Source organism: Xenopus laevis, chromosome 9_10S, assembly GCF_017654675.1.
Source record: "Xenopus laevis strain J_2021 chromosome 9_10S, Xenopus_laevis_v10.1, whole genome shotgun sequence".
NCBI classification, from domain to species: Eukaryota; Metazoa; Chordata; class Amphibia; order Anura; family Pipidae; genus Xenopus; species Xenopus laevis.
The window spans coordinates 111105281-111177369 of NC_054388.1; the positions used below are offsets into that span (position 1 = coordinate 111105281).

The 72089-nt window shown below is 42.2% G+C and overlaps 2 protein-coding genes across 3 annotated transcripts; one reads left to right on the forward strand and one right to left on the reverse strand.

Annotated features, from left to right (window-relative positions):
• Nucleotides 1–16477: 16477 nt before the first annotated feature.
• On the forward strand, nucleotides 16478–22297 carry LOC108702347 (DELTA-thalatoxin-Avl1a). 2 transcript variants are annotated; one of them, XM_041578833.1, is made up of 3 exons: nucleotides 16478–17026; nucleotides 18378–18533; nucleotides 21624–22297. In XM_041578833.1, the coding sequence occupies exons 2-3, from the start codon at nucleotides 18424–18426 to the stop codon at nucleotides 22033–22035; spliced, it is 522 nt and encodes a 173-aa protein (XP_041434767.1). In that variant the 5' UTR covers nucleotides 16478–17026; nucleotides 18378–18423; the 3' UTR covers nucleotides 22036–22297. The 2 variants fall into 2 exon arrangements, with proteins under 2 accessions (XP_041434767.1, XP_018093308.1); XM_018237819.2 differs by lacking the exon at nucleotides 16478–17026 and having other exon boundaries at nucleotides 18200–18533.
• Nucleotides 22298–26352: 4055 nt separating this feature from the next.
• Nucleotides 26353–53718, reverse strand: gbp7.S (guanylate binding protein 7 S homeolog). Its single transcript, NM_001094224.1, is given in 11 exon segments — nucleotides 26353–26842; nucleotides 27295–27488; nucleotides 28542–28644; nucleotides 28756–28968; nucleotides 29076–29356; nucleotides 46475–46723; nucleotides 47484–47671; nucleotides 48385–48494; nucleotides 49925–50052; nucleotides 50952–51176; nucleotides 53703–53718. Coding segments are annotated over 10 exon segments (1899 nt in total). The 5' UTR covers nucleotides 51163–51176; nucleotides 53703–53718; the 3' UTR covers nucleotides 26353–26620.
• Nucleotides 53719–72089: the final 18371 nt, after the last annotated feature.

The window sequence follows — 72089 nt, forward strand, 5'->3', positions numbered from 1 at the left end:
TATAACATAACGGATGACATAACCAAGCACCATTTATAAGATTATAATCTACAGGATATTCATGGCTCCTGTGTATTATACTGAGAAATAACAATGGAAAATGAAAATATTTTTTTCAAACACACTATGAACCGTAAAATTATTATTTAAATTCCCCTCCACTCCATGTGTAGTTCATCTAGAAAGGTCTAGTGTTATATTAATACAGGAACACTTAAACATTAAGCATAAGGTACATGGGAAGAATTTAATGGACTTGCTAACAATTTGTTCTATAGGTATTTTTATCTATTGTCTAGGGAAAATGGCCTTACAATCATTTTTTTGTATTTTCTTTGAAGAAAACAAAATACTTATAATAGAAGAAAATATATATGACAACACACAATGTTTTACATTTATTGAAAAGTTTATTTCAAGTTTTTACAGTATTGCCAAATCCATGCCTTCATGGATGGGATCAATGGGAACATTTGATGCAGGCCTGTGGGTGTTTTGTACCATCTGTATAAGATTTTCTTTTGGTTTTCCATGTGGTTGGTGCACTTGGAGTATTTGAGGGGAGATTTGCCGCTTGTATCCATTGGAGGAGTGGTAATGATGTGGTAATTTGTAGGTCTTGTTCCACTTGGTGATATACTGTATCTTCTCAGTTGATGGGTGACTGATAATTATACTATACATTCTAGATCAGTGGTCCCCAACCAGTGGCTCGTGAGCAAAATGTTGCTCTCCAACCCCTTGGATGTTGCTCCCAGTGGCCTCAAAGCAGGAGCTTATTTTTGAATTCCAGGCTTGGAAGGAAGTTTTAGTTGCATAAAAACCAGGTGTACTGCCAAACAGCTCCTCCTTTAGTCTGCCAGTCCCCTTAGGGGCTACCATCAGTCAATTACAGCCCATATTTGGCACCCCAGCATGCTTATATTGCTCTCCAACTTGTTTTTACATTTGAATGTGGCTCACAGGTTAAAAAGGTTGGGGATCCCCACAAATCCACACATTATATAATTTAAATATCTCCCCCTTGATGACCAAACTGACCAGAGAACTTAATGCATGGTCCAAAGTACCAGTGAATTAAATGTCAATTAATTAAGATGATATGGTTCCCTCGTTTGTTGTATTTTTTGCAAATGCTCCCACTATTTCTTACCCGTAAAGATCTGACTAGGATGAACACAGCACTTAGTCAATTTATCGAGGGAGGTAAACATTCTCGGATCAGCAGCTAAAATCCCAAGGTGGGATAAATCTCCCACATTTTCAGACATATAACTTGGCTTGTAATTTAAATGATGCAGCAGACTGGCTCAACAATAGAGAGTTTTGTGCATTGTCTTCTCTAGAACATGCTTTCATACCAAATACCTCCCTGGCCTCTCTTTTGCATTTAAAGGAGGGACAAATACCACAGACAATTAAGGAAAATCCACTGCTAAATCCCACAATTATAGCCTGGCGAGCAGCACACAATAGACTGTCTATTTCACCCTCATTGTCCCCTTTCCTATCTTTTCTAGGCAATCCTAGATAGTTGTCCAATTGTTTCTAGTCCATTTAGGTTCCAGTTCTTTGTTGTCTGCAATTCCAGATCATAGTAACATAGTAAGTAAGGTTGAATCTGCTAGTTGATCAAGAGGAAGGCAAAAAAAACCCATCTGAAGCCTCTCCAATTTGCCTCAGTGGGGGAAAAATTCCTTCCTGACTCCAAAATGGCAATCGGACTAGTCCCTGGATCAACTTGTTCTATGAGCTATTTCCCATAACCCTGTATTCCCTCACTTGCTAAAAAGCTATCCAACCCCTTCTTAAAGCTATCTAATGTATCAGCCTGTACAACTGATTCAGGGAGACAATTCCACATCTTCACAGCTCTCACTGTAACAAACCCCTTCCCAATATTTAGCCGGAACCTCTTTTCTTCTAATCGGAATGGGTGACCTCGTGTCAGCTGGAAAGACCTACTGGTAAATAAAGCATTAGAGAGATTATTATATGATCCCCTTGGGGCGGAGCCAAGGCACGTATGTGAGCAGTCGCACCTCACGAGAGCTCTCCGTTTAAGGGCCCTAAAAGGTGTAATTTAAGCATTTTCCCGACCCTGGCTGGCGGTGAGTTGTCCACCACTTATAGCTGGACTGCAGCGAATCGATATGGGACCCAAAAATCCATTAAAGAAAGACTCGAAGAAGGTGTCGGAGTTCTTTCTGGAACAGCACAGTAAGCAAACGGGCGCCATCTTGGACCGCAGCGACGATGCGGCGGGGGCGGAGGCCGCTCCTCTACCTGTAACAGCGGCAGAGCTCAAATCTATGCTTACAGACCTCCGCTCTTCCCTACAATTTGATTTTCACCGCCTCTCGGAGGATATTAAGAAGGAGGTGAGGGAACTCGGCGAGCACACTGACCGCATTGAGCGCAAGATGGGTGAATTTTCTGCTGCGCATAATGCAGTGGCGGATTCCCAGCAGGCTATGGAGAAGGAATTGTCCCGGCTGACTGACAAGGTGGCTGACCTTGAGGATCGCTCCAGGCGATGCAATATCCGAATCCGGGGTATCCCGGAGGATGTGAAGACAGAGGACCTGGAGGCCTACTTTGGGGAACTGCTCTCAGGCATTCTCCCGGACACTCCGCCTATTGAGCTGACTTTGGACCGTATTCACAGGGTACCGAAGCCGCGCTCTGCACCTGAAAAGGCTCCCCGGGATGTCCTCACCAAAATTCATTTCTATAAAACGAAGGAAAGCATACTGGCTCTCGCCAGGAAGAAAGAAGGGTGGCCCAGTAAGTTTGCCGCTCTTGAACTTTATACTGACCTCTCCATGGCTACCCTGGCCAGAAGAAGGGCTTTTCAGGAGACGACTAAAGCTCTCCGGGATCACAAGATTCCATATCGTTGGGCCTATCCTACTAAATTGCTGGTATCCAGGAATGGTCTTTACCTTTGCTTCTCCAGAAGACGCCCGGACCGTTACGGCTAAGTGGCTTAACAACGGGGCGAACCCTGCAGCTCCAGGGACATCGCCTATAATCGACCGAGCCTCCCCTCCGCAGACCAGATTGGAGGCTGACTGGAGCACGGCGTGATGGTACACTCTTGCTATTTTCCCTTCGTGGGAGCACGGTCCCTATATTTTTTCGGGGAAGATCTGTCATTGAGATCGGGCCTACGGAGACTTCACCATCCTCTCCCCCCACTTTACCGGTTTTGTGAACTGGCCCCTTGGCGGTTTTTAGCCTGCTGGCAGCCGCAATTGCACCGTTGCCACAAACTCTCCCTTTGACCTACTGGTCTAGTTCAGGTTTGTTTTTTTTCTATATATATAACTGTGTTCTTGTTCTGTTTTTATGCTCTCACTACTGCACCCTCCCCTCTCCTCTCCTCTACAGAAGCTTGGCCGATATTTTTCTCACCTGGGGGTGCCGCATTTCTTTTATCTCCCTGCACTCTTTCCCAAGTCTGAGGGTTTACGTAAGCATGTATTGATTTCTGACCATGGTTAGATTTGTCTCACATAATGTACGGGGCTTAAATACACCACAGAAACGCAATCTAGCGTTGCGGGAGGCGAGCAGACTACGGGCAGATGTACTACTGGTTCAGGAAACCCACTTTATGTCCCGTAATCCTCCTAAATTTTTCAACCGAAATTTCCCTCATAGTTTCCATTCTTATGCGCTAACCAAAACGAAGGGTGTGTCTATTTTGATTTCGAAACATGTCTCGTTTGATTTGCACAAGGTTATTACTGATTCAGGTGGTAGGTATCTGGTGGTGGTCTGCTCGCTAAATGGTGTTCTATATACAATCGCTAATGTCTATGTACCTAATGTCAATCAGGATGTATTTGTTAGTAATATTCTCAACAAATTGCATGATCTCAAGAGGGGGCGCCTGGTGGTGGCGGGAGACTTTAACATAGCTCTGGATCAGGTTGCAGACACTCTCAGACCGCTGGGGAAGAGGCCACACCCAAATTTAGTCCGCATGGCTCAGAAAATTATTACTTGTATGCACACAAATGCTCTTATTGATCTCTGGAGAGCTCATAACCACAATTCCCGAGACTTTACTTATTATTCCCCGAGGCATGACTCCTTTTCGAGGATTGACCTTATTTTGGCGGACCCCCAGACTGCGGGTCTGCTACAAACTGCCTCCATTGGAACCCGGTCTTGGTCTGACCATGCCCCGGTTGCAGTGGACTTTAGTGACCCCCAAGACCTGCAGGGCCCAATGATCTGGAGACTAAACGACTCAATTTTGACCCGAACGGAACATAAACAACAAATAGAGCAGGGTCTTCGCGAGTACTTTCACCTCAATATGAGTCCAGAGATGTCCCCACAGACGCTGTGGTTAGCCCATAAGGCGGTGACTAGGGGGGCCCTGATTAATCTTAGCAAGCAGGTCAAACGCGCTAGGGAAGCCCAACAAAGTTCTTTGGAGTCCCAACTGAAACAGTTTGAAGCTTCTCTTCAGAATCCTCTGAGCCCTTCCGAACAGGCTGCGATTCGGAAACAAATTGCAGCATGTAAGGAGCAGCTCAACAGATTATTACTTGCCAAAACTGAATTCAGACTCAAGCTGCTGAAATTGAAATATTATACTAAAAGCAACAAGGCTGGCAGATTGCTAGCTAACAAACTTAAGGAGGTCCAGGCGCAGTCTAGAATTAAGTACCTTACGCATCATGGTAACCATTTTACCAATCCCAGGGACATTGCTGCTGCCTTTTCGGATTACTATAGGGGACTCTACAATCTCTCTGATCAGGCTCACGAACATAACCCCACATTGGCAGAAATTCGTACGTTTCTTGCCACTATCACACTCCCTTCTCTTTCCCCTCAACAATTGGAAACTTTAAATGACCCGATAACAGAATCTGAGATCTTAGATACGATTAAGAATCTTAAAGTGGGCAAGTCACCGGGTCCGGATGGGTTCTCTAATACCTACTATAAATTGTTTTCATCTATTCTAGCTCCCCGACTCGCAAAATTGTATAATCATTGGGTCTCTGACAATTTGATCGACTCTGAATTCCTAACCACCCATATAGTTACCATTCCAAAACAAGGCAAAGCTCCTGACCATTGTGCCAACTATAGGCCTATAGCGCTTCTGAATACAGATGTCAAAATTTACGCCAAGATTCTAGCTAACAGACTGTCCCCATTTCTTCCGGGACTAGTCAGGAATGACCAGGTCGGGTTCGTTACAGGGAGACAGGCCCCTGATAATACTCGGAAATTGTTAAACCTTATCCATGTTGCGGAAAGGGATAGGCTCCCCCTGCTGGTGCTTTCGTTGGATGCGGAAAAGGCGTTCGATAGGGTTAATTGGGTGTACATGAGGGAAGTACTGGAGAAGGTGGGTCTCCGGGGGAATATTCTAAACGCTATCATGCTCCTTTATACTGCTCCTTCGGCGAAGGTCCGAGTCCCCGGGGCCCTGTCGAGCGCCTTTGACATAGCCAATGGGACCAGACAGGGGTGCCCGCTGTCACCCCTTATCTTTGCTCTTATGGTTGAACCCCTAGCAGAGAGGATCCGCTCTCACAAAGATATATGGGGCATTGAGGTAGCGAATGAACAGCATAAGATCGGTTTGTTCGCGGATGATATAGTCCTTACCCTAACGAGCCCGACCTCGTCTTTATGTAGTGTGGTTGCGGAACTGCGGGATTTCCAAAATGTTTCCCATTATAAAATCAATTGTAGTAAGACTCAAGCCCTCCCCATTGGCATTCCCCATGACTTGGTCGCGATTTTAAAGCAGGAATACCAATTTGAATGGAGGGACGTCTATATATCTTATTTGGGGGTTAAGATTCCCAAGACTCTCCACAACGCTTACCAGTTAAATTTTCCTTCACTTCTGTCCTCTATTAAGTCTGACTGCACCAAATGGCAAAAGTTTGAGCTTTCCTGGTTGGGCCGTATAGCTACAATTAAAATGACCATTCTCCCCCGTATCCTTTATCTCTTTCGCACCTTACAGGTCCACCTACCGCCCAAATATATTAAAGATCTTCAAACTTTCGTATGGAAGGGTAAGAAACCCAGATTGGCTTTGCATACATTACATTAACCTACACACTCAGGGGGTTTAGGGTTTCCCAATGTCTCCCTATACCACAGGGCGGCCCTTCTTGAAAATGTGGTTAGAATGCATAGCGATCCTGGCTGTAAATCTTGGGTGGATTTGGAATCCCATTTTCTTGCTGGCCATTCCCTAGCGGATTTGATCTGGCTTCCTCGGGCTTCTAGGCCGGCTACGCCTGCAGCCTTACCGACGACTAAACTACTACTTCATACCTGGGACGCTCATTGCAAGAAATTTCAGTTTGGAACTTTCCCCTCTCAACTCACCCCTATCACGGCACTTAAATGTTTGGTTCCGCTCATTCATTTAGGGGAATGGCAAGCTAAGGGTATTAGGAATTTGGGTGACCTCTACTTCGCCAACACTTGGAGATCCTTTGAGGACTTACAAAAGAAATATGGCTTGCAAGAGCAGGCTAGATACCCTTGGCTGCAAATCTGTCACCTGATGCAGACACAGTCACCGACCTACCGGTTCATCAGGCCTCTTACCTTAATGGAACACTTATGCAGATCGAGCAGGTATGGCAAAGGAGTGCTATCGGACTGTTACAAAATGCTTATACAGAAGGCCCCAGATCAGAAACTATTGTTTCAGCTGCGATGGGAACAGGATCTCAATATTAGTCTTGCACCAAAAGAGTGGGACTTGATTTTTTCGGCCTCTAAGGGCGCGACTCGGTGCACCAACCATATTGAACTCAGTAAGAAAATTCTCCTCAGATGGCACCTGACACCGGCTAAGATTGGTCGTATCAACCCCACCTATAACCCACAATGCTGGAGGGGCTGTGCTGACACAGGTACTCTGGTACATATGTGGTGGGAGTGCCCGAAAGTTCGTAGGTTTTGGACTTTGATTTTTGATTGGATCAAGACCCATTTAGGTTGGATAATACCCATCAAACCGGAGATAGCACTCCTTCATGCAGCCCCACCGGATTCTACTCCCATCATGAGAAAATTGCTGTTCCACATTTTTACAGCAGCTGCTACGATCATTGCTAGGAAATGGAAACTTGATTCTGATTATGATCTTGCGGACTTTCTCACCCTGCTATCTTCCAGTGAGCGTATGGAAGAGATGGCTGCTACTCTGGAAGATAAAAGAGATCTGCATACTAAAATTTGGCTGCCGTGGCAGCACTATAGGACTAACTCTATCCAAGTAGATCCGCCTTAGGCCCTCTCTGCTTTTGCGACCCTTCTTTCTTTTTTTTTTTTTTTTTATCTCTTTTCCTTCTCTTTTCCTTCTCTAACCCCCCCTTTTTTCTGTTTTGTTCTTCCTTTTATGTGGCTACCCAGTCAAATCTAAACACCCTGTAGAGCTGCTGTTCGAATGAGGAGACACAGTTATGAGAGATTTACAGTTTTCTGTTTAATGTTCACAATGCGTAGCAATATTTCAATGCTGGTCATTGTATGTGCCATTCCACGTTTCCTTTCAATATGCGATGTGTACTGATTTTGTGGATGTGATAATAAAGCATTTGTGTTAAAAAATTATATGATCCCCTTATATATTTATACATAGTTATCATATCACCCCTTAAGCGCCTCTTCTACAGCGTGAACATCCCCAATTTTGGCCAGTCTTTCCTCATAGCTAAGATTTTCAATACCTTTTACCAGCTTAGTTTCCCTTCTCTGTACCCTCTCTAATACAATAATGTCCTGTTTGAGTGATGGAGACCAAAACTGTACGGCATATTCTAGATGGGGCCTTACCAGTGCTCTATACAGTGGGACCCCCTCCTCCCGTGACTCTCTGCCCCATTTAATACAACTCAAGACCTTATTTGCCCTTGATGCTGCTGACTGGCATTGCTTGCTACAGCCAAGTTTATCATCTACAAGGACTCCAAGGTCCTTTTCCATAATGGATTTGCCTAGTGCAGTCCCATTAAGGGTATAAGTGGATATTGTTACATCCCAGGTGCATGACCTTACATTTATCAACATTGAATCTCATTTGCCACTTAGCTGCCCAGATTGCCAGTTTGTCAAGATCCTGTTGCAAGTGCCACATCCTGGATGGAATTAATTGGGCTGGATAATTTTGTGTCATCTGCAAACATTGAAACATTACTTGTGGTCAGACTGGTGGGAAACTGACCAGCAGGTGGCGCTGTTGGAACAAAATTCATTCATATTAACAGTACATGTATCCCTTAATATCTTGGAATAAAAAATAAATAAATAATGAATGTAAATTAGAAATGTGCTTAGATTAGCCTCCTCATCAATTTTACATTCACTAATTTTAAAGGTTTTGGAGAAACTGTTTCTTCAGGTGTTGTTACCTCACATGGCTGATATTCAAGGTTCACTATAGGATTTAAATGAAAACCTTTATTTTTGTTTCTGTGTCCGTCAAGCTAATCAGGAATTATTAATACCTAGCCGTACTTTTCCTGATGTGTTTTCTTGTCCCTGCTGTGTTTGCAACATCTTCAATTGCACTTTCTATCCTGATGTTTTTTTGGTACAAATGCACATTGTATTTGTATTGCAATGCTCTTGCCTAGGCATCAGGACTGTGCAACTAGCATGTAATACAGTGTATGGACACAGTATCAGTGAATTTTCTGCTTAGAGCAATTTTTTGGAAGTGGCTCCCAGTTTAGGGCTATTTCACTTCATGGTTGATGTGACCTGCCAGGAGAATATTACATCTTTATCAGCTTTACAGTCTCACTCTCTCTCTCTCTTAGGAGAAGGTCTCTTGACTTCACTTGTTTAAAGAATCAAATGAAATCATTTCATGCGCATTAAAAGAGATAATAAGATCCAACTAACATCCCAAAATGGACAGTTTTTAATGTGTTAGTTTCAATGTACTTGTACCAGTCGTAAACCAATGGCAATGCTGAGGTTTTGTTTCATTCTCAAGAAATTTCTGAAATAAGCTCAATATACAGTAATAAATTCAGAATCTACATTAAGGGGGTTATTTATTATGCTCCGAATATCCAAAATTCTAATAATTCATAGTTTTTGGACTAAAAAAAAAAACAACAACTCTGAAACCCCGGCATCTAAAAGCTCTCGAGGTTCTGTATAAGTCAATGGGGAACTTCCCAGTGTCTACACTGTGTCCGTACCGATATATGATGAGTTTGTGTTTTCTTTGCAAAAAATTTTGAAAACTAAGATTTTTTCTTAGTTTTCTGAGTTTTTGGCGCAGAAACCACAAACAATTCTGAGTTTTCAGGGAAAGCTCTGAAGTTTGCCAGACCCTATTTTTTCGGGCTTATTTCTTCATAAATAAGGTCCATTCAGGCAATCGGAGTTGCTAGGATTTCCAACTTAGAAATACTCAGATAAATTCGGACCTTGATAAATAACCCCCTTAGTCTGGGGTCTGTAGGGAAATATGGCAGCGCATCTTTATGTTGCTTAGTGTCATGTAGCCAAGATTTGAGCCCAGCTACACAATAGTGTGACTCATATGGTGATGGACCTGCTGCTGTGTGAGCTGGAAGCCTATGTATGTTGTTGATTGTGAAGCAGCAGCTACCAGAAGGTACTGGGGAGTTTAGGGGTGGGAGAAAGGTAAATCTGCCCCGTTTATAATGCAAAGCATCTAGGAGCACTTTAGGCATCAGTATTTGTTCCAGTTATGATGTTACAGTCAGTGGAAGATTTGTTACATTTGAACCCTATTCATTTTGTTTCAGGTCAACAGAGTCCGACTGGGCCAGCGGGACACCGTGAAAAATCCCAGAGGGCCCTGGCCCTCATGGACCCCCACAGGCCCAGACCTGCACCCTCAGCTGCCCAGCAGGAAGGGGCCCCCTGGGACTGCCAGGAGGGCCCTTTGTTTTGTATTCCCAGTGGGCTCCCAAGGCTCCAGTCCAACCCTGAAGTCTCAGGGAACCTTTTTTCTTTACGATGAACAGGCTTATTCTCAGAAGTGAACTTTAATGTTGTTCCCCATGATTCTCCAGTGCCCTAATACAGCAACCATAGCCTTCCTGCCAGGCATTTGTACCTAATGAAGTCTTCAAATTCTGCAACTGGAGAACATTGCAATATGATATAATACAAGGGTTGGCTCATGAGATCTAAAGCAGGCCATACATGGGGAAATATAAACTGCCAGTGCAGCACCTTCAGACCAAAAATCAGCCAGATATCGATCGGGCAAGTTTTAAAATGGTGTTGGATGAAGAATGCATTGATGTGGTCCTCGTCTGACTGGTCTCTGTCCTACTGTATGATCTGAGCCTGATTTGGCCCACAAGTCAAACAACGTTGCCAGAGCTGAACTGGATGTGCAATACCAGTAGAGAGAAATATACTGGAGACAGTCGAGCAATAAGATAGGAACATGAAGAGTACAGGGCTGCAGCATAGAGATAGACAGGAGGCCATTCTTGCCCCAACAAATGCTCCCCCCTATGTAAATACACAGGGAGACACTGGTGCACTCACACTCATGTACAACCCCCCTCTATGGCTGCTGATCTACAAAGTCTTTCTGTATCTCAGGTAAGACAATTTCCTTAATGTTCCCTTCATTCCTGGCTGCCCAAGAACATTCTTTCATATTAGAAGCCTGGTGATTATAGGCCAGTAAGTTTGACATCAGTGGTGGGCAAATTATTTGAAGGCTTGTTTGACATTCAAAATGTTGTCCAAGTGAATGGCATTATGAGCAACAATCAGCATGGCTTTATGAAGGATAGTTCATGTCAGACAAATGTAATTGCTTTTTATGATGTGGTAAGTAAGATTCTGGACAGTGGGGGGCAGTAGATGTGATCTATTTGGATTTTGCCAAAGCGTTTGATACTGTGCCCCACAAACGACTGCTTTCTAAACTAAGGTCTGTTGGGCTTAATGAAGTCGTTTGCACATGGATAGGAAACTGGCTACAGGATCGGGTACAGAGGGTGGTTGTTAATGGGACATTCTCTACTTGGAGTAAGGTTCTTAGTGGGGTCCTCAGAGCTCAGTATTGGGTCCACTTTTATTTAACTTGTTCATTAAAGGATAAGTAACCCTTTAAAATAAGAGAATGTTAAGTTGATGAGGGGGCTATTCTAAGAAGTTTTGTACTTTACATTCATTATTTATTTATTATTTATTCCAAGATATTAAGGGATACATGTAATGTTAATATAAATGAATTTTGTTACAACTGCGCCACCTGCTGGTCAGTTTCCCACCAGTCTGACCAAGTAGTCAAGGAAGTTGTCAGGAGAAAGAAAGAGGCTGATGTTCTTCTGCTTAGGAAAGATTTGAGAAAGGTTTCTATGTTTTTCCTGGTTAAATCAGAAAAATTTGAATTTTGATACATAACCCCCTTAAAGAGCACTAGATTTCGAGTTTAAAAGTAAAACAAAAGCTTAACAAATAATAGGGTACAAATCTTGCCCTTTGTGTTTTGTGCTTCTGTACCAGCCCAAGGCAACCACAACCTTTAGCAGTAAAGATCTGTGTCTCCAAAGATGCCCCAGTAGCTCCCCATCTTCTTTTCTGCTGATTCACTGCACATGCTCTGTGCTGCTGTCACTTACTGAGCTTAGGGAGCCACTCACAATATACAGTACACATAGAATAGAAATGTCACAATATAAAGCTGATTAGTAATTTATACAGATAATTACTACATGGCAGCACAGAAACCAGTGCAATTAGCATCAGAATTGAATAATCAGCAAACCTGTAGCATCAGCTTATATTACAGCCAGGGAAGCTCATTTTCTGCTGGATAATTAGTGACGAGCCCTAAGCTTAGCTTCTCAACAGCCAATCAGAGCCCACTGAGCATGTGAGTGTCACAGACACTTTCCAAGATGGTGACCCCCTGTGACAAGTTTGAAGTCCTGGATCATTGCTGCTATTGACAAGCTGAAACTTTAGCCTCGTGCAATAAGTTCTCTATATAAAATAGGGCATTTTTAGCCACATTCATTTTTAGAGTTCAGTTCTCCTTTAAATAATAAGATGGAATGAGGTATGAAAAGATATATTTTTATAATGCACTGAAAGCATTGTGTATTTTAGCTAAAGCTGTTACATAACTGTAGATGAAACTATACCTTTCAGTCTTCATAATGTAGACAATTGTTTCAATCCACTCTAATGTATAAGGTGTGGGTTTAGTCTGAATTCATATGTTGCTGAGAATTTCATGTAAAACTAGTTTGAGAGCACAATATGTCTGCAGTGAGTGTTCCCAATAGGTCACAGGAGTTTATTACATGTACAATTAGAGCTGTACAATGCAGCCCATAGCAGAAAATCCACGGAATCTATTTCAGTTTACTAATAATTAGAATAATCTAGTAGCATTCACTTTCACTAGTGATGGGCGAATTTGCACAGTTTTGCTTCGCCGAAAATTTAGCGAATTGGTTTATGTGGCCTCTGGCTTTCATTATGGCCCTTGGCTTGGGTTAGAGTCCTTGTTTTGGTCCATGGCTTTTTACCATGGTCCTCGGCTCCTGGGTCTGCTGGCCTTTTACAAGGGCCCTTGTTCTGCTGGCCTGTTGCATGAGCCTTTGGCTCATGTGGTCTTTTACCCTTGGCACATTTGTTTGGTTGTCCTTTTACCTGGGTTATTATGGCTGCGGGCCTGTTTTCATGGCCCTTAACTTAGGTGCTTGCTTGCCTTTTACCAGGGTTCTTGGGCTGTTGGCCTTCTCTGTGGCCCCTGGCTAAGGTGGCCGCTAGTTTTTATTATAGTCCTTGTGGGCTTGTGGCTGCCAGTCTTGGCTGTGACCTATGGTGCATAGGTCGCCAGGCTGTGGCTGCTGAGGTGAGGCATGGTTACTATTCTTGCTGTGGCCCTTGGTGGGCATGTCTGTTTGCCTTGCGGCAATCCTTGGCAGGACAACAGCCATTGGTTTTGTCTTGTCTGCAATCCTTGCAGGTATGGTTCTGGTTACACCAGCAGGAGGCATGATTGACTATTTGGTTGGATCTAGCATGGGTTGTACCATCAGCTGGTGTTTGCTCTGAGTTTCACAGCCCATAGCTAATTTTGTTGCTGATTGGTATTCAGCAGCTGTGGTTGGTCATATGTTGACTTACAGCTAACCTTTTCTTCTGCCTTTCATGCATTGTTTTTGGTCTTGTATGCCACTGCTTATTATCAATAAGGCTGGCTTGTGGACCAGGGTTTTGCAAGTTCAACAACTGACGTGCTCCATTGTTGCATGTATGGAAATTGACTTTTGTGTCAGGTGCTAGTGCAGTTGGTTACCTTGTCCCTAAGGGTGGCATTCACAATAGCTGGCTTATTTACTATTGCTTGTGTATTCGAATTCCACTCTGGTTTTTTGCAAACACTTCAGCTGACTGGCATCTTGGCCTGCTAGTGTGACAATGGCCTTGCACATCTATGTGGGAATACATAATAGCTGGCTGGTCCACCACTGGTTGCATGTATGGTGGCTGGCTCTCTGCCAGTGGATTGTGCATCATTGCTGGTTGGTACCAGTTTTTGTAGGCTATAAGCTTCTGGCATGCCTGATTTTGGATTGTGATCCCAGCTGTTGGCTGGTTCACTAGCTTCTATGTATGGTCACAGGTTTGGTTCAGTTTTTGCATAAACTGTATCATTGTGCAGCTTGAGCTGTAGTGGCCTCGGCTTTTGTGGGTGTTTTCTAGAACTGTAATTGGCTTGGGTCCCATTGCTTGCTTATGTAGCAGTTGGCTGGGGCAACAGCATAGCTTACTGGTAGATGGCTTAAGTCACATTGGTTGGTTCAGCAGCTTATCCTTGTGCTGTTGTATACCCAGTTTAGATTTGGTGGTTGGTGGAGCTACTGGGCTGTACCAGCTTGGCTCTACAATGGTTACAATGATATGCTGATTTATGATAAACCAGAGTTGGTGTTCATTTAGTTAAGTCTTCATTAGGTATTATTAGCATGGAGTTAGTGGATCTTGGACTGATCTCTGGTGTAGAGGTGACTCCGGTCAGCACTGGTTTGAGCTGCTTCCATTAAGATGCAGGACCAGGCTAATGTGGGCCAAGTCTTTTTAGGGCCACTTGCTATTGCTGAGGATCGTGTATTTCTCCAGCACTGGTGATAGATGCATTCAAGTTGTGTTTAGTTTCTGATCTGATTGATTTCCTGGTGGTTTCTAGGGTGTTTTAGTTCTGAGATGGCTATTGCCATCATTCTGGTTTTGTCCTAGGGCACCTTTTTTGTTTTAACAGTTGCAGGATTTTTGTTCTTCCCCAGGTGGGGTTTTGTCAGATAACCATATTGCAGGTATCCCTCTAGTCACTGAGGGAACCTTTTTAAACAGAATATGTTTATTCTTAATCTGCAATGCTTGATCCTCAAGTACCGGTCTCTGTAATTTTGTGGTTAATTGTGTAGCTCTTGTTAATCGTTTACCATGTCCTAGGACATGTTGTTCTTGTGCCTTTTATCTACCCTTTTCAGGAGATATACATTTTTTCAGCTCCCCTGTTGGATGGATGTGATGCTGGCCTTTTCTCAGGGCCTCCTTAGCATCAGTTTGGTTTTTGCATTATGTTGCTTATTCCCACCCCTTGTTTTCGGTGCATGGCTTGGTAGATCCCATGTGTACTGACATGGAGGGACGTAGAAGAAATAGAGAATTTTACTTACCTACTTGACGTAAATTCCTTTTCTTCTAGTCCCGACATGTCAGTACAGGGTTTCCCATCCCAATTAATTATTTTGGTTACTGTACTGCTATGGCAAAAGTATAACAGTGGTGAGGAGGAAGTCATGTGGTCTTATAGGTCATGATTCATTTTGATTGGCTATGTTATAGGTCCTACCTCCAGGTCTGGGAGGGGCAATGCCCCATGTGTACTGACATGTCGGGACTAGAAGAAAAGGAATTTACGTCAAGTAGGTAAGTAAAATTCTCTATTTTTATCAGCTGATACAAGATAGTTGGGTGTCTTATATATTTGTAATGTGGGTATGGTGGGTACGTGCTGTACTGTTGTACTGTATGGCAAGGCTGGCAAAATTAGCTCTTTGCAATTGGTCAGTGTTTTAGAGAGAGGGCGGGCAAAGTTGTGTTTGGGCATATTTATCAAGGGTCGAATTTCTAATTGAAAAAACGTCGAAATTCGAATTTAAAAAGACCAACCGAAATTAAGTCAAAGTTTTTATTTTTGGTCGAATAGGTCTGTTTTCGATCGAATAGGTCTGTATTCGGCCGAATTCGAATCACATTAGATCGAATTCGATTCAAAGTTTTCCCCCAAAAAACTTAAGATTTCTCAAGGTCCACCAGATAACATACATAGTAAGTTAGCTTGAAAAAAGACACACGTCCATCAAGTTCAACTTTTTGACTTTTTTTTAACCTGCCTAACTGCCAGTTGACTCCAAGTAGGTTCTAGGAGGTCCCCCATAGGCTAAAACAGCAATTCAGCAGGTTTAAGATGGCGAATGGTCGAAGTTGAATTTTTAAAGAGTATGGGGCATATTTATCAAGGGTCGATTTCGGATTGAAAAAACATTGAAATACGAATTCAAAAAGACCAACCGAAATTAAGTCAAAGTTATTTTTGGTCGAATAGGTCCGTATTTGATCGTTTTCGAATCGTACGAATCGAAGGAAAAGCGCATTCGATCGAATTATATTCAAAGTTTTTCCCCCAAAAAACTTTGATTTTTCAAAGTTCACCAATTGACTCCAAATAGGTTCTAGGAGGTCCACCATAGGCTAAAACAGTAAGTCGGCAGATTGTATATGGCGAATGCTCGAATTAGAATTTTTAAAGAGACAGGGCATGATAAATTTCAATATTCTAATTTTATGCAAATTCAAATCAAATTTGGACTATTCCCTAGTCGAGGTACACAAAAAAAAACTTGTAATTAGAATGATAAATTTCGATATTTGAATTGTCAAATTTTTTTCAAATTCAAATCGAATTTGGACTATTCCCTAGTCAAAGTACACAAAAAATAGCTCGAAATTCAATTTATTTTTTCATTCGAAAATTCACCTCGACCTTTGATAAAAATCTGCCCCTTAATGTATGACAGTGATTCTGTTTGTAATAGAGAAAGCACACACACACGTAAAGAAGATCGTCTATGCATGCGCCTATTGAGAATCCTTTGCCTTTCACAACTATGTGGTCTTGGTCATGAGGAGGGTGCATTGCATTTTTGTTTTCTACAATTAGCCCTTTTGTGGAAACTTAAGATTTGGAACTAGTTAAGGGCTTACAAGTTAAATGTAATTGGAGCAGTGTAGCAGAGTAAAACTATGCCTTTCCATAGACCCATTATTTCCTTTAGACATTTCTTGTGCTTTAACTAGTTTAGTTTTACTTAGTCTCTGCACTCTCTCCAGCTCATTTATATCTCTTTTAAGGACTGGAGTCCAAAACTGCCCCCATACTCCAGATGAGGCCTCACCAGGGACCTATAAAGAGGCATAATTATGTTTTCATCCCTTGAGTTAATGCCCTTTTTTATAGAAGAAAGAACTTTATTAGCTGAGTGACACTGTCTAAACATACACAGTATGTTATCCACAAAAATCCCCAGATCTCCCCAACACACTGCCATTTAGAGTATAAAATTTATATTATTCCTGCCAACTGCCAGTTTAGTCAAATCCCTATGCAAAGTGGTAGCATCCTGCGAGGAAGTTCTGCACAGCAAATATGAAAATATTTCTTCCAATGCCCACCCCAGGATCTTTTAAGCTCAGTAGAGTGTTCTGTGAGTCTATAGTTACATAGTGACTGAACTGTATTTAGGACACAGCTGGTGTTGTTTAATTCTTTATGTTTTAGCAAATACCTTCAAAGGAGGAGCCCTAGTGTTAATCCGATAACTTGTTTGCTAAAATAACACAGAGAATGAACAAGTATAAATACTTCTGTTTCACTTTGTGATCTCCACACGCACAGAAATCAATTGTCTGTGTAGAACAAGGCAAGGTAAGAGTCGCATTCCCCCATTCAAGCAAATTACCTTTTTCACTAAATGTTCCATCTAGATATTTCCATAAGTATAGATAGATGCTTGACTTTTTCCAACTTTAGCTTTTTTCAGTTTCTGTTTTTTCTGTAGATTTCTGATGCTTGGGGCTTCTAAAGCTACACCTACCTGTACTTACCAAGGGGGTAATTGATTACAACTAATTTTTAGTGAAATTGTATAAGGGAAAAAACCCTCACATTTTTAGATTTATTATGTCCCGATTTGGATATGTTTCCAAATCCAAAACTACTCCATCTAAAACCTGTTGAATTGATGTAAAAGTCAATGGAAGCTGTTCCTTTAACCATTTGAAGATGTTTTTAACCTTTAACCTTCACAAATTTTGGGGTGTTTGATGCTGGTTTTCACTCGGATAATTTGATTTGTTTGCGACAATTTGAAAAAGTCGATCGATTCTGATTTACTCTTCCTTTTGTTTCGTTTTTTTCTTGGATGGTTGGGTTTGTTTTTTAAAAAAAGTGAGAAAGTTGAGTTTCTGTAAATATCCATCTAATGACTAAGACTACTCTATCCTGTCCATGCAAATTAAAGGGATCCTGTCATCGGAAAACATGTTTTTTTCAAAACACATCAGTTAATAGTGCTGCTCCAGCAGACTTCTGCACTGAAATCCATTTCTCAAAAGAGCAAACAGATTTTTTTATATTCAATTTTGAAATCTGACATGGGGCTAGACATTTTGTCAGTTTCCCAGCTGCCCCCAGTCATGTGACTTGTGCCTGCACTTTAGGAGAGAAATGCTTTCTGGCCGGCTGCTGTTTTGTCTTCTTAATGTAACTGAATGTGTCTCAGTGGGACATGGGTTTTTACTATTGAGTGTTGTTCTTAGATCTACCAGGCAGCTGTTATCTTGTGTTAGGGAGCTGTTATCTGGTTACCTTCCCATTGTTCTGTTGTTTGGCTGCTGGGGGGGGGAAGGGAGGGGGTTGATATCACTCCAACTTGCAGTACAGCAGTAAATAGTGATTGAAGTTTATCAGAGCACAAGTCACATGACTTGGGCAGCTGGGAAATTGACAATATGTCTAGCCCCATGTCAGATTTCAAAATTGAATATAAAAAAATCTGTTTGCTCTTTTGAGAAATGGATTTCAGCAGATCAGCAGTATTAATTGATTCATTTTGAAAAAAAAAAAAATTCCCATGACAGTATCCCTTTAATGTGTGAGCTCTCACTGTCCAAGTTATGATGAGCTTTTTATGGGGTTGGATTTGGTTTAAATAAATAATAGATGAGAGGCAGTAGGTTGGTTCTAACTGTCACCTACATTTGTATTTGTTGTGCAGAGATCACTAGCCAAGAAAATACAACTCCAGCAGGAGGAGGCCAAAGATGACCATGCAGATGCCAATGGTTGAATTACTTTCCAAAGTGGATTCAGGAAGATGTGTGGGTATTGAAATAGCCAACAAGACCAGATCTATCACCTTATCTTCTCCAAGGTAAATTATGGTGCAAACATCGACATGGCTCACATTGCATGAATACAGTATGGTAATGATCTATTCAGACACCGTGGAAACATGATGAGCTATGTAAGTCATTATTGCTAGACAAAATGTGCTCCATCTCTACTAGATTATGTAACATAGAATGCAGCCTTATAGAGGTATGGAATCCATTATCCGGAAACCTGTTATCCAGAAAGCTCCGAATTACAGAAAGGCTGTCTCCCATAGACTCCATTATTAAATAATTCCCAATTTTTTCTGTGTAATAATAAAACAGTACTTTGCACTTGATCCCAACTAAGATATAATTAATCCTTATTGGAAGCAAAACCAGCCTATTGGGTTTATTTCATGATTACATGATTTTCTAGTAGACTTAAAGGGGACCTGTCACCCCAATAAATACTTCCCAAATCCTATTTTATGATGTTAGTCAAGCGAAATAAAGTTCACTTACACTATACAAATGATTTAAATCTTCTTTAGTTTAGTCTTGAACTTCACAATCAAATCAAACAGACAGGAGCCATTTTGTGGATACTGTTATTAAGCCAAGCTCTGTGTCATGCTGAAATCTTGTTAATGCAGAACAGAATGGGGCACCCAAAGCCCCTGCCCAATCACTGGCTACACAATTAGATAGTGGGGAGGAATGTTAGAAATGCACTGGCATGCAGAATGGAATGTGAAAGATTGCCTGCCCCGCCTCTATGCCTAAGACATAGAGGCAGGGCAGGCAATATATAATTGACAGCTGAGATTTTAAAATACATTTATAACTGATATGGATACTAGTAAATAAATTATTTGGGTTTCATGTGTAATTTGAAAATTACTTTGCTTATACAGCTTTTTATGTCTGGGTGTCTGATATGACGATCCCCTTTAATTTATAAAAACTGTCAAAATAAAAAGCAATTGTAAAAATGTCTGAAATGTGAAAATAATTAAAACTGAAAAAAAGTGTGGAATTTGTGCTATCCCAGTGCTCAATATTAAAGGATAAGTAAACCTTTAAAATAAGTGAATGTAAAATTGATGAGGGGGCTATTCTAAGCACTTTTGTCATTTACATTCATTGTTTATTTATTTTTTATTCCAATATATCAAAGGATACATGTACTGTTAATATTAATTAATGTTAATTAATTTTCCTCTAACAGCGCCACCTGCTGTAACCCCCCCCCCCATTTAAAAGCTGGAAAGAGTCAGATGAAGAAGTCAAATAATTCAAAAACTATTTAAAAAAAAGCCAAAATAAATTGAAAAGTTGTTAAGAATTAGGCATTCTCCAACATACTAACTTAATTTAAAGGTGAACCACCCCTTTAACAGTAGTATACTATTTATTATTATTACAACCTAATGGTGCAATAGTATTTTATTACAGTGTGCCTAAATTCACTATTTGTTGAAATGTGATGTAAAACATTGGGAATATTGTACTTTATTTGCATAAATATTCAATTTAATCTTTTAAAGAGCCAGCTTTTTTATTTCTAGCAATATCACATTTAAGTTTTTGTGGTGAGTGGGTAGCAGTTTGCATGGTATCTGGGAACATTCCTAGAAGCAGATTAGCTCCAGGCTCCCCATGTTCATCAGATGCACAGCGATTGAGATCAAGGCCGCTGTGGTGGCAACATACCACAGGTATGGGATCCGTTATCCGGAAACCAATTATCCAGAAAGCTCCAAATTACGGAATGGCTGTCTCCCATGGGCTCCATTATAATGAAATAATCCAATTTTTAAAAAGGATTTCCTTTTTCTGTGTAATGTTCTATGTAACAGTAGATTGTAGATCACAACTAAGTGCAACAGTTGGCACCCTGAATCTAGAACCAATGCCAATCACCCTGGTCTCGGCTCGTGCTTTCGCCTGTAGCAGACGCCTTTGGCCTCGGGAGGAACCCTCAGCTACTCAGATACCTCCAGGTCTTAAAACGAGAGGTGCAAAGTGAAAGGTTCTAAACAAGTGAAGGGGCACAACTGTGAGCAAAGTCTTTGGGCAGAAGGTCGTGGTACAAGGCGTAAGGCAAAATAGTAGTCAGATCAGGCTGGGTTGAGGCAGGCAGAGAATAAGAGTAGTCAGGCAGGCAAGGGTCAAACCAGGAGATCAATCAGAAAGGATGTAGTCAGTAATCAGGCAAGGGTCAGGATCCGGTGGTCAGAATAGTCAAAAAGCCAGGCAGGGGTCACAACAGGAATCAAAACAGGTTCAGACAGATCAGCTTAAAGCTCAGAAGCACCAGGAACAAAACCCTAATAAGCTATTTATACTTTTACATTTTTGCGCCATTGCGAGCTGCCAGCGCGCCTGCGCCTTTAATTCATGCGGAGAAGCGCGCCGAGCGTGCCCTACGGAACCAGCGCCTGAGGAGAAACAGGAGGACAGCTTGGTGGGTGTCCCCACCGCACGGGAGGGTGAGTTGTCACACTAAGATATAATTAATCCTTATTAGAAGCATAACCAGCCTATTGGGGTTTTTTAATGTTTACATTATTTTCTAGTAGCCTTAAGGTATGAAGATCCAAACTATGGAAAGATCAGTTGTACGGAAAACACCAGGTCCTGAGCATTCTGGATAACAGGTCCCATACCTGTACTGTGGGCTGATTTTTATTAACATGGACTGGCCATCTGGTTACAATTTATTATTAATGGATAGCGATGCAACAAGAAATTATTGTAAGAGGCTTTAATTAGAAGCCTGCTAGTCTCTCTATTTTTGGAAAGGGAGGGTGGGTTCCAGGGGTCAGTGACCCTGACAACCAGATCATTTTTCATTTGCAGGCCAGGAATAAGGTAGATTAAAAAGTTGTTTGAAAAGATGAAATATTATGGACTTAAAGGAATAAATCTTGTTAAGCGGTGCGTTAAATAATAAAAGGTGCAAAGTGCGCTGTTTGTCATGGACAGCAAAATGAAACAATCCTAACATTAAACCTTGTATCGGTTGCTATGAGTAACTGCAATTGAGCAAAACTAGTGATTTTAATTTTTTATAGTGTATGAGCACTTTTATTGGCATTTTAAGAAATACTGTAAAAGTGACAGCATTCTCATTGTTATTGCAGCACTTACTGTGAAAGTGGCTACTCGCATTCTCCACCACCTCCCAGCATCTCTCCTGGCACCGTGGATCGCTGTATATTTGTGAAAACACCATCAACGACCTGTGGCAGCGTGGGAGTTGTGACTTATTGTCTCTCTAACTCACAAACCGTTGCCATTCTCTTCTCAAACCCCTACGACTATACTTTATACAGCATATACTTTGGGGTATTGATCACTGATCACAGCCCTAAGGCTGACTATGAGCTTTACAATGAGATGTACTGCAATAAAGTACAAAGCTCGCAATTTAAACGTGCTCGGGTGAGTAAAAACTCAAGGGACTTGGAGGTTTCTCATGGGCAGGTGAAAGTTTTAGCCACAATGTCAAATGACACCAAGTCTATATTGAGAGTGGAGATTGTAGATGCCTAAATAGGCCACAAAACTATTCATCAGTGATCTGACTTATTAACTGAACTGCTAAACTGCTCAATACAGTTACCCACAGGCACCAATCAGAGCTTTTTATTTCTACTTTGCAGTTCATGAACAAAAATGATTGTGAATGCTAACGTCAGTTCAGTAATTCAATAATTCAGTAATTCAGTAATTAGCCCACAAAGCTTAAAGGAAAACTATACCCACAAACAATGTATGTTTCTATAAAAAGATATTGCATAAAACAGCTCATGTGTAAAACCCTGCTTCATGTAAATAAACCATTTTCATAATATAATACTTTTTTAGTAGTGTGTGCCATTGGGTAATCATAAATAGAAAATTGCGATTTTAAGAAATAAGGGATCCTATGATTCATGGTGCACAGAAAGCAACCATTCATGTTAGGTCACATGAGCCAATAAACAGACAGGGTTCTGTCTTTTACTTCCACATTTCTTCCTGTTACAGTTAGAGCTGCAGTATTTCTGGTCAGGTGATCTCTTCCTGTTACAGTTAGAGCTGCAGTATTTCTGGTCAGGTGATCTCTTCCTGTTACAGTTAGAGCTGCAGTATTTCTGGTCAGGTGATCTCTTCCTGTTACAGTTAGAGCTGCAGTATTTCTGGTCAGGTGATCTCTTCCTGTAACAGTTAGAGCTGCAGTATTTCTGGTCAGGTGATCTCTTCCTGTTACAGTTAGAGCTGTAGTATTTCTGGTCAGGTGATCTCTTCCTGTTACAGTTAGAGTTGTAGTATTTCTGGTCAGGTGATATCTTCCTGTTACAGTTAGAGCTGTAATATTTCTGGTCATCTGATCTCTTCCTGTTACAGTTAGAGCTGCAGTGTTTCTGGTCAGGTGATCTCTTTCTGTTACAGTTAGAGCTGCAGTGTTTCTGGTCAGGTGATCTCTTCCTGTTACAGTTTACAGTTAGAGCTGTAGTATTTCTGGGCAGGTGATCTCTTCCTGTTACAATTTACAGTTAGAGCTGCAGTATTTCTGGTCAGGTGATCTCTTCCCGTTACAGCTAGAGCTGCAGTATTTCTGGTCAGGTGATCTCTTACTGTTACAGTTAGAGCTGCAGTATTTCTGGTCAGGTGATCTCTTACTGTTACAGTTAGAGCTGCAGTATTTCTGGGCAGGTGATCTCTTCCTGATACAATTTACAGTTAGAGCTGCAGTATTTCTGGTCAGGTGATCTCTTCCCGTTACAGCTAGAGCTGCAGTATTTCTGGTCAGGTGATCTCTTACTGTTACAGTTAGAGCTGCAGTATTTCTGGTCAGGTGATCTCTTCCAGTTACAGTTAGAGCTGCAGTATTTCTGGTCAGGTGATCTCTTCCTGTTACAGTTAGAGCTCCAGTATTTCTGGTCAGGTGATCTCTTCCTGTTACAGTTAGAGCTCCAGTATTTCTGGTCAGGTGATCTCTTCCTGTTACAGTTAGAGCTGCAGTATTTCTGGGCAGGTGATCTCTTCCTGTTACAGTTAGAGCTGCAGTATTTCTGGTCAGGTGATCTCTTCCTGTTACAGTTAGAGCTGCAGTATTTCTGGTCAGGTGATCTCTTCCCATTACAGTTAGAGCTGCAGTATTTCTGGTCAGGTGATCTCTTCCTGTTACAGTTAGAGCTGCAGTATTTCTGGGCAGGTGATCTCTTCCTGTTACAGTTAGAGCTGCATTATTTCTGGTCAGGTGATCTCTGAGTCAGCACACAGACCATCGCAAATTGGGGGCTCAAGGGAAAATAAGTAAATGGGCAATACTTACTTAAATAAATATATCAGTTTGGTAAGATACTTTAATATGCTACTTAATATTATATAAAATCTGTTGAAGGAAAAAGAAGTAAATGGGCAATACTTACTTAAATAAATATATCAGTTTGGTAAGATACTTTAATATGCTACTTAATATTATATAAAATCTGTTGCTGAGGTATTCATTTTGGGGGTATTCATTTAATGGCCAAGGCTTATGTCAACTATTAAGATACTTATAGCTAGCAATTGTTTTATAGGACATGGGCAGTGCCAGTATAGGGGCCACTCAAGTAATGAGAAAGTCTCTTGTTCCTTGCAGTTTATCTACTAATCACCATACTATAACAAAATTAGGGATGCACCGAATCCACTTTTTTGGATTCGGCCGAACCCCCGAATCCTTTGTGAAAGATTGGGCCGAATACTGAACCGAATCCAAACCCTAATTTGCATATGCAAATTAGGGGTGAGAATGGGAAAACATTTTTTGCTTCCTTGTTTTCTGACAAAAAGTCATGCAATTTCCCTCCCCACCCCTAATTTGCATATGCAAATTAGTATTCGGTTCGGCCGGGCTGAAGGATTTGGCCTAATCCTGCTGAAAAAGGCCGAATCCTGACCAAATCCCGAACCGAATCCTGGATTTGGTGCATCCCTAAACAAAATATATAATACTCATGTAATAGGTGATATTTTCATAGAAAACTTTAAACAGATACAAACCTAAGTACACACATAGAACCTGTTATCCAGAATGCTCGAGACCTGGGATAATCCAGATTTGGGATATTTCTGTAATTTGTAACTCCGTTCTTGTTAACTAAAAAATTATTTAAATATTAAATAAATCCAGTACGATTGTTTTGCTTCCAATAAGGATTAATTATATCTTAGTTGGGATCAAGTACAAAATACTGTTTTATTATTACACAGAAAAAGGAAATCATTTTTAAAAATTTGGATTATTTGAATAAAATGGAGGCTATGGGTGATGGCCCTCTCATAATTCAGAGCTTTTTTGATAATGGATCCCATACCTGTGTTAGCTTTAGGATTCAGGATGCATCCATAGATAGTCCTTAAAGATACACTGGCCAATTAAAGTAGCGTTAGACATCAAAACAAGGCCACAATCGTGCAAAATCCACAGGCCACTACACTATATATTGAAGCGCAGAGACACTTGACACTTGGACGGCACTTGAATTGACCGCAGCCTCCATTAGGCCACATTTGACTGAAAAGTCGTCCTCTTCTCCTGTCCCTACCTTGTGTGTCATTTTGAGGCGGGATGTGCAGCCTGAATTGGGGTTTTGTCCTTACCGTTTTTATCTGGCACCCAATGGGTTATTTTTTAAAGTCTGAATGCCAAAAACTTGAAAAATTCGAGTTTTTCTTACTATAAAATCAGAATTTTTAGTGAACTAGCTTATCAACGCTCATGGCAAGTTCAGTTCTACTGGAAATTCTACTTGTACAGGAGAACTAATACCTTTAGATGATCATGTCTCTGTATTTTATATACTGTACCAGCCAGATGTTCAGCAGCCCTAGAACAGTAATGATCCAGGCTTTCAAAATTCACAGTAGCTCGGGATCATGTGACATTGTTAGGCCATATTTTGAGTGTCACGGACACTGCACATGCTCTGTGTTTTCCGGATAAATTTTAAAGGATAAGAAAACCTTTAAAATAAGTGAATGTAAAATTGATGAGAGTGCTATTTATTCTAAGGACTTTTGTCATTTACATTCATTATTTATTTATTTTTTATTCCAAGATAAGGGATACATGTTAGTGATATGCGGGTCGTGTTTTTTTCTTGTCCCTAACCCGCCCTCCCTCAGTCCATGCTCGCACGCATCCGACTTCCCGATTCCCTTTATAGACCCGCGCCACCTAGCACCGCTGATGATGTCACAAAAGGGGCGGAGCGAGCAGGCACACAGCTATAAAGCTGGAAGATGGCATTTGAAGGTGGCGGGCGGGGAGAGCAGGAGAAGAGCTCAACACGCGAAGAGGGGTGTGAGGTCGGCCCGAACCCACCTGACCCATGGGTATCGGCCTGGCCCGCACATCGCTAATACATGTATTGTTATTATTGATGAATTTTGTTCCAAAAGCACCACCTACTGGTCAGTTTCCCACCAGTCTGACCACCAAGTAGTCAAGGAAGTTGTCAAGAAAGAGGCTGCTCTGATGTTCTTCTGCTTAGGAAAGATTAGAGAGAGGTTTCTATGTTTTTCCTAATCAGAAAAACATAAGAGCAGCCTCTTTCTTTCTCCTGACAACTTCCTTGACTACTTGCTGGTCAGACTGGTGGGAAACTGACCAGCAGGTGGCGCTGTTGTAACAAAATTCATTCATATTACCAGCACATGTATCCCTTAATATCTTGGAATAAATAAATTATGAATGCAAATGACAAAAGTGCTTAGAATAGCCCCCTCATCAATTTTACATTCACTTATTATAAAGGTTTACTTATCCTTTGAAGGGCTTTTTTTTTTATTATTACAGACAGGAACATAAGCGGTGTTATACTGTATTTTCACTTTTTTTTCAATTAACTGTTTCAGATATATTTGGATGGTAATATTTTTCAAACATGATAAAGAGACAAATAAAACCAAAGTAAAAGTGTGGCAAAAAAACCACATAAGATGGCTACAATTGGCCACTATTGGCTGCTTATAAACCTTCAATACATGATTGGGGAATAATGAGTGGTGCAACCTTCTACAGTCAACTTCACTTGGGGGTATTATTTGATTTGGGGAGTTTTTTCTCTTTAGGCGTATTGCCTGGTTTGGAGACATTTTCCTATTTATTTTGGTATTTAGCAATGGCCTTTTTCACCATGTCTGCACCGAAGTTGAAAAGGCGAGGTGCAAGGTCTACTGTTACACTTTTTAAGTTCTCCCATATGGGCTTATACCACGTAGTCTCATTCACTTGCTCTTTCTCCTTCTCAAGATCCTGGATCTGTGCCGCGTACAGTTTGGCTTGCTGGGCAGATCCCTGACGGATCAGGAGTTCTTCTTCCTGTGTATACAAGAGATTCATTCATCATTCATTCTCAGGCTTGCCAATATCTTCCTTATCTCATATAACTTTTTATTGTGTTATAGCAAGAAGCTAAAAAAAATGGTTAGGCAAAGGGAATAAGCTATAGAAATGTCAATGTTGATGAAACTTTGCTTTTGAGAGGTTCCGAACGACAGGCTTAGGCAAGTGACAGACAGGGAGATGTGTCACCCATATTTAACTCTTTGCTACCACAGGCCACAAGCCTCCCAAAATCAATTTCTGAAAGCAATGAAGCAAAACTCGATGGGAATACATACACAGTAATTATTTTTCCAAAGTAGGTGTCTTTTGTAATTACTGTGGTAGAGGTGTAGACCCCTTCCAAACTGATCACAAGTCTAAATTAATTTGAGAGACCAGGGAAACAATACAACTCTTGGTCCGACACAACTGGTAATGGTACTTACCCTCCTCTTCTCAGACACAAGCCGTTCAATTTGGTCCCTCATCATCCTTTTCTCATCTTCTAGTTTCTCCACCAGTCGCTGGATGTTTATCTGAAAGGAATTCATTTGACCGTCATCCTTCTGCTCATCCTGAGATGCTTTCACGTTGGATACTTTTCGTTCCATCATTAAACTTTCAGCTTTAGCCTTTTCCGCTGTTGTTTGGGGAAACAAAAGAATTTGATGTCAAAAAGGGGTTCAGAGCAACTGAGCCATTTTTCACCCTTTCATCTTTAATATTGTCGGGCAAGGCAAACAATTGCCTGGCCTTGTTCTTCTGTAGGTATGATTCTAGATACAGTGTATGCCTCCCTAAAATCAAACCAATTTAGGCTATGCCTCTCAACCATGCCACTTCATCCTAATTACATTCACTCCTTTTAGGCAAGCTCTTCCACTGAAACAGTCCTGAAACCAACTGTCCTGTGTGAATGATTGAAGATGTATTCAAAAATGTTATTTAACAATGAAAAAGGTGCGATAATCATCTCTTTAGATGGAGTCACAGGGTAGGACATGGTAAACCCTCTTAGCCAAATGTCTAGACACAATTTACTGCAGCTAATGAAAGCTTAGCTGAAGTTAATTCAATAGAAGCAATGAACGTGTTTACTATATAAATACAGGTATGGGATCTGTTATCTGGGAACACATTATACAGAAAACTCTGCATTAAAGGAAGGTCATCTCCCATAGGCTCCTTTCTACCAAAATAATTAAAAAATGTTAACAGTATTTTCTTTTTCTGTGTAATAATAAAACAGTAGATTGTACTTGATCCCAACTAAGATCTAATTAATCCTTATTGGAAGCAAAACTAGCCTGTTGGGTTTAATGTTTACATGATTTTCTACTTGACTTAAGGTGTGAAGATTCTTTATCTGGAAAACCCCAGGTCCCAAGCATTTTGGATAATAGGTCCCATGAAATCTAAAGCTTGAATGTGGACATAAAACACTTACAGCATAAGTTAATTCTAGTTGCAAGACAATGCACTGATAGGAATGCTGATTCCCAGCACTATGTCAGCCATATTGTTGTTATCGTACATATAGAGATAATTATGTAATTTTTATTTCTTCATTATATGACACTGGAATCAGACATGGGGATAAAGGACAGACTTGTTCAGTGGTGGGAAACTGGGCTTAATGCCAAATCCAATTGAATAGAATTAGTGCTGTACACTGGCACTGAGAGACAGATACCTTCTTTCAGTTTCTCCTTTTCATCAAGGGCCTTGTCACTTATCAAAATGGTGTTTCCAGTCCCCTCCTTACTCTTGAGGAACCTCTGAAGAACCTCATCACCCTGTAAGAACGGCAAAATTCAAAAAGCAATGTATGTCAGCATTAGCAAAAAGATTTGGGCTCTCTTGAGATTGACATTGTACTATAAATCCACCTCTTCCAAAAAAGTTACCTTAATGCCTTTTGTTGCATCCTCGTTGTATTGTCCAACAATCTTATCCATCTCCTCCTTAAATTTTTGATAACCACCAGGAACAATGTAGGACCCATCAGTTATAGCTTTGTCTAGGTCATTTGTCAATTTTGAAAGCAGATCATCACAATAAGCAACAGAAGCCTCCTCATTTTTCTTCAGAAGTTCATTTTTCTTCTTCTGTATGCTTCCCTAAAGGAAAAAAAAGTATCTTTATCAACCAGTCTCATTTTTCACAGCCCCCCTTTTTCAAACCATTGGCAGTCATTGAATATTATGGGCTGGTACGTCTGGCTCACCATAAGCTCTTTCTGAAAGCGATGGTCTTTATCTCTGAAGGATCTTGTCATGAAGATATCAACAGCTTGTTGCTCACATTCTTTGCTTAGATCCATGAACTGGTTCATAGTCTCTGTAGGAAACACCACTTTCTTGACCATCTCGGTTTCATAGTGCTCCAAAGCCTTTTCAACCGCAGCGTTGTTTTCATTCTCAGAAAGGGAGAGGACTGCATTCTCCATACAAGGTGCATGGCCATTGCTAATAGCTTCAGTATATTTCTGCGCCAGGTCTCCAAGCACTGCAAATGAACACAGATTAGCTAACAACCCACAAAACATATATTAAAAAAAATAGAAAACATTTAGGAACACAACTGATGCCATCGCCAGCATATTATTCTATTGTCAGTGCTACAATATGTTTTCTAGGCAAAAGTCACTAGGAAGTAAATTTCTCTATGGGAGCCTGTTGCGACCTGATTTCCAAAAGTGTACATTAGGAATTTTGCACTGGGACCAGTAAAAAAAATTCAGATGATTTTAGACTTTTAAACTCATAATTATGACTTTTAAAAGTCAAAATCATTACTTTTAACCTCATAATTGTGATTTTTAATCTCATAGTTGTAATTTTAGAAATTATGACTTTTAATCTCATAATTGTGACTTTAAAAAGTCAAAACTATGAATTATGAATTATGAAACTTCTGGAATGGGGTCCAATGCTTACCGTATCTTCTGATGGGAAAAGCAAAGGGAAAGGGACATCCCAAATTCACCCAGTCTCTAATATACACAACAGTTCCTCCATTGAAAAACAAGGAAAGGAGAGGAACTTTACAACAGAAAAGCAAAATATTAGGGACATGGAGAGTGAGGATGTACCAAACCCTGCTAATCAGGGTTCAGCCAAATTTCATTCTCCAGATTTGGCCAAATACCGAGCTTATCAAATATTTCACATTATTTAGGTTTTGGATTTGGTTTGGCCAGGCTCTTGGATTTAGATGAATCCAAATCCTGCCGAAAAAGGCTCAAATTCAGCCAAATCCAGAATGAATCCTGGATTTGGTGCATCTCTAATAGAGAAAGAGACAATCAAGGTTGGTGAGTGAAAGGAAGTAGAAGGTACAATAAGATGAACAGAAAGCAGGGAAAGAGAAGGATAAAAAATTGAGCTTAAAGGGGACCTGTCACCCTAATCATTCCAAATCCTAGTTTATGATGTTAGTCAAGCAAAATAAACTTCACATACACCATAGAAATAATTTCACTCTTTTTTGTTTTAGTCTTGGAATTCACAATTACATCAAGCAGGGAGGAGCCATTTTGTGGGCACTGTTATTAAGGCTAGCTTTGCATCATGCCAAAAATCTTGGTTATGCTCCAGAGTGGGGCACCTGATGCCCATGCCCATGCTGTAATGTTCGGTATCCCACAACCCAGAGTAAACCCCAATGTCCCGGGCTCGGCTCACGCTTCGGCCTATAACCGCCGCCTTTCACGTCGGGTGGAGCCCTCCGCTACTCGGATGCCGCCAGGACTTAATAGTGAGGAGACTGAGGGAAGAACTCTGGGCGAGCACGGGAACTAAACGTAAAGTTTAACAAAGTCCAGGAACGGGCCGAGTCAAAACCAATCGGAAATGCGGTACAAAATCGGTAAACAGCAGAGTGGTCGAGGTCACAGGCCAGGTCAGCAACTAACAGGGTCGAAGTACAAAAACGGAATCCAAAGAGTAGTCAGGAACAAGCCAAAGGATCAGGGCAGGCGGAAGTCAAACAGTAGTTAGAAATAGCCAAAGGTCACAACAAGAATCACAGAATAATCACACCCAGGAACAATAAACAGAACCTACGTTGGGCAAGGCACAAAAGGACTGCTGGCCATTTAAAGATTTGAATTTGGCGCCATTGGACGCTGGCGAATCAGCGCCAGCGCCTGTTCAATCGCGTCAGCGTGACTGTCCCTTTAATTGCTGCCCTAGGAGCCGGCGCCTGAGGCCTAGCCGCAGCGGCGGCGGAAGAGAGAGACGGGCGTCCCCGTCGAGGGGGCGACAGGCGTCCCTGTCGTCCCCTCGGTAAGTACCTAACATTACCCCCCCCTCCAGAGGGGGCCACTGGACCCTTAGATTTGTTGGGAAATTTAGAATGAAACTGTCTCACCAACCTATCCGCCTTAAGATCAGAAGCAAAAAACCAGGATCTCTCCTCAGGACCATAACCCTTCCAATGAACCAGATATTGGAGTTTACCCCTAGAGATACAAGAGTCAATCAACCTGTGAACCAAAAATTCAGATTGGCCCTCAACAGAAATAGGGGGAGGAGGAGAATTCTGATGTACCACTCTAGCAGGTCTCAACAGAGATACATGGAAGGAATTAAAAATCTTGAGTTCGGGGGGAAGATTTAACCTGACAGTACATGGGTTGATAACATCAGATATAGAGAACAGACCAATAAATTTGGGACCCAGTTTGGCTGAAGGGACCTTGTCACCAACCTGATACACAGGAGAATCCTTCCGATGTTTGTCTGAAGCCCTCTTCTGAGCAGCTACTGCAGAAGATAAGGACTTCTGAACCTCCTGCCAAGTCTTAGAAAAATCTTCCACAAAGGAAAGGAAGCACAGAGCTGCCTTGTGCAGCGTCAATGCGCATGATAGGAGCAGGGCAACGCAGGCTGTAGCTTTAAGGGGATGTATCAGTGACTGGTGATGTAAGCAGTGGGGGCGGAGCCAACTGATGAGTTTGGGACCGTTGGTAACAGGCTTGTTAGCCATTTGTGTACAGTTACCGGAGTGACAGGTTGTGTCAGCATGGCGTCAGTAGCAGAGCTGTTGCAGCAGATAGCAAGCCAGGCTGGTGAGAAGGACGCATGGGTCCAGGAGCAATTGGCTGCTCTTCCCTTTGCGTCGAAGGCAGTGCCATTGCGGATGCGGAGAGCGCGACCTCCAGAGCGTGTGCACATTTCTGAAGATGGCGGTCTGTGTATTAGGAGGCGCAAGAGGAGTCCATCAGCACAGCAGCCAGCGGTGAGGGAGATACCAGAAGCGATTGGTGTGCAGCAGGTGAGAGGAAAAGGCAAACAGCGCGCAGAGAGGAGCAGTCAGACAGGCAGACGTGAGGCAGGACCCAGACTGAGGCCAGTTGTACAAGATGGCGCAGGTTTGACTGAGTTTGGATGTGGAGAGGCAGAACAGGCACCAAGGTCAGGAGAGAGGTTCGAGGGGCCTGGTGGAGACGGCCCTGGGGGAAGTGGGACTGTTTTTATGCAAGAGGAGAGCAACAGGAGCACTTATGAAGTGGGGGCCAGAGAGGAAGGTGTTGCGGCCAGTGGGTCTGTTGACTGTTGTGACACTGGGGAACTGAACTTAACGGCACCTATGCTCAGTGGGGGGGTGGGCAAGGGGAGTGTCTTCTGTTATTCTCCCCTCACAGATGACTTTGGACGGCAGCAGGCTGAGGGGGCAAAGCAGCGATGACAGTCAAGGGACTGGCCTGGTTCACGGCCGCGGTGGCAACGCCACTACTATTCAGGCAGCAGCAACTACAGAACAAAGCAGCTATGGCGGGACAGCAACACCTGGAACGTCAGGGGAGTTGGTCCCAAGCCATGTGGCGGGTGAGTGTGTTATTAATGCGGGTGGTGTTGTTGGGGGTGGTGGGGGAAATTTTGCAGGTTTTATAGCAGGCTTGAAGGACTTGATGTGCAAATGGGAAGGGCACACGGGTCAGAGTTCAAATCCAGTGGCAGTGTGGGTTCCCGGATCGCAAGGGGAGTCATCAGCAAGGGTGCAGAGTGTTGGCGCGCGGGCTGAAGCGGTAGCGGTTACGGGTGTGCAAGTGGGTGCCACGTTAAGTGCGGTGGATCAGGGCTCCGGTGCTGACGGAGTCGTGACAGCAGGTGGGGAGGCTGTTAATAAAAATGAGGAGAAGAAAAAAGAGGGAGTTCCAAAAGCATTGCCAGTTTCGGATGCGGCAAAAGGGCATACTTATATTTGCTTTGAGGGTCCTCTTGGTGGGCATTTGAAATCCGAGGTGAGAGAAAAGATTTGGTAGAGGGAGAATATTGATATATTCACATTGTTTTAATATTGAGAAGTGGGAAAAGGCAAAGGAACATAGAAAAGAAGAGGATGAGGATAAGAGACGTTATAGGCTAATTCCACGTACATTTGGGAATTGGCTGCAGGCGTTTTCAATCATGGCGAGTGTCATAGGTGAAAAACACCCTGAGCACTGTTCGGTTCTTTTTTGTTATTTGGATTCCATTTGGGAGGCTTATAGGGTTTATGGTGGTACGGCCTGGCTGAAGTATGATGAACAATTTCAGCAGCGGATGTCAGTCAGGCCAAGTTTACAATGGGATCATAAGGATATTGGTGTGTGGTTAAGGGTTATGGCAGCACAGAAGGCGCAACCCGGGTCTAATACAGGGAGTGTGGGTCATCAGCCTTTTCTTACAGGCGTCGGCGGTCAGGGCGCCGCCAACACGACAGCCCCCCTTAAAAAAGGTGTGTGTTGGCAGTTTAATGAAGGCCAGTAGGGATGTAGCGAACGTCGGAAAAAAAGTTCGCGAACATATTCGCGAACTTGCGCAAAAATGCGAGCGGTTCGCGAACGGTTCGCGAACCCCATAGACTTCAATGGGAAGGCGAACTTTAACATCTAGAAAAGACATTTCTGGCCAGAAAAATGATTTTAAAGTTGTTTAAAGGGTGCAACGACCTGGACAGTGGCATGCCAGAGGGGGATCAAGGGCAAAAATGTATCTGAAAAATCTGCCTGTGTGTGCTTGGAAGAGATAGTGTAGGGGGAGAGCTGTTAGTGATTTCAGGGACAGATGATAGTAAGCTTGCTGGCTAGTAATCTGCTTGATACTGCTCTGTATTGGAGGGACAGAAGTCTGCAGGGATTTGAGGGACATTTTAGCTTAGGTAGCTTTGCTGGCTAGTAATCTACTGTTCTCTTTAAACAACTGCCATACGTTGACCTTGTAGGCATTGTTTGCCCAGTTTTTTTGGACGCAGCCACTGAAGCACAGTTGCCAGAAAAAATATGCCATATAAATGCTGAAAATAGTAATTTTTCGCCATACGTTGACCTTGTAGACATTGTTTGCCCAGTTTTTTTGGTTGCAGCCACTGAAGCACAGTTGCCAGAAAAAATATGCCATATAAATGCTGAAAATAGTCATTTTTTGCCATACGTTGACCTTGTAGGCATTGTTTGCCCAGCTTTTTTGGTCGCAGCCACTGAAGCACAGTTGCCAGAAAAAATATGCCATATAAATGCTGAAAATAGTAATTTTTTGCCATATACGTTGAGTCAACGTATGGCAAAAAATGAGTATTTTCAGCATTTATATGGCATATTTTTTCTGGCCTCTGTGCTTCAGTGGCTGCGGCCAAAAAAACTGGGCAAACAATGCCTACAAGGTCAACGTATACACTACTACAGCGGTGGATACGGATTACGTAAAATATATGAATGCTGCTTGAAAAAAAGTAACTCAAGTGGTTTTTCTAGAGACGATAATATTATCAATATTTAGACAAAATGTGAACAAGCTCACACAGCTCGATGGCGGGTTGAAGAAAACACTGTGCAAATAATGCCTACAAGGTCAACGTATACACTACTACAGCGGTGGATACGGATTACGTAAAATATATGAATGCTGCTTGAAAAAAAGTAACTCAAGTGGTTTTTCTAGAGACGATAATATTATCAATATTTAGACAAAATGTGAACAAGCTCACACAGCTCGATGGCGGGTTGAAGAAAACAGTGTGCAAATAATGCCTACAAGGTCAACGTATACACTACTACAGCGGTGGATACGGATTACGTAAAATATATGAATGCTGCTTGAAAAAAAGTAACTCAAGTGGTTTTTCTAGAGACGATAATATTATCAATATTTAGACAAAATGTGAACAAGCTCACACAGCTCGATGGCGGGTTGAAGAAAACACTGTGCAAATAATGCCTACAAGGCCAACGTATACACTACTACAGCGGTGGATACGGATTACGTAAAATATATGAATGCTGCTTGAAAAAAGTGACTCCGGTGTTTTTTCTGGAGACGGTAATATTATGGATATTTAGACAGAATGGGAACAAGGTCACACAGCTCGATGGCGGGTTGAAGAAAACAGTGTGCAAATAATGCCTACAAGGTCAACGTATACACTACTACAGCGGTGGATACGGATTACGTAAAATATATGAATGCTGCTTGAAAAAAAGTAACTCAAGTGGTTTTTCTAGAGACGATAATATTATCAATATTTAGACAAAATGTGAACAAGCTCACACAGCTCGATGGCGGGTTGAAGAAAACACTGTGCAAATAATGCCTACAAGGCCAACGTATACACTACTACAGCGGTGGATACGGATTACGTAAAATATATGAATGCTGCTTGAAAAAAGTGACTCCGGTGTTTTTTCTGGAGACGGTAATATTATGGATATTTAGACAGAATGGGAACAAGGTCACACAGCTCGATGGCGGGTTGAAGAAAACAGTGTGCAAATAATGCCTACAAGGCCAACGTATACACTACTACAGCGGTGGATACGGATTACGTAAAATATATGAATGCTGCTTGAAAAAAGTGACTCCGGTGTTTTTTCTGGAGACGGTAATATTATGGATATTTAGACAGAATGGGAACAAGGTCACACAGCTCGATGGCGGGTTGAAGAAAACAGTGTGCAAATAATGCCTACAAGGCCAACGTATACACTACTACAGCGGTGGATACGGATTACGTAAATATATGAATGCTGCTTGAAAAAAGTGACTCCGGTGTTTTTTCTGGAGACGGTAATATTATGGATATTTAGACAGAATGGGAACAAGGTCACACAGCTCGATGGCGGGTTGAAGAAAACAGTGTGCAAATAATGCCTACAAGGCCAACGTATACACTACTACAGCGGTGGATACGGATTACGTAAAATATATTATGGCTGCTTGAAAAAAGTGACTCCGGTGTTTTTTCTGGAGACGGTAATATTATGGATATTTAGACAGAATGTGAACAAGGTCACACAGCTCGATGGCGGGTTGAAGAAAACAGTGTGCAAATAATGCCTACAGGGCAAATAATGCCTAAAAGGTCAACTTATACACTACTACAGCGGTAGTAAAATAAAAAAAAGTAAAATAAAAAAAAAATGAATATTAAAAAAAAAAATTAAAGTTGGTGCTGCTGAACTACTAGGAGCAGCAGATTAGCACACCAGTCCCACTCCCCAACACTGCTAGACTAATAGCACTGGGCTCTTATAGTAGTAGTAGTAGTAGTAGTAGTAAAACAACAAAAAAATAAATAAAAGCAGTCCTTACAAGGACTACTGTTATTGCAGCAGTCAGCAGATGAGATCAGAAGCAGGACAGCTGCCCCACTGCAGCTACATACAGAGCACTGCAGTAGAAGGTAGATTACTAGCCAGCAAAGCTACCTAAGCTTAAATGTCCCTCAAACCCCTGCAGACTTCTGTCCCTCCAATAACAGAGCAGTATCAAAACGATTACTAGCCAGCAAACTTTCAACTGTCCCTGAAATCACTAACAGGCAGCAGCTCTCTCCCTACACTATCTCTTCAGCACACACAGGCAGAGTGAAAAAACGCTGCAGGGCTTCGGTTTTTATAGGGAAGGGGAGTGGTCCAGGGGAGAGCTTCCTGATTGGCTGCCATGTACCTGCTGGTCTGGGGTGAGAGGGCAAAAAAAAGCGCCAACAATGGCGAACCCAAAATGGCGAACGTCGCGCGACGTTCGCGAACTTCCGGCGAGCGCGAACACCCGATGTTCGCGCGAACAAGTTCGCCGGCGAACAGTTCGCGACATCTCTAAAGGCCAGTGCAAATGGGGAACTGGGTGTAAATTTCGGCATGAATGTTCAGTTTGCGGGGGCTCCAACCATCCAGCGGCCAGGTGTTTTAAGAGACAGCGTCAAGGTGGGTTCAAACAAGGGGATAGTGGTGGAAAAAGTGATGAGTCCAATCAGAGTAAGTGAGCTGGGTCCATGGTTGGCGAGATATCCCAGCAGGGATAAGGCATTGTTTATTGAGGAGGGTTTTTTGTTTGGTTTCAGGATACCTTTTAAAGTTGGTGAATTGGGGGGGGGGGTTGTAAAAACCTTAAGTCGGCATCGCAATATCCAGAGGTGGTGAGGGAGAAATTGGTTAAGGAGGTTCAGTTGGGTAGGATGGCGGGCCCGTTTTTAGTTTCACCCTTAACTAATTTAAGGTTCTCACCGTTGGGGGTTGTTCCAAAGAGGGAGGCTGGCAAGTTTCGGCTCATACACCACCTTTCCTACCCTAAGGGTTCGTCGGTCAACGATGGTATAGCACCGGAGTTGTCGAGCGTGTGCTATGCATCGTTTAATGATGCAATTGGATTGGTTCAGAAATACGGCGCAGGGGCACTGATGGCCAAAGTGGACATTGAGTCTGCTTTTCGTTTGCTGCCAGTGCATTCTGACTGCTTGCATCTTTTGGGTTGTAAATTTGAGGATAGGATTTACATTGATAGATGTCTTCCTATGGGATGTTCCATTTCATGTGCCCCTTTTGAAGCTTTTAGCACTTTTTTGGAGTGGGTGGTTAGAGAGGAAGCGGGATCCAATTCCATCATACACTATTTGGATGATTTCTTTTGCGTAGGGAAAGCCCATTCGAGGGAGTGTTTAGTTACTCTTCAGATCATTTTGTCGGTTTTTGCTCAGTTCGGGGTTCCGGTGGCTGCGGAGAAGACGGAGGGTCCAGCAAGCATATTAAAATTTTTGGGAATTGAAATTGATTCTCAGGCCATGCAGTGTAGACTACCAAAGGAAAAGGTGGATGATCTTTTTAGTTTGGTGGAGTACATGTTACATGCCAAAAAGGTGACTTTGAGACAGCTGCAATCTTTGCTAGGTAAATTAAACTTTGCCTGCAGGATCATTCCCATGGGCAGAGTGTTTAGTCGTCGGTTGGCCCTTGCAACGGCGGGAATTAAGCAGCCGCATCATTTTATACGGCTAAACAGGGATCATAAGGCAGATTTGCGGTTGTGGCAGAAATTTTTGGCTGAGTTCAATGGTTGCTCGCTTTGGCTTGAGGAGTCAAGGTCCAGTAGGGAGCTTGAGCTTTATACCGATGCTTCTGGTGCAATTGGTTTCGGAGCGTTCTTCCAAGGTTTTTGGTGTGTGGGGCAATGGCCTCAAGATTGGGTTGAGGCAGGTTTAACCAAAAATTTGGCTTGTTTGGAATTATTCCCAATTGTGGTGGCAGTTGAAATCTGGGGGTAGAAGTTGGCGAATAAAAAAGTTAATTTTTTCACAGATAACATGGCAGTAGTCTTGGCAATAAACAATATCACGGCTAATTCAATACCAGTTATTAACCTTTTGCGTTACTTAGTATTGAAATGCTTGGGTTTTAACATTTGGTTTCGGGCTTGTCATGTGCCAGGAGAAAGTAATGGAATTGCCGATGCCCTCTCTCATTTGCAGATGGATCGCTTTTGGCAACTGGTTCCGGGGGCACAACGGAACCCCTCACAGTTTTTGCAGGATCTATGGAAAATTCCATTCGGCGATTGGCTAGTTGGGTGAAGAATTCTTTAGCGCCCTCTACTTGGGATTATTATAATGGGGTTTGGAACCAATGGGTGGATTTTGAAAGGTATGTATCTGGTCCGTTGGAGGATGGGGTAAAATTGGATTTATTGTTGTGGTTTTTGGCCAATTTGGGGGAGGATTGCTCTTTCTCGAAAGTCAGTAAGGTTTTGGCTGCCTTATCATTTTTATTTAAGTTGAGAGGTTGGGTTGATGTTACGATGTGCTTTATTGTGCGGCAAGTGATTAAGGGCCTGCGACGGAGAAGAGTGCAAGGGGACAGGAGAAAGCCGGTCACGTTCGGATTGCTCGGGGGTTTGTTCGGGCAACTGGGGGTGGTTGCGAGTTCGGTTTATGAGATCAAGCTTTTTCAGTTGGCTTTTTCTTTAGCCTTTTATGGGGCTTTTCGGTTGGGCGAGATTGTGAGTGCTTCGAGAAGTAGTGAAGGGGGTATTCAAATTGACAAGGTTGTTTTGTTGGAGGACAGTTTGCACTTAACCATATTTAACTCCAAAACGGACAAGTTTGGTAAGGGGTTATCGGTTCATTTGTATAGAGTTCAGGGCTGTGATACATGTCCTGTGCACTGTTGTCAGAGTTTTTTGCGGCTTCGTCGTTCGTCACGGAAGTCTTTGTTGGTGCATGAGGATGATTCAGTACTTTCTAAATTTCAGTTTGTGGCGGTTTTTCGGAAGTGTTTGGTGGGTTTGGGGTTGCAAGGAAAGGAGTACGCTTCACATTCTTTCAGGATCGGGGCGGCCACTGAGGCAGCACGTTGTGGCTTGGGTGAGGCAACAATAAAAAGAATCGGGAGGTGGGAATCCAACAGATTCAGGTCGTACATTAGACCGCATTTGGTATGATCTAATGGTTTTTTCTATTTGTTTTTGGTGATGTGAATTTATCTGTTTTAGGGCATGTTATGTTACATTTCTTCTTTTCAGGTGGACGGTGCTGCATCATTTGGCTGCTGGGGCATTCTTATGTGGTGAGAGCAGAGAATAGAGCATTGTGTCGAGCGGGTGGCAGGTATTTGGGAATGCCACAGGAAGATGTGGATGTGTATTGGCATGGCCGCGGAGGCATGCTGTGGAGTCAACTTGTTCCACAGGTAGAGGAGCTCCTGCAGGTTCGGGGGCCTCCGGATATTTTAACATTACACGTAGGGGTAACGACCTAGGTTCAGTTCCCATGAGGGAACTCATCCATGCAATGAAAAGGGATTTGTTATGGTTATTGGTGAGGGCCCCTGAGTTGATTATCCTATGGTCCCAGATGGTGCTGAGGAGGTATTGGAGGTATGAGCGGTCACATACGGCGATAGAGAGAGTCCGGGTGAAGGTCAATATGGCCATTTCGAAATTCGTGAGGCAGCAAGGGGGAATTGCAGTGCGGCATAGGTTGTTGGAGGAAGGAACGGATTACCTTCATCAAGATGGGATACATCTGACAGATTTGGGTATGGATGTATTTAATTTTGGCCTGCGGGAAGGGTTGGAAATTGCTCTAGAGGTGTGGCGGGGTATGCGGACTTGAGGGGGATCAAGTCCGTATACTTTGGCGGGTCCCTGGCAGGTGATTGGGATGTTGAGGAATAAACTGATGTTAATCAGGATGGTAATGTTATGGGAGTTGTTAGTAAAGTCCTCTCTAAGAGCAAAGGGGTCTCTGGGAGGTAGTTCTGTTTATTGGGTTTATGGCCCGAAATTAATTTGCGTACCCACCATGTTGGGAGAATTTGGTGGATGGTGGCCGGTACATTATAGTGGGCATTTTCTGGGTTAACTTGCCAGGGACTCAGGGTCGAACAGTTAAAATGTTTTCATGTATTAATATGTGCATGTCATTTTATTGTCATGTAATGTTCGAATGTTTAATACACTGTTTTATTTATGTATGTTTAATAAAGCTGTGGCAAATAAATTTATTTCCATTCGAAATTAAATTGGTGTGGGCTTGTTTCAGTTTGGGCTTTAGGAGGTATTTGAAGGTGCAGAATGGGAATTTGCCCTTGCTCTTATCAAGGAAGCACAGAGCTGCCTTGTGCAGCATCAATGCGCATGATAGGAGCAGGGCAACGCAGGCTGTAGCTTTAAGGGGATGTATCAGTGACTGGTGATGTAAGCAGTGGGGGCGGAGCCAACTGATGAGTTTGGGACCGTTGGTAACAGGCTTGTTAGCCATTTGTGTACAGTTACCGGAGTCCCACCCTCCCTCCCTTAGGTGGTGGTTTGTGGGATTCCGTATATGGTATTGCTAGTTGTCACAGCGGTGGCATTGGGGGAGTATGAAGGGAATTCGGGCTGAGTTTTACGGGCGGGTCCCTGGCAGGTGATTGGGATGTTGAGGAATAAACTGATGTTAATCAGGATGGTAATGTTATGGGAGTTGTTAGTAAAGTCCTCTCTAAGAGCAAAGGGGTCTCTGGGAGGTAGTTCTGTTTATTGGGTTTATGGCCCGAAATTAATTTGCGTACCCACCATGTTGGGAGAATTTGGTGGATGGTGGCCGGTACATTATAGTGGGCATTTTCTGGGTTAACTTGCCAGGGACTCAGGGTCGAACAGTTACAATGTTTTCATGTATTAATATGCGCATGTCATTTTATTGTCATGTAATGTTCGAATGTTTAATACACTGTTTTATTTATGTATGTTTAATAAAGCTGTGGCCAATAAATTTATTTCCATTCGAAATTAAATTGGTGTGGGCTTGTTTCAATTTGGGCTTTAGGAGGTATTTGAAGGTGCAGAATGGGAATTTGCCCTTGCTCTTATCATTAACAGCAGGAAGATCACAAGAACCTGAAAATGAAAAAACTCTGGGATGAAGACCAAACACTGTGAAAAAAGGAGATTTGCCAGTGGAGGAATGAATGGCATTGTTATAGGCAAATTCAGCCCACGGAAGAAAATTAACCCAAAGTGCCTGATTGCAGGAGATATTGTTCCAGAGTCTGATTTGTCCTCTCAGTCTGACCATTGGTCTGGGGATGATATGCGGAAGAGAAAGACAAATCAGTACCCATTAATGAACAAAAAGCCCGCCAGAATTTGGACACGAATTGAACCCCCCTATCCAACACAATATTGAGAGGAGCCCCGTGAAACTTAAATATATGGACAATGAAAAGTTCAGCTAGAGTCTTGGCAGAGGGAAGGGCAGAAAGAGGAATAAAATGAGACATTTTACTAAAACGGTCCACCACTACCCAGATAACAGTATGCCCCTTCGATGGAGGTAATTCTACAATGAAATCCATGGATATATGAGTCCAAGGTCTCTCAGGAATAGGAAGTGACTGCAGCAACCCTTGAGGTAAAGATTTAGATGGCTTAGATCGTTGGCAGACTGGGCATGACTCAATATATTTGGCAACGTCTTGTCTTAAAGTCGGCCACCAGAGAGTACGAGACAACAAATCGCAAGTCTTCGCACAACCCGGATGACCAGCCACTTTAGAATCATGAGTCTCGTGAAGGACTGCTTCACGTAAATCGCTAGGAACAAACAACTTGCCCACAGGAATATCAGGAGGGGAATCTACCTGGGCATTCGACAAGGAGGTAGAGAGATCTGGACTCAAGGCTGCCACAATCACCTCCTTAGGAACAATAGAAACTGGTTCCAAATCCTCCCTAGGCTTGGAGACAAAACTTCTAGAAAGGGCATCTGCTTTCAGATTCCTTTCTGCAGGTCTGTAGGTGATGAGAAAATTAAAACGTGAAAAAAACAATGACCACCTGGCTTGACGAGGATTTAACCATTTAGCAGATTCAATGTGAACTGTGAACACAGAAACTGTATGCTTGGCACCCTCAAGGAGATGTCTCCATTCCTCAAATGCCAATTTAATGGCCAATAATTCCCTATTGCCAATATCGTAATTGACCTCAGCAGAGGAGAATTTTTTGAGAAAAAGGCACATGGGTGAATTTTACCAGAGACAGGATGTCGTTGAGATAATACTGCAAAATAATAAAAGGCAAAGATGAGTCTGGATGCCGGAGAACTGGAGCAGAAATGAAGGCCTCTTTTAAGAGGCTAAAGGCCTCAACAGCCTCAGCAGACCAAATACTAGGGTCAACCCCTTTCTTAGTTAAAGCAGTAATTGGGGCCACCAATTTGGAAAAATTCAGAATAAATTGCCTATAGTAATTAGCGAACCCCAAAAATCTCTGGATCGCTTTCAAAGAAAGGGGTTGTGCCCACTGCTGAATTGCTTGGACTTTAGTGGGCTCCATCTCAAGACCAGTTTGGGAAATAATATATCCAAGGAAAGGTACAGCAGAGACTTCGAAGAGACATTTCTCAAGCTTAGCATACAGATGATTCTGCCTTAACCTGGATAGAACCTCCCGAACATGAGCACGATGGGAAAACAAATTTGAAGAAAAAATTAGAATGTCGTCTAAGTACACAACGACAAACCGACCCAAAAGATCACGGAAGATAACGTTAACCAGTTCTTGAAAAACAGCGGGGGCATTACACAGACCAAATGGCATTACCAAGTATTCATAATGCCCATCTCGGGTATTAAAAGCGGTCTTCCACTCATCCCCCTCCTTTATCCTGATTAGATTATAGGCACCCTTAGATCCAATTTGGAAAAAATAACAGCCCCCTTCACTCTATCAAAGAGTTCAGAGATTAAAGGGAGGGGGTAACGATTCTTGACCGTGATCTTATTTAACCCTCTATAATCGATACAGGGTCTAAGAGTCCCATCCTTCTTTTTGACAAAAAAAACCCAGCCCCCGCAGGGGAAGAAGAAGGTCTAATGAACCCCCGCTCCAAATTCTCTTTAATATATTCCTCCATGGCTAAAGACTCGGGGAGGGAAAGAGGATATGTCCTTCCCTTGGGAGGAGAAGACCCAGACAATAATTCAATAGCACAGTCATAGGGTCTATGAGGAGGTAAGGATTCAGCTGCTTTTTTACAGAAAACATCAGAAAAAGCGGCATAACAAGGAGGAAGACTCTTTTAAGAAGTAGCGGCCAGGGTCTGGACAGACTTAACACAAGAATACATACATGCAGAACTCCATTTCAAAATTTTACCAGAGGGCGAATCAACCTGGGGATTATGACCTTGTAACCAGGGGAGGCCTAAAATGACTGGAGTCTGTGGGCACTCAGTAATGAAAAATGAAAGAGATTCAAAATGATCAGAAATGGACATGTGAATAACCTTAGATCGAGTAGATACTAGTCCGGAACCCAAAGATCTACCATCAATGGCGGATAATCTGAAAGATGGAACCTGTGGTTCCCAAGGAATACCATGTTTTTGAATAAACCCAAAATCCAAAAAATTACCCGCTGCCCCAGAATCCAAAAAAGCAGAGCTCTGCACACAACCACTGTCCCAACTCAAAAGAACCGGAATTAAAATTTGAGAAGATTGGGGAGTAGAAACGACATCACCCAAGCAAGACTCCCCAGACCTGCTTAGGTTCTGTCTTTTCCCGGCCTTTTGGGACAGGTGTTGCGAAAGTGCCCCCACAATACAGACACAACCCATTATTCCTCCTACGAACCCTCTCCTCGGAAGAGAGACGAGTAGAACCAATCTGCATAGGTTCTTCTAAAGATCTAGGAAAGACTTGAGGGGTGTTAAAGACATTTACGGGAGGAGGTGTAACATAGGAAACCTGCTCTTCCTGGAGTCTCTCTCTATGCCTTCGATCAATCTGGATAGCCAGATGCATGAGAGAATCCAGAGAAGACTGTGCGGGAAAATTTACAAGACTATCTTTAATAGTCGGAGCCAAACCAACCCTGAATTGACTCATAAGAGCCGTATCATTCCAGCCCGTCTCTACCGCCCAACGGCGGAATTCAGTACAATAATCCTCTGCCCGCCGTTTGCCTTGTTTAAGGGCACGTATGGCAGCGTCAGCAGAGGCGGCACGATCAGGATCATCGTAAATAATAGCCATGGCATTAAAGAAAGCCTCTAAGGAGAGACGGGCTGGATCCCTTTGAGACAAACTAAATGCCCAGAGCTGGGCATCACCCTGTAACAGCGTAACTACAAAATTCACCCTAGACTCCTCAGTAGGGAAGGAATAGGGTAAAAACCTGAAATGTAGTTTACAGGCCTCTTGGAAATTAAAAAACTTACTTCGATCCCCAGCAAACTTCTCGGGGAAAGGAACCTTGGGCTCATGGAAGGAACTACCAGCAGGTGGAGAAGTACTTGCCTGAGGAGTAGTATTACTCGGACCAGGAACAGGCTGTTGCTGCATCATGTCAAGTCTGGAAGAAAGACCGTGAAGACATTGCACAATATAGTCTTGCTTGTCCTCCTGTTCACCAAGTCTCTGTAGAAGATTTGCCAGAATCGCTTCCGAAGGAGTGGTGGAAGCAGTAGCTTCAGCTGGCTCCATCTTCTTAGTTTATGGCCCAACGTAATGTAACGTTCGGTATCCCACATCCCAGAGTAAACCCCAATGTCCCGGGCTCGGCTCACGCTTCGGCCTATAACCGCCGCCTTTCACGTCGGGTGGAGCCCTCCGCTACTCGGATGCCGCCAGGACTTAATAGTGAGGAGACTGAGGGAAGAACTCTGGGCGAGCAAGGGAACTAAACGTAAAGTTTAACAAAGTCCAGGAACGGGCCGAGTCAAAACCAATCGGAAATGCGGTACAAAATCGGTAAACAGCAGAGTGGTCGAGGTCACAGGCCAGGTCAGCAACTAACAGGGTCGAAGTATAAAAACGGAATCCAAAGAGTAGTCAGGAACAAGCCAAAGGATCAGGGCAGACGGAAGTCAAACAGTAGTCAGGAATAGCCAAAGGTCACAACAAGAATCACAGAATAATCACACCCAGGAACGATAAACAGAACCTACGTTGGGCAAGGCACAAAAGGACTGCTGGCCATTTAAAGATTTGAATTTGGCGCCATTGGATGCTGGCGAATCAGCGCCAGCTCCTGTTCAATCGCGTCAGCGTGACTGTCCCTTTAATTGCTGCGCATGCGCGCGGCGCGCTCCATAGGAGCCGGCGCCTGAGGCCTAGCCGCATCGGCGGCGGAGGAGAGAGACGGGCGTCCCCGTCGAGGGGGCGACAGGCGTCCCTGTCGTCCCCTCGGTAAGTACCTAACACATGCACTGGCTACACAGATGGAGTGGAGAGACGGGGAATGTATGGAGTCCAGTGACATCTAGGAAGTGCAGAATGAAAAGTTAAAGAAGAATAGTAGGCAATATACTGTATGATTGACAGCTGAGATTTTAAATTAGTTTATAACGGGTATAGATGTTTTACTAAAAAACACAAGTTTCATATTTAATATTAAAAGGTTTACCTTTGAGTTATCTTTTAGTATGTTATAGAATGGCCAATTCTACGCAACTTTTCAGTTGTCTTCATTGATTTTTTTTTTTAGAGTTTTGGAATTATTTTTCTGACTGGGGGTCAAAGGATATGATGTCTCTATACCCCAAGCCAAATTGCTAGGCACAAAAACATCCTGAGTAACATGTTTCTTAAGTATGTCATGCCTTCAGTATATACATGATCCTCTTAAATGTATTCACCTGAGGGGACCCTCCAAGTATTGTGCTATGTTTCTTTGTTTTTATGCGATAGGGTATTTTAAGTAGAGTGTAAATAAAATGTATATTATATTTTATATTTCCATTGCACATAGTCAATTACTATGCTGAATGTTGTTGGTATATTTCATATATTTAGATGCCGAGTAGGCCCTCAGTCTCTAAGACGGGACTTGCAGTTCGTCTTTAGTGTTGATAACAAAAAGGAAATGATTTTGAACTTACTATTGCCATTTGCTGGCCGAAACCCATCCAAGTGTTTTACGTCTGCATAGCTGAAGATGTAATCACAGAACTTCTGTGTCTTTGCCACAAAGGAAGGAGCAAGCTGGTCATCTGAGACTTGCTCGAGTTTCTGAAAGAGGCTCAAGTCAGAGGTGGGGCTGCAAAGTACGAAGCATTTGCGGCGTGGGAAATACATGCGGAGGCATTTCTTTGGGAAGTTGAATATCTGGTCCTTTGGTGTTTTCTCCGCTGGTAGAAATTAAAGAGAAATAAACCATGGAATATACTGCAGGTAACTCAAAAATATTGAGGGTTATACTGTTTGGTATTTAATACGTATGTAAACTGACTGTTAAAGGAGAACAAACCCCCCAATAAGAAAAGTCCCTACCCACTATCCTAGATAGTCCCCCTCCTTGCTTCCCCCCTCCACGTAGTTTGTTATCCCTGAAAGTGCCCCTAACACTTTGCTCACGTATAGCTGCAGAGTAAGACAATGGAGCTCATGGGCACCATCTTCCTATGTCCAGTCTTCTTCAGGTCCTTTTCCCTTTGGAAATTTCCTGAGATTGACGCGGTGATCGGCCAATTGCTGACCACCACATCATAGCCACGCCCCTGACGCCACAGTCCCGCAACGTCACGGCCTCCCTCCCCCACTGCATCATGGCCCAGCCTTCCCACGGAGTACGTCGGGGGGAAAGGTGGCAACCCTAGTGGCAGGATTTTAGGGTGTGGCATACTCCCAAACCACACCCATATTGGTTTAGAAAAACAGGAGTTGTGCTGGAGATATGATAGTTTTTTAAACTTCCTGTGCACCACTCCCATTGCTCCGAAACTTTGCGTGAATAAAGGGGAGGGAACGGGGGCGAAAAATGACAGCAGGCCTAGGGGCGCCCGCTATGTATATCCGGCCCTGGATGTTGGGGATCAGGATCCAACCTACATCTTTGAATTAACAGGTTGCCAATCTCTGATATTATTACCACAGTCGCACATTACATACGTTCCTTCAGCTTTAGAGCATGTTCCAAGTATTCGTCATCTGTGATCGGATCTCCATTCACTTCCAGCGACAGAGTAAAGTCCCGCACAGTCCAGATGAAGATGGGAAAATGTTTGGAAAACTCAGCGGCCTCATCATCGTTTTGAGAAGCATTTATTTTTATCTTTTCAGTTATTTCCTGCACATAACTAGAGGGAAAAGTAAAGGAAATAAACCCTGATAATAGAGCAGGGGATGCACAGATACAAGGGTCCTTTTATAATTGAGGGGGTAGGTGCAAAGTGTTAAAGGATAAGTAAACCTTTAAAATAGGTGAATGTAAAATTGATGAGGGGTCTATTGTAAGCTTGTTTGTCATTTACATTCATTATTTATTTTATTTTTTTATTCCAAGATATTAAGGGATACATGTACTGTTAATATGAATGAATTTTGTTACAACAGCACCACCTGCTGGTCAGTTTCCCACCAGTCTGACCACCAAGTAGTCAAGGAAGTTGTCAGGAGAAAGAAAGAGGCTGCTCTGATGTTCTTCTGCTTAGGAAAACAATTAGAAACCTTTCTCAAATCTTTCCTAAGCAGAAGAACATCAGAGCAGTCTCTTTCTCTCTCCTGACAACTTCCTTGACTATGAATGTAATTACAAAAGTGCTTAGAATAGCACCCTAACATTCACTTATTTTAAAGGTTTACTTATCCTTTAAGAAAAGTGGCATAAAGTCAGTTTTTCTGGGCATTCCTCTTTGCCTCATGTGATTCTCATATTGCACCCAAATAGGTAACGCTTTTCTCTCACTGCCGTATTAAAAAACTGAAAGAACTGCAGGTAGAGGTAGGTGCATGCTAAATGAGGCCCAATATGGCCTAACAATCTATTGGTAAACTAGTTAGTCAAGGATACTGAAGCTTCTCGATGGCGTCCTGGTCGATGGTCCCCTTACTGTTGTACACCATTGCGCTGCTAAGCAAAACCGTAAGGCAGAAAATCCAGATGTCATTTTTCTTGTCACCCTTTAAAAAATAAAAAGAAATTTGCAAACAAGGCAGGGTCAAAAAGCATGAGTAGATTGTTGGAATTTACACTGTTGCTGGGTAAGTGGCCATTAAATATTGATTCCTATTGATCTTGTTTGTTGTTTGTACTTGTGTATTTGGGTACTGATGTGCTTCTCGGGAAAAACTCAATCTGCACCCGACTTTAACCCACAAAACCTTAACGCACACCTGACCCTAACTTGCAAAATGTTGCCACCAACCCATACCAGTATTGTCTCGCTCTGTATGCTACTTCTGTGTGCACCTCTGGTTTCAAAACAGGGAATCTTCAGGAGCAGTGGAGAAGTCTACTTTACCTGCTTGAGCCAAACCCAACCCTAACCAGCAATTGCTGGCCAAATTTCAAGCCAAACCTGCCCAACCAGTGGTCATCCCGCACATCACTACCTTTGGGTCTTCTCATGTACATTATGATCACCAGCAGGACTTATGTTAGCTATGAATCCCCTGGGAAGCTTTTAGATAAGAAGAAGTCCTAGGCACTAGAACTTTGATTATGGACTGGGATAAAGGAAGATACTTTTTTGTCTGAATGGTTTCTAAGGGCCTATGACAAACAAGGAATGTGTGTCCAATCCCTGGAAGCAGTGACTAATACCTTTCTGCCCAAAACCACTGTAAAGTGCCCTTAATGCAATAACACTGGTCAAAATTCCCTTGGTGCCATAGTGCCATAGTCCTAAGACTTGACATCTATGAAGGTGATTCTCAAGCCCAGGTATAGTTGGACAGAGATGTTTAAGACTATAAGTTAGTCCGATGTTGAGTATGGTAGTCCAACATATAGTTGAGAGATAATAGGGAGACTAACAAATCTCAAAGGTGGCTCATTACAATAGGCTGAGCAATAGAAGAGAGAGAAAGAAGCTGGGTTTGAAAACAGGAGAGATGATATTAATACCTTAACAAGAACTGAAAGTCTGTGAAGGCTGTACTATTTATCTATGCCTGTGAAGTACTACAATAAAAGACTAACTGCAAAAACGTAGACATGAGTGTTAGGCATGAGTGTTTCTATTTAGATAAAAAATAAAGAAAATCAATAATTTGAAAAGCTATATGGGCCCCTAATCACTCTGGGGTCCTGGGCTATTGCCGAATGTTGCCTATTCAGTCATGGGCCCCTGCAAACATGCACCAAAAATCCCACAATATTTAACCTCATACAAATTTTATCAGTATGTTTAAGACCAGTTTGAGACTCCACTTGACCTCAAATGGTCACATTATCAGGAGAAGCAGTGGAATGTACATGGAGCACTGTACCATGAAGAGGTGGAAATACTGTTTACTCAAGAAGAAAAGTCACACAAGGTCCATATATATTATTATAGTTTCCTTTGCAACCTTATGAATTTCCATAATATTATCAATGGAACCCTCACCTTTTGTACATCTCCCAGGCCTTCCGTGTCCAACAGTACCAAGGTGTGCTTCTTCTTAGTAGGGTGAGGGACACACCACATCCAGATTCCTTTTGTTTTTGACTCCACAGTTGCACCCAAGTCAAATCCTGGGAAGAGAATAATCTACAGTATTACAAATGGAATGGGAACCTTTGGATAAAGTCAACAACAACATAAAGTCTGAATTTAAATGGCAGGTGTCTGGTTGAGCTTCAGTGGCAACTAATATTGGCCTCCTGATTATGTTTATGTATTAAGCACAATCTGCATGAATGAGACAAATACATTTTATAAAGGCCACATTCCTGCGATACACAGCACATAACTACTGACATGTGCAAAGGAAATTGTAAATTGCTATTGGGAATTCAACTGTACACCAGTAAAACCTAGGGGATTATTTATTAAAGTCTGAATAAAATAAAAAAAATAAAAAAAAATTGAGTTTTTTTTAAACTAGAAAATCCAAATATTTAGTGGGGAAAAAAACATATTTTTCGAGATGAAAAAGTCAGAATCGGTCTGCGTTGGAATTAGCCCGAAAATCCAACTGTCAAGCAAAAATCTGAAAAATTCAGACCTTTCCAAAAAAAAATCGATTAAAAAGCACCAACTGCAATGTTTGATTTATCACACCTCGACGATAGACCAGTTCTAGTTTGCATATTCGCCACCTAAAACCACCATTTGAAGATGTTAATTGCCTTCCTGACATTAGAGTTTTGTTCGGGAGAAAATTCTATTCAAGTGTCGTTCATATTTGTTTTGACTACGAATCGAATTTTCAGGTCGTTGCCATTCGAAAGTATTTTAGACGTTCAATTTTTTTCCTCTAATAGATGGGCAGGGGATGATTAGATGAAGCTGTTGGATAGTTCATACTTTTTATTTTTGGAACTACAGGTTTAATTGATAGAAGTCCGATCATGTAGGGACCCACAGACATCCCTGTAGATAATGTCAGTCCTGCTGATTCAAAAACATCTCCATTAACTGCTCCTCTTACCTGCATTCTTTCCAGCCAACTTGTTCATGAGGTAGGACTTTCCCGTCCGATACAACCCAACAATGGCCACCACAACTACTGGCTGAGTGATGTTGGACAGGATCTCCTTGGCTTGGGGATTTACAAATAATTTCCCATCGGGGGAGTTCTCAATCAGGCACACGGGAGCTTCCATTGTTACCTCTGAATCCATTGTTTCAGTTGCAGACATCAGATTCAGTCTTCCTAAGAGACAACTCAGATTATTACTTGGTTCTTCTGGAGTCTATGCCTTCATGCAGCGACGGGTGAATTTACCTAAATTGAACCTTTAGTATGTTACAGATTATTAAACCAAGTTGCACCCTGCAAACTGATGTCACGGAGAATGAAAAATACACATTGTTTATGTTTGTATTCATTGATGGTAACACACGTTGTTGTCACTTGCAATACTACAAGTCTATAGATTTGCCACTGACATAGTTATCTCCATTTCATTTATATTTTTGCATATTACTCACTGGGAGCAAGCTTGAAGTCCACAGAAGGAACTGTGGAGTAACCAACACCTTGTAGGTGGAATAACCATCACCTTGTTGGTGGAATCATCAACACTTTGTAGGTGGCAGTAGCTTCTCCAAGTGAATGCTCCTGGTTGGCTGTTACTACCTGGGACAGAAAGGCACTTGGGACAGAAAGGCATTTGGCCTGAAAACCCAATCAGCCAACCCCACCTCGATAATACCGCCTGTTATTCAGAAGGTACGGGGGTGGAGCCTTATTGAAACATGGGGCTCTTGCACGGGGGACGGAGACCTCTGAAGGGGCCCATTTATAAATGTATCATGTAGATAATGAATATTCACTGGAGAGCAGATGAGTTCAATTTCTTTGTGAATTTATTCAGAGATGCATAGCACTACATGTTTCAGACCACAGGGGAACTTCTTCTGGTGCAGTTTACAGAACACTGAGTGAAAAAGGCTTGTTACGGCCGTCACAATATGTGCCATTGCCTCCCAACTGATCCTCTTTTAAACCAGAAAACGTTAGTCAGGCTCTTCAACAGTTAGCAGAGTAGCCACCTCCACATCTGTACCATATAGAGTGAAAAAGACTGGAGAGCCTTCCAGTGTGAAGAAATGTAGTTTTTATTGGAGCTGTGTGGTCTGAAATATGTAGTGCTCCAATAAAAACTACATTTATTCAAACTGGAAGGCTCTCCAGTCTTTTTCACTTTTTAAGACCATCACCCCCACACCCTGTGACCAAGTTACCAGCTCCATCTCCTGGCCAGGTTTACTTATTACACTATATTTCAGGATATTACAGTCAAGTCTATCCAAAAACTCACCATTATTAGACACATAGTAATACATGTTCAAATCAACAATGTATCCATATTACAACAGTAAGGGGCACATTTACTAAGGGTCGAAGTGAATTTTCAAATTAAAAAACTTCGAATTTTGAAGTAATTTTTGGGTACTTCGACCATCGAATAGGGCAAATTTGACTTTGATTCGAATTGAAAATACTACGAATATTCGACCATTCGAAAATAGAAGTACTGTCTCTTTAAAAAAACTTCGACTTCGACACTTCGCCACCTTAAACCTGCTGAATTGCTTAGTTAGCCTATGGGGACCTCCTAAAACCTTTAGCCAAAATTTAGCTGAGTTTTAAAAAGTCAAAGTATTTTTTTTTTAAAATTGTTAGATCGATCGATTAAAATGTTCAATATGAACGATTTCTATGATCGATCGATTTTAATTCGTCCAAATACGCCAAAGAAATTCAAAAAGAAAAATTCGAATATCGAATTTGGCCAATTCGATGGTCGAATTTCGAAATTTTTTAACTTTTAATTTGCCCCTAAATGTGCCCTACCATATGGTTTATAGGTGGGCTGCCAGGGTGAGACTGGGCTGGCAGGACACCAGGAAAAAACCCGGTGAGCCCCGGCCTTCATGGGCCCCCACAGGCCCAGACCTGCACCCCCAATTGTACGATCAGCTGTTGTGCCACGTCTTTTACTCATGCGCGTAGAGCAAGTTTAGAGGTTGGGAGTGGGCCCCCGGGGACTGCCAGGCGGGCCTTTAGTTTTGCAGCCCTGGTGACCCCCAATGCTCCAGTCCAACTCAAGTAGAATCATCTACGTACAGAATATACAATCTATATCTTGAGACACTCACTTTGTAAACATAAATGGGGAGGCACATTTATCAAAGGTCAAATTTCGAATTTATGTGAGTTTTTAAAAACTCCCATAAATTTGAAATTTGACCAATTGAAATTTATTTATAAAATCAAATTTTTAAAACTCGGATGACTTGAATCAACCCAAAAACTCGAATCGATTTGAATGTCAGGAAGGCTGCAAACAACTCCAAATTGACCCTTGGACCTCTCCCATTGACTTAAACAGCAATTCAGCAGGTATTAGGTGGTGAATAGTCGAATTTGAAGGGACAGAGTATGATAAATCTCTAAAATCAAATTTTTTTAACAACTCAAATCAAATTTGAATAACTCCCTAGACAAATTTAAGAGTTTTGATCGTAAAAAAAAAATCAAAAATTAGAATTAGAATTTATATTCAACCCTTGATAAATCTACCCTCTAATATCACTAAAGCCACAGCCTAATTCCCCCAACCCAAACCCATAAACAGACACTTTGTTAAGACACAGAGCAAATGATGCGGCAGGGTTGCAGGGTCTCAAGCAATAGATGAAGATAAAGAGAAGAAAATGAAGCATCTCTTACCTGTCCCTGAGAAATGTGAGACTGGTTTTGCTTTAGTGTCTGTGAAAGGTTTCTGGGAAACAGAAGCAGCGGCTGAGTCACAATGAAAGTGAAAGAAGAATTAACTGAACCTTTGCAACGAGGAGCGGTTAAACTAGTTTTGTTTATTTCTTCACAATAAATTAAAATGCACTTTGACACTGATGTCTATGGGAAACTAATGGGTTTACAGAGCTGAATGTCTATCTTGGAGGCTTCTGCACAAAAAATAAGGTTTTAATTCTAACATCAAATCCCTCTTCCCCTTTAACATACTGTATTTTTTTACACATTACATGCAAACCATGGGAACGTAGAGTAAGTAGGTATGTAGTCTCCTAATTACAGAAAGGCCATCTCCCATCGAATCAATTTTATCCACATAAATGGATTTTTTAAGAATTATTTCCTTTTTCTCTATAAAAATAAAACAGTAAATTGCACTTGATCCCAACTAAGATATAATTAATCCTTATTGGAAGCAAACCCAGCCTATTGGGTTTATTTAATGTTTACATAATTTTCTAGTAGACTTAAGGTATGAAGATCTAAATTACAGAAAGATCCATTATCTGGAAAACCCAAGGTCCCAAGCATTCTGCATAACAGATGCCATACCTGTACTTTATTTGTGTGTGATCCCATCACGGGATAGAGAGGGTCACAGTGAGAGCGCTCACAAGTGCCCAGCTCAGAATGCTGATGGCAGTTAGGGAGGGCAGTTATAAGCAGTTTGCATTGGTCCAATCAGGACAGGATGATGGTATAGATACAGGAAGTGGTTTAGCTTCTGTAGATCTTGCCAATATTTCCGAAGAAAAAGTGACAGGTTCTGACTATGGTGTTGATCGGAGAAGAAGGAAGAGTCAAGCGTTACCCCAGACAGTGTGCTAAGTCAGCAGAGTTAAATATGCATTCCCTCTGTATAACAATAAAGGGGCAGGGTGGCCAGGTTTAGGTGGAAGAGAACCATTTCAGATGTTGTTAACAGGGCTGGTTTACTATCCAGGCGCCCCTAGGCTGACTCTGTTTGCCCCCCCATCTCCTTCTCCATCCCCTTCCCCATCTACTTCTCCTCCCCTTCCCCATCTACTTCTCCTTCCCGATCTTCTTCTCCTCTCCCCCATCTCCTCATCTGTCCCGTCCCCTTCCCCATCTACTTCTCCTCCCCTTCCCCATCTACTTCGACTCCCCTCCACTTTCCCATCTTCTTCTCCTCCCTGTGGTGTTTTATACAAATGGCCTGTAGATGTCACTGTACACAATAGTTATACGGTGAATACACAGTACTTTCTATACTGCTTAAGACATTAGATTGAAGCTACTGTTAAAGTGTAATGGCTGCATGAGAGCCTGCTGATAAAGCACTGTTCTACTCTACTCATCCTCGGCTACCAAAACATAACAAATTGGCAACGAGATGGCTCTTCTACAGTATCTCTGCAGCAGCCTGCACCTTTTATTCCAAACCCTGGCGAGCCTACCATACCTTTTACTGCTTCGATCCGTATGTTTGAAAATTACATTATTGCTGCTGACCAAGGGGACATTTCTGCTGCTAGAAAGCTTTACTTATTCACTGCCTGGGAGCAGAGGGACAGCGTATATTCTATACATTACCATTACCTGATGAGACTTATAAAACTGCTCTTACTGCTATAAGGAACGTTTTCGTGCCAAGAGTGGCTGAAAGATATAAATTCCACCAAAGTGGACAACGTAACGGCGAATCCACAGAACAATTTGTAGCAGCTTTGAGAGAGACTGCTCCTAGCAAAGGCTATGACAGTTGCTAGCCAAATTGAAACAGCAGTGGCAGAGGCTAAAACTCTCAGTCAGGGAACTGCTGGGAATGTACAGACTGTGAATTCAGCACTGTGGCCTAATGATGCACAGTCACAGGCAAAATACAGTGCTAAGGAAAGGGATTCACAGCAAAATCATGCAGCAAATACAAATAAAAAAAAAATACAACTTTCGCAGTGGTTCAACACAACACACTGCAAATCATGTTACATGTCCTGCAAAAGCTAAACGGTGCCGCAACTGCAGAAAAGTAGGACATTTTGCTAAGATCTGCCGTAGTTCTGCTAAAGATGTTCATGAAGTCACTAATACAAATGTCACAGTATTAAGTGTGGATAAAGCTGGTACATTTATTCCAGACAAGTTTATATGCACTGTCAGTGTCAGTACTGCTTCTGCTGACAAGGGACACTCCATTAACCTGATGCTTGATACAGGTTCAGCTCTTTCTATACAACCAAAGGAGATTTTCTTGAAATACTTTGCAAAAGATCTGCTTGTTGCACCTGCCCTGAAACTGGTCAGTTACTTAAAGGATCCAATCCCTGTGCTTGGTTGCTTGCCAGTGACTGTACAATTTGAATCAAATACTGCAAAATGTGACTTTTACATTGTGAATAAGGGAACTGCTATACTTGGAAGGGATCTCTTTGCTGCATTAAACCTGGCCACACAGCCAGTGTCTAAAATTTCACCACAAAGCAACACTTCACTGGGCTGTGCAAAGAACTTTGTACACAAGTTGAGACCAGATGTAAAACCAGTATGCCAGAAGGGAGACTACAGGAACTAAAGAAACTGGTAGAGCAAGATGTGATTGAAAAATCAAAATCCTCCGAATGGGTTTCACCAATTGTTGTAACAATGAAGAGAACTGGAGGTATTCGATTGTGTGTTGACCTCCGTGAACCTAATAAAGCAGTTGTTATGGATAATCATCCCTTGCCACACATAGAGAAAATATTTTCAGAACTCCGAGGAGCAAAATTGTTTTCTACCCTGGATCTTCAGAGTGCTTATCATCAAGTATTACTGCATGAGGAAAGCAGAGACCTCACTGCATTTATCACCCATGATGGTTTGTTTCGGTTCAAGCGTGTACCTTATGGACTGGCTTCAGAACTGAGTTGTTTTCAAAGACTGATGTCTTCTATACTCCATAACATACCTGGTGTACAATGCTACTTGTATGATATAACTGTCTATGCTCCAACTATGGATCTTCATGACAAGTACCTAGAAAAGATTCTGAAATGCATTGATTCTGCAGGACTGAAACTGAACGTTTTCAAATGCCACTTCAGACAAACTCAGCTGTTATTTCTGAGTCATATAATTTCACAAGATGGATTACTGCCTGACCCTGACCATGTCAATGCTGTTACACAAGCACCGACATGCAAAGAATTACCAAACACACAATAGCAAATGCAGCAGGGCGAACCCCTGTGTGTTTAATTCACGTCAGTGATGTAACATTTCGGGGTGGTCCCCTTCGTCAGACATGCAAGACAGTGTGCACATACATATTTAAATAGCCATATCAATTACCGTATATACTCGTGTATAAGCCGACCCGTGTATAAGCCGAGGTACCTAATTTACCTAAGAAAACTGGAAAAATTTATTGACTCGTGTATAAGCCTAGGGGCTGATTGAAAATCAATCTGTACCTGCACCCACTGAATAACAATGAAAGGTAGGCCTGCCCACAGTTTAAAAAAAAAAAATTGTAAGCACACCAGTCACAGTAAAATAACTTATAACTCAACCAGGGGCAGAGAGATGGAGAGATGCAGCAACTACATACGAGGCTCCTTCTGCGGCCCCAACAGTGTGCAGGACACATGTAAATGTTTACAGTCCGCAGCAAGAGCTTTGAAATTCCTCTGCTTATTTTGGTCACAAACTCTTCTAGGAGAATATGGCCTGGATGGGGGAAGGGGGTCCAATAATCCCATTATTATAAATAAGCCCCTGTTTAGCAGTTGGTGCTGCCATGCTGGTTCCTGTAGGGAGAAGATAATCCATATAGAATACAGGGCTAGCAGTGGGTGCTGGGAAATAACACAACACTTTATACAAAAGGGCCCTGGTCCTGCTACCTCCATGCCTGAATATGGTCAGGACTCTGTGACTGACTGTCACGATCGCCGCCCGGAGCAGGTCCAGGAGCTCCGGGCGGCGCGTCCTTCCCTGCCGGCGTCGCTCCCAAAATGGCGGCGCCCATGGCCGCCACGTGGGTAGCGGCGCCGGCGCCTCTACCCACGTGGCGGCCATGGGCGCCGCCATTTTGGAAGGACGCCGGCAGGGAAGGACGCGCCGCCCGGAGCTCCTGGACCTGCTCCGGGCGGCGATCGTGACAGTCAGTCACAGAGTCCTGATGCGCTATGGGAGAGGGAGGTGTGTTGGGGCCGCAGAAGGAGCCTCGTATCCGGTGAGGGATTGGCTACAGTATCCGGTGAGGGATTGGCTACAGTATGTGCGTATGACCCGCGTATAAGCCGAGGTCGAGTTTTTCAGCACATTTTGGGTGCTGAAAAACTCGGCTTATACGCGAGTATATACGGTAACCCAATTAGAAAAAATCCAAAGTGAGTATTTTCACCCATTCCACCTCAATTTTTTCTTGTTTTTTTTTCTTTTTCTTGTGTTTTTCTATTTCCTCCTGTTTTTGTGAAGATTCAGTCCAAAAATTATTTTAAGAACAAACCAATGTCCTGTGATCAATCCAATTATAAAATTTTCAATTTTTTGTGATAATCCAACTGAATATTTATCAAAACACAGTTAATACTTAAAACTTAAATAAATACGTAAAAAAAAATATTAAATACAAGTTGTTTTTTACATTTGCCCAAATGCTTTCCTACTATAGGGAGAATATGTGGTGTTTATACAAATGGCCTGTATGTGTCACTGTGCACATGAGTTATACTGTGAATACACAGTACTTTCTATACAGCTTAAAGGAAAACTATACCCCCCAAACAATGTAGGTCTCTATAAAAAGATATTGCATAAAACAGTTCATATGTAAAATCCTGCTTCATGTAAATAAACCATTTTCATAATAATATACTTTTTTAGTAGTGTGTGCCATTGGGTAATCATAAATAGAAAACTGCCATTTTAAAAAATAAGGGCCTCCCCCTGGGATAGTAGGATTCACTGTACTCACAAACATACCAACAAACCATACGTTAGGTCACATGAGCCAATTAACAGACAGAGTTGTGTCTTTTGCTTCAACACTTCTTCCTGTTACAGTTAGAGTTGAAGTATTTCTGGTCAGGTGATCTCTTCCTGTTACAGTTAGAGTTGAAGTATTTCTGGTCAGGTGATCTCTTCCTGTTACAGTTAGAGCTGCAGTATTTCTGGTCAGGTGATCTCTGAGACAGCACACAGACCATCACAAAATGGTGGCTCAAGAGATGTAAAAGGGCAATATTTACTTAAATATATATTCCAGTTTGGTAAGATTCTTTAATATGCCACTTAATATGATATGAACTATCTGTTGCTTCAGTTTTCATTTTGGGGGTATAGTTTTCCTTTAAGTAGTAAGAGTGAAGCTACTGTTAAAGTGGTTGCAGGAACCTGCTAATGAAGCACTGTTATACTCTATTCATCCTCGACTACCAAAACACAACACTCCCCTTCCCCATCTACCTCTCCTCCCCATCTCCTTCTCTGTCCCCTCCCCTTCCCCATCTATTTCTCCTCCCCCTCACCTAGCTCCTTCTCTGTCCCCTCCCCTTCCCCATCTATTTCTTCTCCCCTTCCCCATCTACTTCTCCTCCCCTCCCTGTTTTATTCTCCTCCCCTTCCCAGAGGAGCCAGTCTCCAGAGCTCACATTTGGATGCGGCTGGGAGACATACCCCCCCCCTGAAATTCTGTTGCCCTAGGGATGGGCCTTTATGGCCTTGCCACAAATCCTGGCCTGGTTGATCAGTTCAGTATGAGATTGGGTCATGGGCACTGCTACTATAAGGCAAGCTAAGAAAGTTGCCTCAGGTGGCAGCATCCCACAATTTAACAAATTACGATGCTGCCCCCCTACACCTGCTCCTGCATTTGAAATGGTATGTGCTAGCTGCGAGGGGGGGCGGCACCAGAAAGGCCACCTCAGGGCAACAAGCACCCCTTAAATTTCCCTGAATGGGGGTTGTTCATCTTGAAGAAGCTAGAAGCACTCACAGATCTGAATTTTAGGGAAAGGGAGAGTAAATATATTTGGATAGCATTGGGTCACACCCACAATAATCGAGCCCTAAACACAGAATCTGACTGTTAATTTTCTCTGCATTCCTGATTCTGACTCCAGATACATTCTTTGGAGATTAAAAGCCCATTAATTAACACTGATTTGACAGAGAATGAATAGCGCCATGAAGGACACAAGTAAAGGGAAAGGTGAGGAAAGAAGAGTGGGACAAGAACAAGGTTAGAAGTGAATTCAAATGATACATTTCTGCCCCAGTGGTGAGGAAATATCAGCCCATAGAATAACACTCGTGCAACTAACCCTATGAACAGTACAAAATGAAGATTAGGGGGTCACGACACATATACTGTAGAAAGAAAAGTGAACATAAAGAGCCTGAAGCAACAGCCACATTTACCCATAAATGATTACTATAGAGCTCAGCAATGGGGGGGATATGGGGACCAGAAGGCCCTGGCTTGTTGCAGACTCTCCTTGACATAGAGTCCTACAGTGGGTCTGGTACCTGCGGGTTACCCACAAAAAAGCAGGTGCCCTCGGGATGAGGGTAGAATTTTCGGGTGCGGGTATAGATGCGGGTTGCAGGTCTCATCTATATTTCTTAAGTTATATTGTCTATATTTTACTAAACTTTTGTCTCCACTTGTTGCAGCAACAACACTTCCTGTTAAATAATGGTCGGTGGGTTGCGGATCGGATACAACATTTGCGGGCCGGGGTTGGGTAGCAGATCCATGTGGGTAAATATGTGGGTTCAGGACGGGTCTGGTTTCCAAATTTGGTTTGCACAGGACTCTTCCTTGACATATATCACCCTATGTAGCTCTTCCTTTTAGCTTTGGTGTTTCATCTCCATAACAATTAATCTTTCCTCCCCCCCCCATTTAGTGGAGAGACAAGTGCTTCTGTGAGAGGAGAATAAGGCATACCTCCTGACATTTTGGAAATAGAAAGAGGGACAAAAGAGTTGGCGCTCGTAGTGTCAGGAATTTTTTGACCACACTCATTTTTGTGACCACACCCCCTAATTACCATGTTAAATTTACAAAATGTGGCAGGTTATGAAAGTTTGAACATATTTCTGTGTTTTTTTCAGTTATTACAGTTAATGAAGGTGAATTGCCCTTTAAGCTATGAGTCTAACTTCCCAAGGGAGCTCCTTATCTAAATTGTTAGAATTACTTATTTGCTTATCTCAAAATTGTTACAAAAGTATCTGTTCTGGGCTCTCTGCCAAAAGCCAATTAAGTTAGAAACTTTGTAGCTTTGACTACGGGTTGAGCTGTCAAAAGCGGGACTGTTTCGCTGAAAACGGGACAGGTGGGAGGTATGAAGGCAAGACATTGGGGTGATATTTGGAATTTACACTGAGCAGGTTCTGTGCAGTGACAGTATAAGGAGGCCTTGGGCTGAACTGTAAGAAGTGAAAGTAAATGTTAGTGAGTCAATTAATTAATAATTGACTTCATTTCCTACACCTGGAGCGGGGGTGCCTTGCTGAGATTGAGAGCATAGCTGCCAGTCCCCCAGTCACTCTGTTACATTGTCCAGAAATGTTAGTGAGTCATTGTGCAGTGTTTGGCACATGTAGAGCAGCTGGAGCTGGGAGAGGACATGGAGCTGCAGCTGCCTGGACTCCCACTTCTCAGGAACCCCCAGTCCCTTTATTATAATACTAAGATTATACAAAGGACAACCTTGTTCATGATAAAGTATTTATTGTTTAATTTCTGGCATTAACAAACAATTTACACAGTTTAACTACAAATTTCTCTCCTATTCACTTTGTTAAACGCCCCCTGTATTAGATATAGAGTGTGGATCATGTCCCACCACTCATACACACAGAAATCAGGGGGAGGGGAGTATGTTATATAGAAATAAGCATTTCAATTTGTAACCCTTTCAACACCCCTTGTGTTACACTCCACGTGTGGCGTGTACCTGATGACACGGGACAAACCTGAGACACTCAGCAGTGGAATTGGGAGAGACTGGGTACCTGCTACTTACTAGCGCAGTGCCTCCACCTAGTGGGATCCGGGAATGCACCTACGAGTGGCCCCAGTAACAACACAGTAATAACACACACAGTATTTAGTGAACTGAATAACTGTTTATCTGAAATAAATAAAAGGGCAGTTAGTACAAACTGCACTCCTAACAGGTGGCAATAGGACCTCACTATCTAACTCGCTTGCGCTAACTGCCTAACTGAAGGAAGGTAAAGTCCTTCCACACCACAGTCTCTGTATCTTCAAGCGCTGACTACAAGTGCAGTGAGCAAAGTGCAATCACCACATTTTTCGAGTTATGTTCAAACAAATTCAGTGCCCAGAACACCATGCTCTCCACCTGTCCAGCATTCTTCTTTTGCCCCTATCTATAAGAAGGGCTGGTTTACTTATTAAGTTCCCTTTTAGTGTGGTGGACTGGTCAGTCTATTCTGTTTACTATCATTTAAAAAGTCTATTTTACTGTTATACTGTCTGTGTTTTCTATATTTCCTTGCTCAGCTATTTGCAAAAACCATATATCGATGCAAGCTAGGATGAAACCAAGAGGAACCTCTTCACAGAAACAGACTCGTGCTAAGAAAGTCACGACGGTTGTGGTTATGCCTCTCTGCACCTGTTTCCTGAACACGACTGCTACATTAAACCGCATAAAAATACTTTTGTAGTTTGTACTTTTCCATTGTGTAGTTTGTACTTTTCCATTTGAAGCTATCTAGCAAAACCGCAAGCTTACGGGGGTGTCATAACCCCCACTTAGCCTATATAACTTTTGTGTGCCTTAGAATAAAAAAAGAGAAGCTTTTTGTATACTGAACTGTCTGTGTCAGTGTCATTCCTTCTTATCAGCTAGCTGAACTTATTTACCACAATTTGGAAGGGACAGATACTCTCAGGACAAATTTCTGTCCATATCATTAGTATGACACAGAATGGCTAATTCTAAGCAACTTTTCAACTGGCCTTCATTTTTCCTTGTTTTTTTTACTTACTTGTTTGCCTTTTTCTTCTGACTCTTTCCAGCTTTCAAATAGAGGCCACTGACCTCTTCTATATTCTCTATAAGGCTACAGATGTTTCTCTTTATTCCCCTTTCTTTTTCTTCATCCTCCCCTAATTTTTGTTTGTTTTCTGCTTTGCTTTTTCGTTCTTCCCTTTTTTTTCTATAAAACATACCCAGTGAGAACCAATCTGAAAGTCTGTTCAAAAGGGGTGTGTGTTCCAATTTGTACTGTTGTTGTGGGCTGCACCAAGCGCTAGACTTCCAACTCAACACAAAAATTGTCAGGATTCCTGTAAATGGCAGAATGTGCGACACCAATATAGTTCAGTCAGCACTCCCCACCTTGTCAGTTCATTAAATAACGGTGCTCGTGACTTGGAAATTTTGATTAAAAAGCCTTTATTTGAAACACATGGCTTTAGATCTGTGACACATGCAACATTTCTGGCCTGGTCTCGGCCCTTTATCAAGCTACTGTTTAACTCACATTTTATACTTTTTTACATAGCGCCATCTATTGGCTATCATATGTCATATCCACATTTAAAACATTATAATGCAGAAGATGCGTCACTTAACTCTCTTTGGCTATCCTTATATTCCTATTTCTAACTTGATCTGTTATCCATACAAATCTGACTTGGTATGATCCATCTAGACCCATCCATAATCTGCAAAATATAAATGTTGCATGTGTTGCAGATCTAAAGCCAAGTGTTGAATGAAGGCTTTTTAATAAAAAATGTCCTGCATCAGTGGTGCTGTGTCATATACTGGAGAATGTGCGACACCCCAAAAGTGTTGTTCATGTCCCTGGCTCTTCGTACACTGATCAGAAAACCCTGGGGTAGCCACACAGATATCCCAAGAAGACTAAAACCAGGATGGAATTGGAATATGACAAGCAGTTTTCCTGGCTGTGATTTAAAGGGATTTTATCAGAGGCAAATGTTCAAATCAGTTAATAAGTGCTGCTCCGGCAGAATTCTGCAATGAAATCTGTTTTTCAAAAGAGCAAACAGATTTTTTTTTTTTACATTTCATTTTGAAATATGACATGGGACTAGACATGTTATTAGTTTCCCAGGTGCCCTCAGTCATGTGACTTGTGCTCTGATAATTGTCAGTCACTCTTTACTGCTGAACTGCAAGTTGGAGTGATATCATCCTCTCCCCCCCTCCCCCCCCAGCAGCCCCTCAGCAGAATAGTAGTAGTAGTAAAATCCATGTCCCACTGCAACACATTCAGTTACATTGAGTAGGAGAAACGACAGCCTGCCAGAAAGCAGTTCCATCCTAAAGTGCTGGCTCTTTCTGAAATCACATGACCAGGCAAAGTGACCTGAGATGCACCTACACACCAATATTACAACTAAAAATACAATTATATGTTCAAGAATAACATGTTTAATAGAAAGAATTAGCTGCAATATACACAGTGTAACTATAATAAAAATGACAAAAAAAATCAGGACAGAATCCATTTAAAACCTGTGTCATAATTTGCATATGGATCCCCTTGCCACAATTTATTATATATCAGACGCTAATATGTGCTGGCTATAATTGAGGAATATACTGCAAATTTGTGGGTAAAACATGTTTGTTGTGTGTGTGTGATTTTGTGTGCAGGGGTTGGGGTTCTAAGAAATTAAAGCAAAAAAATCACAACAGCTTAAAAAATAGAAAAAAAAATACCCAAATTCAACTGGTACCTTATTTGAACAGGTGAAACCCTAGGAAACTACTACAGCTTGTAAACAAATTGTATTTCACTGCAGTTGAGTAATCTGAGCTCATTTCCAATAGGTTGTTGGTTAAGACTAGAGTGTGAACTGGCCCAGACCAATGACCCTTTTAGAAGCAACACTGTTTTCAGGCACAAAACCAAATTTAAAACTGTTCTTTTTAAAGTAAAAGGAAAGGTGAAAATTAAGTAAGCTTTATCAGAAAGGTTTATACAAATACACCAGTAAACCCTCAAAGTAATTCTGTTCTGAGTCCTCTGTCAAAAGAAACATCACATTTCTTTCCTTCTATTGTGTACTCATGGGCTTCTGTGTCAGACTTCCTGGTTATAGCTTTAACCTCCAGGGCTAGGGCTTGAGCATGCTCAGTTTGCTCCTCTCTACCCCTCCTCCTCCCCTCCCTGCTTTTATCTGAGCCCACAGCTATGAGTGAGCAGGGAGAGACTCAGGCAGGAAGTGATGTCACACCAAGCTAATATGGCCACTGCTATCCTAAACAAACAGAGAGAACTTCTAGAGCTGTTACTCAGATATTGTAAAGCATTCTACAGAATAAATATAGTGTTATAGCTTGCACTATTGTGGCTGATTTGTTGGCAATAAATGGCTTCTGTAGCTTTCCTTCTTCTTTAAAGGAGAACTCAACTCAATTAAGAAAAGCCCCTACCTACTAACCTAGATAGACCCCCCAACCTGCTTCCACCCGCATACTTCAATAGCCCTGAAAATGTCCCTAAAATATTTCTCCCCTATCAGTGCAGGGTAAGCACAGCTGAGCTTGTGGGCACCATCTTCCAGATCTTCGGATTTCTTCTGGTCCTCTTATGCAATGTCCTACACTTTGGTGCATGCTCAGTCGGTATGACCTGGAATACTGCTCAAACTGTGCAATTACCAATATGGAGCTATATTACAGATGAAGACCCACAATCAAACAGCTCCATCTGCTGGTCAGTTTCCCACCAGTCTGACCACCAAGTAGTCAAGGAAGTTAGATTCCCTTATTTTAAAGGTGTACTCTTCCTTTAACATTAAAGGAGAAGGAAAGGTTAAAACTAAGTAAGCCTTATCAGAAAGGCCCACCTAAATATACCAGTAAACCCTCAAAGTAGTGCTGCTCTGAGTCCCCTGTCAAAAGAAACACCACATTTCTTTCCTTCTATTGTGTACTCATGGGCTTCTGTATCAGACTTCCTGCCTTCAGCTTAAACCTCATTGCCCTGGGCAAGAGCATGCTCAGTTTGCTCCTCTCCCCCCACCCCTCCCTTCTCTACTGTAATCTGAGCCCAGAGCAGGGAGAGACTCGTGCAGGAAGTGATGTCACACCACATTAATACTGCAGCTCCTATCCTAAACAAACAGAGAATTTCTAGAGCTTTTTACTCAGGTATGGTAAAACATTGTACAGAATAAATATAGCATTCTAGCTTGCACTATTGCAGCTAATCTATTGGCAATAAAATGCCTCCATAGCTTTCCTTCTCCTTTAAAAGACAAGGAAACCCTCATTCTAGTGGTGCACCTTAAAACACAGGGCCCCATTAAAATATCTTTGGTCTAGTTGTCCACTAGTTTGCAGTGGTCATGAAAGTTAAATTGGCAAAACCATCTGGAGAAGGGGCTGATATAGTGCAGATTTCAAGGTCCAGGTACCTTAATCCCATGGGGTCTGTGCATGTGCGGTTTCGGTCTCCCACTCAGCTTACTGAAGACCCGGAAGATGACTGCGTGGAACTCCGATGCCTGAATCTGTGCCGAGGGTTAAGTATAAAGTATGGGGCATTTCCTAGGGGTGCAGTTAGGCTGGGGGAGGAGGGTCTCCGTGGGGTGGGGGTACAGGCTTTTTTGCTAAAGGGTTGAATTCTCCCTTAAGCTCTGTGTCCTTATATGAGCCAAGCGTATATTTATTGTATTTATTGTGTGACTTGTCCTCCCTGTGTGTGTGTGTGCTTTTATATATTGTACTTCTATTTATATTGTATTTTCATGCATTGCCCAGCGTTACAGTGTTTTACAAATAAAGTTATACGTACATACATAACCATATATGGTGCTGCCCATTTACCTAGTTCTGCATATGGAAATTTCAGGTCCAGTGCAATGGATTCAGGTGCTTCCTATGGAACGTTTTATGTTCCTCTTTCCAGGCACTGACTCTGATCAACATTTGGACCCAGCTTGTTTTCTTAAACCAATGACTAAAAAAAAATTATTTCTTTTCATTGTTTTAATGTTTTCGCTTAACTGGAAAATGTTTCGATTACCTGACAAAAAAACATTTTTTAGGCCTCTTTTCTTATGGCGACTTTTTTGTCGTAATGCATTAAAGTGATTGGGTGTTTTTTCTTATGACCAGGGGCGCTTCGCCTCAAAAACCAGTGCGCCCCTAGGTACCAGGGGCGGCAAAAATGCCGCTCCTGGTACTTTAAGAGCCGAATTTCCATTTTTCAAAGTTAGGTTCTCTGCACTAGCGTACTGGCCCTCTCTGCTGCCCTCGTGGACCCCCCTGGACCCCCTCAGGTGCAAAAAGGTAAGCGCATGGGGGAGGGGGTGGTAGCAACTGCTGCTGCCTCAGGCAGCGGAGGGGCCAGAATCGCCCCTGCTTATGACGATTTTTTTGGTCCTAATGCATTAAAGTCAATGGTTGTTTTTTCTTATGACGACTTTTTTGTCCTAAAGCAATAAATTCAATGACTGTTTTTTCTTATGGCGACTTTTTTTTCCAAAGGCATTAAAGTCAATGGGCGTCATTTTTAAACATTTTAACTTATTACACTATTCATTATTATCATTTCCATTTCTTTTTTTGTAACTTAAAGTTTTTTATTCATTTGTTGTTACATAGACAAAGTACAAGAAAATATGAACATTAGGGCATATGAAGCACTTTAACATCTAGTAATAAGCAATACAGTTCAGCAAAAGCAATTACAAGATATACAAACTGACAGAATAGCACAATTAAGGCCCATTAATGTAAATTTCACTGAGAACTGCTACAATGTTGAACCGAAGACCATAGCACAGTATTCGTACTCAACCCATGCACAACTTAAAAAAACAAGAAAAGAAGAAAGAAGAAAAAGAAATAAATAAAGAAAGAAAAGAAAGAAAAAAAAAAAGAAGATAGCAAAAGAAAAAATTAGAAAGTTATCCTTGGGAGGAAAATCAAAGCAGTCCATCCTAGTTTATCCAAATTGTACACAAAATGAGAACCCGAGCCTCTATACGAGAGAAGCATTCCCAGCTTGTTGAATGGAGGTCATATAGACGTTCCAGTCAGCCCATATTTTCTCCCAATTATCCCTGCGTCCCCGAATATTAGCGGTCATGTACTCCATGTCCCTCATATCTTTAACTCTCCGAATAACATCAGACAGTGCAGGGGAAAGTACACCTTTCCATTGTGACGTAAGTGCTAGTCTGGTCGCAGTAAGAATGTAATTTGTAAGCCTCTGTTCAGAAGCAGAATTATCAGGTATAGGTTTACCCACCAACGTGGTATAGATGTCTAAGTGAATATCCCTATGCAGTATCCGTGAGAGCATATCTTCCACCCCTTTCCATAACGCTGATATTACGGGACACTCCCACAAGATGTGTTGTAATGTACCCATAAAACCACAATTTCTCCAACACAGAGGAGAGGTGCCTGGAAAAATACGACTTAATTTCACCGGGGTGTCATACCAGAAAAACATAGATTTATAAATACTCTCTTTCTGTCGAACACATGTAACACTTTTTTTAGCATTCTCCCAGATCTCCCTCCATTCTTCCAGTGGGAGAGAAGTCGAAGTGATTTCCTCCCATTTTACCATATAGGAATGTCTGGGAAATGGAATTTCCGGTAAAGTTGTTATAATGCTATAAAGCGTGGAGATCAAGGCTTTTTGAGGGAGGCCTCGGACACAGAGTTTTTCAAATGGTGTAAGAGGAAGAATACTGGGGTCCCTGTTAAGAAAAATTCGGGCAAAGTGGGAAATTTGCAGATATTCAAAAAAACATTTAGGGAGGACATGGAACTTATTTAGTACCTCAGTAAAGGTCCATTGTTTGAACGTCAGTGGGTTTAGCAGGTCATGTATCCTAAACAAGCCTAAGGGCCCCCAATGGTTCTGGAAACTTTCAGTCATTCCCGGAGAGAAACTAGGGTTGGCTAGAAAGGGAGTAAGCAGTGAATGCGTATTAGCAAGTCTATATTTGGATTTACATTGTTTCCAAATTTTCAAGGTGAAGCCCATTGGCGCTAGGATGGTAGAGGTTCCCCCATCTTTGGTACTCCATAGCCACGAGCTCAAATGAGCAGGGGAGCTCCAGAGAGATTCAAGCAGAGCCCATTTGCTAGTAGGCTTGTAGGAAGTCCAGCCTGGTATCTGTCTCAAGTGAGCTGCCTCATAATAGGCTTGCACAGCTGGGACTGCCAATCCCCCCTGAGATTTGCTAGCCAATAAAACTGTTCTCGCCACCCTGTGTCTACGTTTACCCCATACGAACCTAAGGAAGGATGCCTGAAGATCCCGAAGGACCAGTCTAGGGACTGTCACCGGAAGAGTCTCAAACAGATACAGAATCTTGGGAAGGACTGTCATCTTGAGCACCGTGATGCGTCCCAGCCAAGAGATTGTATAAGAACTCCAATTACGCAGGGATGCTTTGATTTTCTGTATCAGGGGGGGAAAGTTAGACTGGTAAAGTTGATGGTATGTTTTAGTGAATTGGATTCCAAGATACTTAAGGGAGCGGGTCCTCCACTTATAGGGAAATTTAGAGACCAGTGCCTCCGTGACATGTTGAGGTATATTAATGGGTAAAGCTTCAGTCTTATCGACATTTAGCTTATAGCCCGAGTGCTTACTATACTGCGTCAGGAGGATATGTAAGTTGGGGAGAGATATAACCGGATTTGTCAAAGTCAGGAGGATATCATCCGCAAATAATGAAACCACAAACTCCTGTTGTTGTATTTTAGGACCAGTAATATCAGTATGATTGCGAATTGCAGATGCTAGGGGCTCAATGCTGAGTGCATAAAGCAATGGAGACAGGGGGCACCCCTGTCTAGTACCGTTGCGTATATAGATCTGATTCCGAGAAGCCTCCGGTAATTTCAGGGTAGCAGAGGGATTAGAATATAGACTTTGGATGGCTCCAAGAAAGGGACCCTCAATGCCCAACTGTCTAAGCAAATCAAGCATATAATCCCAATTCAGGCGATCAAATGCCTTCTCGGCGTCCAAGCTAAGCAGCAGGGTAGGGGTCTTGGTTTTGTTAACTGCATCAATCAAATCGATTATTCTACGGGTGTTGTCTCCCGCTTGCCTACCATATATAAAACCTACCTGATCTAGATCCACCAATTTGGGCATCAGGGGTCCCAACCTATTCGCCAGAAGTTTAGTAAAGACTTTGAGATCCGAATTTAAAAGAGCTATTGGCCTATAGCTGCTACATAAGTTGGGGTCCTTTCCCTCTTTAAGGAGAAGGGTGATATAGGAGGCTAACATAGATTGGGGAATCGGCTCATCCGCCATAAAGGAATTAAACAGTTTAGTTAAATGTGGAATTAAGAGGGCAGAAAACTTTTTATAATAGGCATATGAGTATCCATCTGGGCCTGGGGCCTTTGAAGTCGGGAGAGAATCAATCGTGTCTTTAAGTTCTGTTTCAGAAATTGGTTTGTTGAGTGACTCTAAGTCAAGAGGTGACAGGGAGGCTTGTATGTTAGCAGCAAGAAAGGCACGCCTAGAAGTGTTATCCTCCAGGGCTGACTGGGGTTGCATGGGCAATAAATTATACAGCTTTGTATAATAATCCTGAAAAGCAGTCGCAATTCCCTGAGGGGAAAAGGTTTTGTCCCCATCGTCATTAGTTATGGAAACTATGGCAGATTGAGCTGATTGTTCCCTAAGCTTCCTAGCTAGTAACGAATGAGGTTTATCCCCCCATTCATAGAATTTCTGCCTAGACCACTTAAGGGCTTTTTCTATGTCCCCTGACAGAAGTAGATTAAGTTCTCTACGGACCCTAAGGATTTCCTGGCGTAACCTAACAGTCGGGAGGAGTTGGGATTTCCGTTCTAGTGCCTTAAGTTTATGTTGAAGGCTTAATCTAGTGTGTGTCCGTGCCTTTTTCTTTGCGGCAGCAAGGGCTATAAGCTTGCCCCTTACTACTGCCTTATGGGCCTCCCATAAGACAGAAACCTTCTCCACCGATTGGACATTTTCCACAAAATAATTCTCAATGGTCTGAAAGAGGTCAGCACATGTTTGGGAATCATTCAAAAGGCCTTCATTCAAACGCCAATGGGTAGGCTTCCCTATTCGGGCAGACAAATGTATATCCAGGATAACAGCATTATGATCTGACCAAGAAATGGGGAACAAATCTGAAGAGGCAGGATAAACTAAAAGGTCCCGTGAGGCCAAGAAAAAATCTAACCTTGAATATAGTTGGTGACAAGCGGAGTAAAAGGTATATGCTCTTTCATTCGGGTGATGTATACGCCATAAGTCCCGAAGATCCAGCTTATGGAGCAGTTGCCTGAATCTCTGACATTGACTTTTATATTGTCTACAGATAGGGGGATGAGAACGATCTTTGTTCTCTGACAACACCAAATTATAATCACCTCCAATGATTAGGGGGCGTTGGTAGTCTCCTCTGATTTTAGGGAGGGTGGAATTAAGAAATCGAAGCTGGTGTTTGTTGGGGGAGTAAATGTTAGCCAACCGAATGGGTTTACCCCCCAACAAACAGTCCAAAATTAAATAGCGGCCCTTAGAATCCGCCTGTACAGTTTGGACCTCCAGAGGACAGTCCCTGTGAATCAGTGTTATGAGCCCAGCTTTCTTAGAGATCGAGGTAGCTTGATACATTTTTGGGTATAATTTGGTGTTAAGGAAATTATTGTCTGTGGAGACAAAATGAGATTCCTGTAACATAACAATATCAGGACGTAATTGATGCAATTCCCTAATGAGCATATACCTCTTCATTACGCTATTCAACCCGTTCACATTTAACGTTAATATTTTAACCATGATGACAACATAACAGTGAAAGCTGCCAGTGACAACCAAAGTACCCTAAGACTTTGAAGGCACAGAGGTAAAACAGTAAAAAGACTACAGGCATAACATTTGCATTTCGTTTGTACTGCAAAAAATGTAAAGCATAGGTTAATGAAAAGTCTCCCAAGGGCCAAACAAGCAGTGGTAAAAAAAACAAAAGTCAAGCTGCAAAAAGGTAGCAGAAACTGGTAGAAAAATCCAACTTGAAAAACAAAATAGATGGCACAACGCCAGTCTGAGATAGGAGGTAGAAACCGCACCCTAGCCCCTGAAATAAGGGGGTAGGGGCTCCACAGACTAACCATGTCTGCGTTGGGAGCGTCCCAGGTGACAGCGGAGGGGAGAAAAGTAAGCAGCCGTATACTTACTCGAGCATACAAACCAAAGGGGATATGTGACAATGCCCAGAGCCTCAAAACAAATTCAGTCAAGTTGCGTCTGACGGAGGGGCCGATCTAGAGGCACCAGATCTCACCTTTTCCCAGATTGGTGGCA

What these genes read in the sequence shown, in the direction of transcription:
- LOC108702347 (XM_041578833.1), top strand. Translation starts at nt 18,424, where the DNA reads ATGACCATGCAGATGCCAATGGTTGAATTACTTTCCAAAGTGGATTCA. An exon ending in ATCACCTTATCTTCTCCAAG is followed by an intron (nt 18,534 to 21,623) that starts GTAAATTATGGT and finishes TTGTTATTGCAG; the next exon opens with CACTTACTGTGAAAGTGGCT.